The 72,089-nt window shown below is 32.9% G+C and overlaps 2 protein-coding genes and 1 long non-coding RNA gene across 3 annotated transcripts in view; all 3 read left to right on the top strand.

Moving 5' to 3' along the window:
• LOC128547980 (uncharacterized) overlaps nucleotides 1–425 on the top strand; it is a 13,373-nt gene extending 12,948 nt beyond the window's left edge. Inside the window, exon 3 of the mRNA XM_053522103.1 lies at nucleotides 31–425. Coding sequence (XP_053378078.1) covers nucleotides 31–275 — 245 coding nt within the window. The 3' untranslated portion in view covers nucleotides 276–425. The remainder of the gene's footprint in view (nucleotides 1–30) is intronic.
• A 105-nt stretch (nucleotides 426–530) lies between these two features.
• On the top strand, nucleotides 531–7,795 carry LOC128547981 (uncharacterized). Its single transcript, XR_008366839.1, has 2 exons — nucleotides 531–2,301; nucleotides 2,624–7,795. It is a non-coding gene; the product is annotated as an uncharacterized LOC128547981 (long non-coding RNA).
• A 12,760-nt stretch (nucleotides 7,796–20,555) lies between these two features.
• On the top strand, nucleotides 20,556–53,092 carry LOC123530613 (inter-alpha-trypsin inhibitor heavy chain H3-like). Its single transcript, XM_045311394.2, has 19 exons — nucleotides 20,556–20,747; nucleotides 26,284–26,353; nucleotides 27,265–27,428; nucleotides 27,751–27,861; nucleotides 29,100–29,256; nucleotides 29,704–29,803; nucleotides 31,716–31,867; nucleotides 34,305–34,427; nucleotides 36,092–36,254; nucleotides 38,462–38,626; nucleotides 38,942–39,066; nucleotides 39,933–40,155; nucleotides 44,984–45,174; nucleotides 47,054–47,132; nucleotides 47,433–47,513; nucleotides 47,760–47,891; nucleotides 49,798–49,986; nucleotides 50,491–50,694; nucleotides 51,953–53,092. Exons 2-19 carry the CDS (start codon nucleotides 26,294–26,296, stop codon nucleotides 52,177–52,179), a joined length of 2,646 nt encoding a protein of 881 aa, XP_045167329.2. The 5' UTR covers nucleotides 20,556–20,747; nucleotides 26,284–26,293; the 3' UTR covers nucleotides 52,180–53,092.
• Nucleotides 53,093–72,089: the final 18,997 nt, after the last annotated feature.

The following is a 72,089-nucleotide window of genomic DNA, read 5'->3' as shown; positions in this document are numbered from 1 at the left end:
ATCTCATTAAATTCTGTTTTATCAAAACAGGTACTGGTACAACCAGTGTCAAACCTGCATCCCTAGAGCGCACTCATGGTCCGCACTACCGTGACGACACATTTCTTTCGGCCTGGACAAAAACAAATATTGTGTCCGTCAAATTTGCCTTTTATGACCAATACTGCGAACTGGCTCACGTGATCTTCGGTGGAAAAGGAACTGATGCGATCAACTGGTTTGAACCTGAACAGGTCCTGTCTTCCAGCTACTCCGACCTGACAAGGCACATATAATGTTTTCTCAATAGCTGGAGAAGTAAGTGTTGACAGACGTTTTTACATAAACCGTAATTACGGTGGATGTGACAACGATGCAGGACATTTTGCCGTAACGGATACGAATACTAAGACAGTATGTGCATGGGATATTCATCCGGTTTACCCACAATTCTTGTATTCTAAGATAAACTCCGTGACTGTTTGGAACCGTAGGCTGTTTGGTAGGGCCGACTTCATGGCAATTTTTGTCCAAACTAAACGCCAAAGATACTGAATGAGTAAATAATATCAATTTCATGACTTAATGACATTTTTATAAAAGTATTCAGATTTACAGATTTAAAACGAAGACTATATCCGGTGGAATAGTCACATGATAAGTTTAGGATTTGTTAAGAATTTTAGTTTTGCTCGCCGAGAACAAGTTAAGGTCTTCATAACCGTGTTTTTCGAAGAACAAAGTTATTATACATGTATTGCAAACCACGTGATGAGCGTTGTGATACTATAAAGTTTTAGGGCGCTTTTGTTTGCAAAAATCCGGTTTGGGTTTTAGGTTTTGGTTTGGATAAAAAATAATGATAAACTTAAACTGGTTTCGGTTAAAATGAGTTCTTGAACAAACAGGCGGTTTGTATGAACAAAATGACGAATCTAGAAAAATAGTGATTAAATTTATTTTATGGACTAAGCACATTAATAAAATTACAAAAAAGGCAAATTCGACCTTGGCTCTACTCCGTAGAAATATTCGCCACTGTCCATCAGAATGCAGAAAAAGTGCCTACTTAGCTTTAATACGATCAACTCTCGAATATAGTGCTATCGTTTGGGACCCTTACTTAGAAGTCGATATTAATAAGTTAGAACGTATCCAGCGTCAGGCAGCGAGATTTATTACCGGCGACTACAGGTCTAGAGAAAAAGGATCGGTCACAAACATGTTGGAATCTCTCAAACTAACTCCACTTCAGGATCGTAGAAGAACCAGTCGACTTGTATTTCTCTACAAAGTGGCCGGGGGTCTGGTGCCAGCTATACACCCTTCGGATTACCTACAAACTGTAACTTGTAAAAGACAAATCAGAGCAAAATTATATAGTGATTTCCAAGTGTCAAACATTGTTGAAAACCAAGTAATAAACAATACCAGAGGTTTTAGTGTAAGCATTGTAAATCTGAGCAATTGAAAAACTCATTTTTTGTGAAAACTATAATTGAATGGAACCACCTGGACGATAGGGTGGTCCGCGCAGAGACAACAGAGGGCTTCAAGTCTGCCGTTCTTCACGATTAAGCGCCTCCCTCCAGAGTGCAAAGCTGTAACAGGCCCTACACTGTAAAACATACAGATACAAATTTATTCTAAATGGAGATAAATGACAGATTTTGTATCTAAGAGCCAAACATTTTAAATAACATGTACTACTATTACTACTCCTCACGTGCCGCCACAATTTAACATAGCAAGGCTAATTATGGCATAGACAGTTGAGTCACTTCCTTTTGCACTCGAGAACATTAGACCAATTGAGTGAATACAAATGATAGTTTTTGTTAAGTTTAATGTCAGACTGACGGAATTATAGGTCATATATCAACTTTCAATGCATTATTTAAGGCATGGGCGGGCAGCTAGGTAAAGCCACTGTCCGTTAAGTCAGCTGGATTACTTAAAAATCCACACATGAAAGAATTCTACACCCTGAGCAAGGTTCCGAGCACACTGCAGTGAAGGACAAATAATTTAATATCAACTACCCTAACCATCCGGCCACAAAGACTAAGACTGAGATGTAATCATATAACTGTATCCACTATCCAGCAGACTTTTTTATTTCAATTTGATGAAAATTAGAGATTAAGTGTTTTGTAACAGGGATAACTCCTAAATTGAAATCATTGCTGTTTCCTTGTTTTAGACACACTCAGCAAAGTTTGACAGTTGTGATGTAGTTAATGTGCAAAAATAGATGACGTTATACTACTCAAGGTTCAAGCAAAGCACATATACTCTGACTCTGGTGCTGGACTGATTTAAGTAAGCAGTTGTGTTTTAGGTCAGTGAGTGTATCTTACCTCACAAAAACATGTTTAAATAAATATTAATTAAGATTCTTCAAAAATGGTTGACATATTTAACCTCTGACATTTTTTTCTGATGACGCATTGTATATTCAAAATCCGGATGGCATCCAATGACACCCCTGACTTGATCAGATAATACTTAATACTTTGAACTTTTATGTCACTGTATTAGGTGGGGGGAGAAACCATGGATATACATTATTAAACATAATTGATACTTATGTATATAGCTATATGTATTTCGGTGAATTGAAATTTCTCTACACTAAACGCAGCCACAGGAAAACACTACAGCAATTTCAAGGCAGAGACTGACGCACTCATGAAGGCCGTCTCAATGATTGAAAACTCGGCAGAAGAAAGTTCCTCAGTCGTCTTTCTTACAGATGCACTGTCTGTCATGGAAGCTCTTATCAACAATAAAGCTCCGCAGCTAGCCAGGAGAATGCAGCACCTGAGTATAACCTGCAAAGTAGCACTTCAGTGGATTCCATCCCATTGTGGACTTGCAGGCAATGAAGAGGCAGACAAACTGGCTAAGTTAGGAGCTCAGTCAGAACAACCAACAGAACATGTGAGTCACAAGGGGAAAGTCACCATCACTAATGAGTAGAGGTCCACTAGACAATACTACACACCAAATATCTTAACTCTAGCCATTGTAGTTTCAGACAATTTTTTTTAAAGATTTTCCTATACAAGTCTATGTAAAAAACAAGTAGTCCCTGGGGCGGGGCCAATTTTGACCCTGGGGCCATAATTTGAACAAATTCTCTAGAAATTCGGTGAGGTGAGTTAAACAAGTTTGGTGAACATGCAAAAATAAATAAAAGCGCTATCGTGAACACAAGGCTAAAATCTGCAAGTTTAGTCATTTCAGGGGGGCATAACTCCAAGACCCATCGTGCAATATGGCTGATTTTCGAAAGTAACCGAGATCTAATAGAGATACAAGTTATGTGCAAGTTTGGTTCAAATCAAATGAGAAATGAAAGCGCTATCATGAACACAAGCTCAATTGTGCAGAGTTTAGCCATTTCAGGGGGCATAACTCCTAGACCTATCTTGCAATATGGCTGGTTTTCGAAAGTAACCGAGATCTAATAGAGATACAAGTTATTTGCAACTACCCTATTTGGTTCAAATCAAATAAGAAATGAACGCGCTATCGTGAACACAAGCTCAATTGTGGACGGACGGACGACGGACAAAAGACCATACTAAAAGTTTCACCTTACTTTCAGTCAGGTGAGCTAAAAATGAAAATTTAATTGGAAATTAAAATTTTATTGATATGAATAGTTGTATGCATGAAAATAAAAAAATACTCATTTTGCTCTTAAAATTTAGTCAGACTAGGGAACTGCTTTGCATAATTATGTATTTATATACTAATGATGTTTATGTGCATATAAAGTTATGTCAATGTGCATAGGGCTTCTTGCTAGGACTTGAACCTAGAATTCTTACAAAAGTAAGTGTGTTTCTTTACACTACAAGAAGTGATCCCTTGCTTAGCAACAGAGACATTTATTTAAATACAAAATATTGCATTTGTATGTTATCCTTCAGAAACAGACACATTTACTATAAATTAAAACTTTATACTATAACAGTAATTGGATTTTGGACTGTTGGAGGTCGAATAATCTTGGAACGAAATGAATGGAATATTTCGACCATGGTAAGAGAAACTGATTATAACGATGTATACATGCCAATCAAAGAGAATGTTTTCAGAAGTAATTATTGACAAATGAATTCGGCTGAGCATAAAGATTACCACGGGTTTTCTCCAGAAATGAACAAATTCTTATTTTTTTTCCTTACTCGTTTCCATTTTGGTCCACACGGTCCGCCATTTTTTCTCGAACTGCAATAAATTTCGGATACAACAAACCGAACAAACCGCCTCCGGAGGCAGTTTGGTCGGTTTGACAAACCGGTTAGCGTTTTATTAAAACAAATGACACAAACCTTTTCCAGATCAAAACCAGTTTTACAAAACAAATAGAAAGTTTGGCAAACCGGTTTGAAACCGAACTGAGTTTGTTACAAACAAAAGCGCCCTTAGTCTATTTGCGGTAGGACAAATACATAGACTGGTCCCTTGCGAACTTTGAAAACTTTGAAGGGAACACCGCTATAGAGCAGGGAACCAGATTATATACAAACTTCGGCTGGCCCATTTTTTTCGGGTGGTACTTTTATCCTACCGTGATTCCAATTTAGCTTTGTTACGCGAACAAGATCTGACACAAACAGAAAAATTAAGATTAAGATATTTCTACTTTTCGCCATAAAAGTTTAGTCGACATGTCGACGTTTTCTTGATTTTTGTCGCATCATAAACTTCAACTTTGCAACTGTTTGAGAAAATATCTTAGCGCTTGAGGTTGAAATAAGCTGTGATAATTTCTACGTTTCATGCTAAGTTTTAGTTCGAGAAGTCGAAATTTGCGCGACAAGTTTCGCTTAAAACTTCAAGTTTTCGACTTTTTTGCGATAAAATTTACGGCACGACAAGTTGAAATTTCATGCTTAAATTCAAGTTATCGCGGGTCTATATGATCGGAATCCGTATAAATCGCTGATAACACATGCATAATAATATTATACTAATCCACATACTTTACTGTATTCATTTGCTTATTACATTATATGCAATTTCATATATAGCTCGAACTCATCGGCTGTCCTAGCAACATTCCTATAAAATGCATATTTTCGATGGCGCGAACTACCGATATCTCCAACCCATTTTGCTTGTACCATGAGTTCAAACGAACGATTCGACTGTTAATTTGTTTAATATCTTCATACCTTCGACCATAAATCTTAAAAGGCATGTGCCATATGATTTTGTTGGTATTTCGGAAGATAAAGTACGACTCTACATATTACTAAGCAAATGCAATGTCCGCAACAGCAATACTCGTACATTTCCTTATTAAAATCGTCATGTATCTTAACTGAAATTACGTATCATTCTTACAGTTTATATTCAAATATAGTTTTCTAACAAATCATGAAATGTACATATAGCCATTCTCATGCATCATAGGTTCGTCAAAATACCGAGACGAATCCCTGAACCACGGTAGACATATGGTATGCGAGAATGCATTTAACAGAAAGTGAGTGAAAAGGGTTTTAACAAGGTTTAATAATATTGTTTGTGTTGCTGAACATAGTTTTGTGTGTAAAACTGTGATGTAAATGTAGGGATAACGCATGCTTTTTCGTGTTATACATCTGCAGAATCCCGAGAGAATGGTTGGTGCCAGAGCACGGTAAGGTGATGTTACCAGTGTATCCCGAGGTATTCTACAGATGTTGTAACATGACATGAAATGACATGCGTTAACGCTATTCTATCACAAATGGTGTAAAATACTAAAACAAATTAAACAAATTGAATATATTGTTCAAAGTCTTTGCCGACATTAGACAATTCTTAACAATAGCTTTGGAGCATCAGTCTTGCAATATGTTTCAAGCGCTGGTTAAGATAATTCCACCCCCTCCCCTCCCTCTCGTTCGCTAGATCTGGATGCTAACAGGTCCCAGTGCAATTAAAGTATCCGATCCACAAATAGGTAAAATTTCGATGCCTGGTGACCCCATGTTTTTTGGTATCATATGAAATAGTTGTGTCTAACTGAACAAGAAATAGTAAACAAGATGAAACAATATGTACGGATCACTACAGTCATGTTTTGACTTCGAAATGATAAATCTTACACTGTAATAAGTTAATTTCTGTTAAAGTAGCATTCAAAACTATAAAGTAAAAAGATACAAATTCTGTAACATATTTTGTCACCTAATTTATATTTTCTTTTTTAGTAGAAAATACACTTTCAAATGATACCAAAATCATATGAGCTTACCAGGCATCAATATTTGATGTAACAAAACCGACAAACAAAAAGGTGGAAGTATATCATAAAAGGGGTTTGATCTGGGATACTGCATTTGGCGCGAGACGGGCAAGCGCCGTGTGTGATCTATAAAATTCCAGATCTCGCTGTACATATTATTTTTGCTTAAAGAAAAACGTACATATCTATGTATTGATTATATCTGAATGTGTGTTTACGTCTGAATTTGAATTTGCTCTGTAAATATTTACATAATGCTTTACTACTATGCAGAGGCCATAATCGTGTTTTAGTGCAGTAGCTTTCGTTAGTTTAAGGGGAAGGCAGCGTTATTCTAATGTTTATGCTGTCGGCTAGACCTTCTTAAATCACTTAAAAGCTCATAATACCTTTTTATGGAACCTTAAGGCAGTAAAGGAGTGTTCAAAATCCGCATAAATTAGAAAAATGCATGTATACACAAATATTTGATATAACCGGAACTTATTTATGTACATGACAACTTAAAACAAAGACGCGAATTTACTAGTTGGTCTTTATTTTACCAGGAACCAAGGAAACTCTTACTTTTTATTGCTTAAACTAATGAAAAGATTTCCAACCGTCATATCTTTTCTAAAAAAAGTAGTGATCCAATTTTCAGTGCTATGATCGACTGGACAATAGCTTTCATACGAAGATAACGGTTGAAACTCAATATTTCCAACTCGCTTATCTCAAAATTAAGGCTATCTCGAATACATTTTTAAAATCCCATCCCTAAAACACTTACATATTAAATGAGCCGCGCCATGAGAAAACCAACATAGTGGCTTTGCGACCAGCATAGATCCAGACCAGCCTGCGCATCCGTGCAGTGTGGTCAGGATCCATGCTGTTCGCTTTCAAAGCCTATTGCAATTAGAGAAAACTTAAGCGAACAGCATGGATCCTCACCACAATGCGCGGATGCGCAGGCTGGTCTGGATCCAGGCTGGTCGCAAAGCCATTATGTTGGTTTTCTCATGGCGCGGCTGATATTATATATTATTTTAAGTCCCCAAGTAAAGCGTTCGATCCCTTGGAATTTGAGATACCAAGCTTCACCTGTAATAAAAATCGGCAAGATAGATAAGCCTTCCCCATTAACTATGTATTCATTGAATATACTTACGCTGTTTCATGAGTGTGTAAGAATATGTCTTTCAAATTTGAAAGAAAATCAAAACATGGAAAGTGTTTAAGAAAAGGTCGTTCAAAATTCAGAAACAAATCCAAAACATGGAAAGTAAGAAATTATAATTTTCAGTCATATAAAATGGTGATAAGTAGACACATTACATGTACCACTACAGTCGTTTATTTCAGCATTCCTTATTGGAGAAAAATTATTATGTACGTCTGTCGGCATTTGTAGTTGTATTTTACATGTTTTATGTTAACTATTATCATGTTGAAATTTCATGTTTTTAGCATGTGTGCAAAATTAAAGGTTATCCAAGTGATTTTCTGTACTGATAAGATACTGCATCAATAAAATCGTCATCATCGGCTTTTGCTTGAAATAAAATATTGAAAAATGTATATATTTTTTATTTATTTATTTATTTTGTTGGGTTTTAACGTCGCATTGACACAATTATAAGTCATATGGCAACTTTCCAGCTTACATGGTAGAGGAAGACCCCAGGCGCAATACTTCATCACGAACGGGCACCTGGGTAGAACCATTGACCTTCCGTAAGCCAGCTAGATGGCTTCCTCACATGAAGAACCGCCCATAGTGAGCCTCGAACCCAAATCGATGAGGCCTGAACCCACATCGATGAGGGGCAAGTGCTTGCAAGTCAGCGACCTTAACCACTCGGCCATGGAGGCCCCCAATACATTTTTAGTGATCTTGTTTTATATATTGCGGTAGCTTGATCTGTGAAAATATTGCATACGCACCACATCTCGTCAGCTTGTAAAATGCGGATTCAGTTTAACGTTACTATACATGTATTAACCCTTGCCCTGCTAAAGTTCTATAATGATCTTTCAATTCGGACAGTACTATCAACTGCTAAAATGGGTGCTTGCCAAAAAGATACTGACTGAATGGCGAGCAGTGCAGATCTTGATCAGACTGCACTGGTCAGAAAGGCAAGATCAGTCCTGTCAAGCATGATATGGGTTAAATACTTACCCTTATCAGTATCTAGGTTCTGCAAGAATTTTTCTCACCATCTTACAAAGTGTTTTTGTGTAACATGTCCATGCATTCACATACTCATTAAAACCGATTCTGCCATTCAAAACGAGTCTGCTACTCAAACCGAGTCTGCCATTCAAACCGAGTCTGCCATTCAAACCGAGTTTGCTTCCAAAGGATCCACGTCTACTTAGATAGAAATGTCAACTGACATCATTGCATGTTTATTCGTGCACTTGTATACCAGTAAATCGTTTGAATGATTAAACATCCTGATGAACTTACCGTTAAGATACTTCCGCCATCTTGAATTTAGAGTGACCTTCATTTGAGGTGTGAACATATAGGGAACAAAAGCTTTTAAATGCAGCTGTTCCATAGCACAAAACAGCTCAGTTTGTAAGACCTGAAGTAAAAGTAGCTGTATAAAAAGTAACACTAAAATTTGGAAATAAACAAAGCAGTTTTCAAATCTGACCACTTCATGTATTACAACGAAAATACATTTGTACATATTGCTATTTTCAGCATACATAAAAGTAGTGCAATGTGCGGACAATGATTTTTCTATGTATGGTGTACCAAACTAAAATTGTAAGACAAGACTCTTTTTCTTTTTTGGTTGGGTTTAACGTCGCACCGACACAATTATAGGTCATATGGCGACTTTCCAGCTTTGATGGTGGAGGAAGACCCCAGGTGCCCCTCCGTGCATTATTTCATCACGAGCGGGCACCTCGGTAGAACTACCGACCTTCCGTAAGCAAACAGGATGGCTTCCTCACATGAAGAATTCAACGCCCCGAGTGAGGGTCGAACCCACATCGATGAGGGCAAGTGATTTGAAGTCAGTGACCTTAACCACTCGGCCACGGAGGCCACTAAAGACAAGTCTCAGACTTTATGTGAACAAGATTTGGCAACGATCCAAAATTCGTTTCAAGGTTTGTGCAAGTTTAAGAAAGGTTTAATTTATTATAGCGTATTTTTGTACTTACGCGCTGCTTATCTCACGGAAAATTTGGTGGAAATGGCATTTTCGGCACTTTCTGCGGTAACTATTGAAATTACTTAACGTAACTTTCTCACACACACGTAATTGTATATTTATAAAGTATAAAAACAATCGAAATATTTGCTTTATCACGATATATGCAAATATTTTTAGACAATCTTGAAACATTGGGCCACAATATTTCCGCATACTGGTCCGGGACAAGTTCGATGTGTATAGTGATTCCTTAGTAGATGTTTCATGCATCGAAAACTAACCAATTTTGATCTATCGACTTTTTATATAATACGAGAATAAATCGCAGAAAAAATGCACAGCCAAATATGTTAGGAGGTAATACAATTTGTATACAATTGTAGATAACTACGAAACAAACAAAATGCAATCAGTTGAACTTTTCACGCGAAAACCTGATGATCAAAATCAGCAATATCTCAAAAGTAACTTTTCTGTATCTTGGTTCTTCGTTAAGCATAGAAATGGACACTGACCTTACATTACTGCGGTGTTGACAGCTGATGCAGCGGTCCAGTACTAAGACTGTCTACGAAACTAAGGATAATGAGTTCTTCATCTGAAAATTACGAACATTGGGATCAGTGTTCAATATACAACTGAAAATAATAGACTTGCTACTTGTCGAGTAAACACTTGTTTTCCATCGTCGTTAATATAAAGTAGACTAGTAAATATTCGTACACATGCATAATATCATAAACACTTCTTTAATGTATGTTCTCTGAAATTAACAAATAACTGGCTCAACTGAGACACCATACTTTAAAGTAAATTCCGTCTATTCACCACGAGGTTCAAAATGCACGGGAGTTTCGTGATAGTACATGCCTTTAATTTCACATGGTTGAAGTGTAAACAAATAGTTAAATTTGCTTCGTTTTATTTCTCAAGGAAAAGATCGGACGGTTTTTGATATTGGAATAATTATAGAACATATTGTTTTCTACAGGACGTAAAACTGAAACAAGTAAGCACTTTTACTTTTTCAGTAATGTACCACGGGTGCACTTTGACATTGTTTACAAAGAGAAACCAGTTTTGTGTCATCTTGAAATGCGTTGTTCGACTGAAACGTATAGTTCCCGGAAAAGTTCTAAAATGGTTAATTTTGGGGATTTTTGTTTTATTTATAAATTCAACACAATGCAATATTTCCAGTTTTCGAAAATGATTGAAATTTAACTTTATTTTAGAAAAAGTTCCGATCTTTCATTAATATTTTGCCAGTGGATGCTTACAAATTTTAAGTGAAACGGCTTTCTTGTCCAGGAGGCAGTAAACAGTTTTTTGAGCTTCTCGGCCTAGAGTCGCCTACCCAACTTTAAAAACCTCACACAAAAGTCTGTAACCACACACCTGAAATAAAGATATTGCAACATTAACATGACAGTATGTCTGTCGTTACAAACCATCTGCAATACATCTCTAATATCTAGTTTCCTGTTTACAAGACCTGACTTTTGTGCTCTCCTGGTCGCGGAAACTGATGAAGAAAAAAGCTAAATTTGCCAATTTTCAAATCGCTGTAGAAAATTTCCTGCAAATGATAGCCCCAACTGCTACACTGTTCCATTCTCCAGTAACACTGTAAAATCTGAAAATAAGCTCAAATATATGTGCCATCCGTACCGTTTTTCCACTATTCCAGTTTTCCTGAGGCACCTGCTTATAGGCTGAACACCACTAAATCCAGCTGTTCTTTATTTCATATAAAATCCACTCACTTCATAACGGTGTTTCGACATTTTCTAGCATATCAGATTTTCAGAGACTTACATTCCCATAAAGAGCTAGATCGCTACTTTAGAAAAACAAAAAGAAAAGGGGGTGTTAACTTTTATATAAGAAAACTACAGTTCGTTAAATACAACCCGCTGAATTTACTACTTTTTGCTTCTTTCAATTTCTCTTTTCGTGACATTAAATTCTTACGCCGCCATTTTTATCTAGCATGCGATAGGAACATGCCGATTTCATTACAATGCAAAGTGATACATACTGAAGCGCGGTAGGGTAAAAGTAAGCACGTTGCTACCGAGAAAATGCACAAGGAAAGGAAAAAAGATTAGTACTATTTATATTTGGACTACTTGTGACTAGACCTGCGGAGGCTTACATTCTATTTGGTAGTGGTCAGCCTACTATTTATATTTGGCCTACTTGTGACTAGACCTGCGGAGGCTTACATTCTATTTGGTAGTGGTCAGCCTAAAATGACAACCCCACTTTAAGCTAGCTCAGAGGAAGCATGTATACGCAACTGCAAGTCATTACGTTATACTATCAAGATCAAGGCTACTCGACTGATTTTCTTTAAATAAATGGAACTCAATTTTCGCCGCTGAAAATTCAATTCTAGCAATTATTATTATTTTAAACTTCAAATATCTACTTCAATCCGTAAATTGCCTCTTATTTGTAAATTTGGCCAATTCGACACTAACAGCTCAAAACTGTTTATTTCCTCCCCAAGAGGTGTGTGTAAAGCGAAAAACTATCATTACACAATGCGTTTATTCTTTAAATGTAAAGGATCGATAACAGATTAAGGAGATCGGACAGTGCTAAACTATACTAAATGGATATCTCTAACTATGATAAGGAGGCTATATCTGTATATATTTCAGTGAGGAAATCTGAGGTAAAAGAACAATCTTATATTTAATTCCTTGAAATAAAACATGGCGGCGAAATTTTTAGAAAAACTGTGCACGTGTTTTGCGCATTCGAATGTTTAACGACAATTTCTTGAAAAGTAAACGCTCGTGTGCACTATTTTGGCATTTCTTTGATTTGAAAATAAATATTTTTCAGCAATTTAGGTTGCATTACGATACCAAAATTTTACACCAAAAATGTTTAGCGCATTTCTACGCTCCCTAGAGACGAATGGCAATTCAAATTTTATTTTGTTGTTTTGTTTTTTCAGAGGCGAAGGTGAGAAATAGAAACTTCCGGCAGATGCCTAAGGAATAACGTGTCACCCTGTGTGGTAAAACACAAAATGACATGTATAATTATGTATTTTATGTTTTTAATATAGACGGATGACATATAAAGACGTTAATCGTGTTGCCTGCAGTTAATTAACCTCATAACTCCAGACCAGTTTTATAGATGAAAACTGTTATTCATTGTGCAAGCGGAACGTATATCAATGAAAACAGTAACTGTTATAGCACTGACTAAGGGTAAAAATATCATCTGAGATACCCTCAGTTGCTAAATTAAGTCTCCACTGTCGTGATTTTGGCATGAGATTTTATAATCTATGAGATATGTGTAATTTTTTTATAAACAGTTCATGTAAAGAAAATAATATCAGCAAATAATACACTGAGTACATAAATCATGTATGTGTTTTTGTTATATACCTATATAAATCCTGTCAAAATACAGCTTCTATTTCACAAGGAAATTCGAACAAGCAGAAAAAAAGTCTGTACCGTAGCTTTCCGGACTACTTCACCTGATCCAGTTCTATAAAAACGCACACAAAAACCACTCAATTCTATATTTTGAAGTCATTATTCACTACTTCAGCTATATAATAGCGCTATTGGTTATGACGACGGGAAAATGTCTTTATTGCCGCGGCGGTCCGTGGTTCGATTCCAGACGCGGTCATCTTTTTTTCTTGATTTGGAATTTTAAAAATATTTTAGAAACAAAAATTCATATTTTAATGTTCATAACATAACCAAACTTCAATTTGAAAGAAAAATTATTTTTTAGCCAAATCTGGAGGTCAGTGCCTTTAACATCTGTAGATATAAGAACTTGAAGCAAAACTTTTTTTTTCCATTTATGTTATTATTCTGTTAAATAGATATCATTTGTTTGAAACTCTAACAGGAAATAAAGTTTTATTTATCGAAAATCTTGTATTTTGTTCTTTTATTTTATATGAACAACTATTATTCGTCACGTAATCACGACTTTGTTGTTGTTGTTTTCGATTATATTTGTCTGCAAAGTAGACATTACCGATCGTATTATGGCTATAAATTACAATTTAGAGACTAGATTTTCTAGAATTCTGAATCTAGATTCTTTTATCACCTAAAAATTATAGACATCACTGATCATGTACATGACATTAAAAATTCTAATACAGTCAAGAAACAGGCAATTTCAAATAATAATAATAATAATAATAATAATAAAGGGAGACAGGCATTTTTTTAACAAAAAAATGTTAAATTTGATTAATGTCGGTTTGCCGGTGAACTTTTTTGACTTGAATAGAAGCAAATCAAGGAAACTAATTATAAAGAAAGCAATTTGTAGCCAGATAAGGACTCGGATCTGAGATTTTCCCTAAAACAAAGCCACACACACGCACGCACGCACGCACGCACGCACGCATACACACACGCAAAAACATACAAGAAGAAAAAAACATCCTTTCATTCTTCTGTCAAACAAAATTGCCTGGCTGTCAAAATCAACTGAAGCCGAAAACAATATCTAAGATTAAGCTACTGTTTATAACCCTATTGTATATTCACTATATGTTTTTGTATATATAAAAACGCATCTATTTCGTAATACAACATTGGTGCAATGATATAAAATGTGCCCAACCCCTGGCTTGATTTGCTATAATCCCGGAGCTGATTAGAACTGAATAGGGAAGTTTAAAAGTTGACGTATAACATTAGTTAGTTTGAAATATACACGTTTGTACATTTTCTAGTATGGTAAATTTAGGAGGATTACTTATGTCACCGAGTGAACTATTTTCACGTGCGGCTTAAAATTTTAAAATTCACGAAGTGAAATGTATTTTGATCTTACATGAAACAAACGCATTTCTTTTCTTTTATGATTCAATAAGTATTGGGAATTTATATCGACTTTCGTGGGATATACAAATAGGTAAAGGGACGTGTATGTTTAAAATTAACTAAAAAATTGCAACTACTGAAGTGGATTGTTTATTTTTGGTTGCGGGTTTACCCGCTACCAAAGTTACAAGCGTTTTCTGACAATTTTGATCTTTATTTTTTTCCGATGGATGTCAGTTTACAAAAAATGTTCTTCATGAACAATGCGGATGTTACATGATCAAGCAGTTCTATTTCGGGGTACCCATTCACACTGACCATTTAGTTATTATAAATATAAGGTTTCCAGCCCGGGTTTACACCTGATTTCCAGTGGCAATTTAGTTTAAATTCATGAAAGGTCAGACGAATTCATCTTAGATTCTTAGTTATGAGGCGCATTCGTATTTGTTTCTCATACACGTTATTGATAGACTGCTTTTAAACAGAAAAAAATCTCCCAAACCCGCCCCCCAGAGTCTAAAGGCTTTGTTTTTAACTGAAAAAAACGCAACTTTCTTGTCTTTGTTATTTCTTTATCTTCTTCTGTGTGGGTGATGTTCATTGAGTCTTTGCCCTTTTTATTTTCGAAAAATATACTTTTGTACAGTATTCATTCTTTAAAAAAGTCGTACCCAGGTTTTCCCTCTTTTAAATTTTTTACAGCATTAAATTTTCATTAAACTGTATAAAAGTTAGCGAAAAAAACCCTTTTAATGAAATTCATAGTAGAATGTCCGGTTCCCCCCCAAAAAAAAAATTTGGGTTTTTCGCTAAAAATTTTCAAATGGTCATTGTCTTTCTTTTCTTGCGAAAGTCCGTTAACATTCCATGAAAGTATGTGTAGTTCACCCCCTTCGTATTCCTATTCCTTTACTGGCTTTCCATCCACGTACAGAGTGTCATATGCAATCCATGAAGTTTTCCCATTTTTCCTATGCTCTTTCATCTTAGGTACTAACGTTTTTCTTTTTTCGATCACCTCTTTTGTGAACTGTTCATACATTCTGCAGCCTGTACCTTCCAAAGATTTCCACTGTTTTCTCACGGGTTCTCTTTCCTTAAACAACGCAATCTTTGCAACAACATTCCTGGTCTTACCCCTCTCTTTCTGCCCCATTCTATGTACCCTTTCAGACAATGGAATCCACCGTCTCCTTAGCTAAATTTCAACTTATTTTGCAAATGTTCTCGTAATTTAATTTCAGTGTCTTTGGCACCCTCGTATTCTGCTTCTGAGATGTTTGTGAATATCAAATTGTTCCTCATTGATTGCGATTGTAAGTAAACAATATCCTCCCGCATATCATCTCTGGACTTCTGTAGGTCGATTACTTTACTACTGAAGCGATCAACATTGAAATCGACGCTCTCTGTTCTTTCCCACAATTGAAAACAGTATTATCGTCTAATTTAGACTCTGTGTCATAAAGTACTGAATTAGTCTGATTCAAAACTTCACTTAATAATCTATTGTCTACTGTATGATCTTCTGTTAAAACTTCACTTACTAATAAACTGTTGTCTTCTGCTTGATCATCCGTTATATTCGTTGACGGGCCTCCTGATTTGAAATTTTTGCTATTGTTCAAATTGTCAATATCACATCCACTGCTTCCTCTATATTTACGCTTTTTATATTTTGTCATGTTAACAAACCAGCAATAATTGTCCAAACTGTGCACAAAATTGTAAAATCATCTATCCCATTTGGCTTAGTAATCCATATTTTTAATCAGATTTAATCCCATTTCAAAAATGCGTCCATTACTGACCTTATCACGTGACCTTTTTTTGATGTCAGTCTGTAGTATTTTGAAATAATCAAACTCAGGGTCTTCATTTAAACGTTCCTGACACAATGTATATTCTGCTCTGTTTATAGCATCCTTAACGTGTGATTTCCATGTCAGTTTAGTCAGTATGTCTTGTTCGGAGAAGTAGTCATTACTGATGTGTTGTAGTTTATACTTTTTTAGCAGTTGCATACATCTAGGATGAACCCGCTTATTACCGACATCTCGTCTGCAACATGCTTAATGTATTTTCGGACGAATAAACTGTCGCACCGAAGGGTTAATATTCTGTGTAGAAACAGAAGTTTTCTTTTCTCGACTTCTTTTCTCGATTTTACTTTACCGAAGACTTTAACTAACGGCAACGGTGACGCCAGGGCGAGTGCAATAGCTATTCTTTCTCTTCAGAAGGTCGAGCTAAAAAGGAAAATGAGTTGCTGATACCTAATTTAAAATGCATTGAAGATAAGAAGCTTACAGCTGAATTACGATACTTTTCTTTTAAAAAAATCTAAGACAACCAAATGTCACGTTAGTAAGATCATAAGAGACTGGATTAGCAGCAACCTCTTGTAATATAACAAAGTATCATACCTGTTAAAATACCAAGTTGCATGGACATTATTTACATAGATAAATCATTCTTCTATTTAAAATGTTATATCAGGTTTTGGCACTTAATCTAATGTACCTGGAATCACTGAAGAATAGTTTCAATTTATCCTTATCTGAAAATGTTAAAACATCTGGTTCGACCTCTGTTGCTTTTTGTGTTAACTGCAAACATATACCATCATACAAACTACATTTTAATAACACATGTCTTTCTGTTTCTATGTCATTACCAAACGGCCATTTACCCTGTTCATCTGCAAGGTTCTCGTACCTTCACGTCTCTATCCGTAATGGGGCTATGCCGCAACGATACTTACCTTAACCTGACCTGTGATGAGGTGGGGCGGGGGATGATCTTACAATAGTGTTCTAAAGCAAATTCTGTTTTAAATGTATAGTATATTCTTAACTTATTTAGACCTCTACCGTTAGAACTATCTGGCCTATCTATTGCCGTTCTGCCATTCTGTTACACAATTGTCCATCAATTTACTGATTATTACCCCAAGAAAACAACTTATCAGTATGTTGTACAGACGAAGGACGAAAGTGCATGATACTGCTTTTGCAAGAGTTAATACTCATATGATTTGTATTACACCAGTCAGACAATATATTTAGTAATGTCTGTAAGTCATCAGCATTCTCTGCTAGCAAAACAATATCATCTGCATATAGAAGAATTCAGACTTTCTCATCACTAAAAGTAATTCCTATATCAAAACTTTTAAGGTATAAAAAAAGGTCATTGATGTATAGGTTAAAAGGAAAGAGTGACAAGATACAGCCCTTAGGCCCACATTTACTTCAAACCATTCAGTACAAAAAGTATTTACTCTAACACACGAAGTAACAGATGAGTAAAGGGATTTAACAGCTTTCAAAATTTTACCACATATACCAGAATCATACAGCTTATTCGATAATTTGTCTATGTTAATAAAATCATATGCTTTACTAAAATCAATAAAAGCTGCATGCACCTTGTTTAAGACGGTCTTGCGAGTCTCTTAGGATATGACGGTATTAACTACATTTCTTTTCTTCTTCATATTAAATTGTGAAAGTCTAGTGTTTTATTGTACTTTTCTATTCTTTCACTTGTTGCCAGGCCTTGTATATCCTACCATAAATCTGCCGTTTTTGTCACTTTTCGGGGGTGTTTTAACAACAACAACAACAAACTTTATTAGCAATAACGATATAACATGTCTTTGGCTAATGAACAGATATAACTTTAATAAATAACTACATCCACATGAGTAAAAATTACAATTTGTGTATAATAAAAGAAATTCATATCAATGGTCTTAACTAAACGTTTCTGTCCTTAATTTATATGGCTCGTTGATAAATTTATAAATATTTATTACAGTTTTTCTATTTTCTTGATCTCATAAATCTATTGAATTTCTGTATAGTAGGCCATGGAAGGTGTGGTATGTATTTTGATCGAATATTGAAATAATTGCAGCAAGTCATCAAAAAGTAATATTCTGATTCTACAACATTACGATTACAATTTCTACAAATTCTATAAGTTCTATCGGTACCAACATATCTTCTTGTTTCTATAGTCAGGTTGTGTGCTGAAAGACGAAAACATGTAAGCAACTTTCTGAGATAGTCAATTTCTACAATATCAAGGTAAGGCTCATATCTTAATTCTGTTTCGAATTCTGCATAATAATCCAGTTTTGACATATTATTGATAACAAAGTGCCAGTTTTGCTTAAACTGGTCTCTGAGACGATTCTGTAAAATGGGAAAATAATTTATATTTTAATTAATGTTGTTCTACAAATTGCTAAAACCTAAGTCATTCAATAGTGATTTCACATGTTTAGCCCAATTAAAACATCTTGGGGAGTCAATATTATTACATTGCATAGTAAAAACATAGTGCATAAGTGAATCTTTATTATTCATCAGTTTCAGCCAGTACTTCAAAACTCTTTCCTTACACAGTATAGACAAAGAATGTCTTCCTAATTCACCAAGAACAGCTATATTAGGAGTTTTGGGTTTGACACAAAGTATTTTTTTGCAGAATTTCAAATGAACCCTATCTATAGATTTGGTATATCTCTGAGCAGTAGAATAAATCTAGAGAGAAAACATGCTGTTATAACACCTTTTTATACTTATGCGCGTTCCGTGGCAAAGCGTAAACTTATTACGGCCCCAAAACGGATAATTTAAATGGAAATTACGTCAACGAGAAAAAACAAAACAACACAGATATCCCGCGCATTTCATGGAAATTTAATGACGTTGAGGTAGAATGTATTCATTTATTAGTTTTTCGCGTTTTATGCTAGAATAGCGTTCGCGCGTGTTCATTTCGTGTTATAACATCTTCAGAATCCCTCGGGCACCAACCAAATCTCTCAGACATTATAACACGAAAAAACATGCATTATCCCTAGAGAACAACCCAAATGCTATTGAAAATACTGAAAAACACAATATGTGACAATAATGCAAGAGCACCGACTAACGATGAAGGTCACACACGCCTAAATAGTATTCCCTATATATTCTATATAAAACTGACATTTTGTAGAGAGCTTCCAAACATAGCTAGACCCATTTTAGAGAACAAATCCTCATCTCTTTTTAAAGAGTTATGATAAAACTGACATAAAATGAAGAGAAAAGTAGGTCATGTATCTTCTAAGAGAGATTTCTCTAGTCACATTTGTTAACTGTAAAATCACATTAAAATCACACAGCTGTGACCTGGCAGTACTACTCATACTAAGACTGAGTTTCACTCCACCAAATACAACCTGCTCTCCCATTTTTTCCACCACAATGTCAAAAAACACATCCACAATGAAATTTAAAAAGAAACCAGCTTTAATTTAGACTTCTGTGGCCATGCCAAGTGAAAAACAATAGTGTGCAAAGACCTGTCCGCCATTACGCGTTGGTTCCTTTACTATAGGCTGAACACCATTAAATCCGGCTGTTCTTTATTTTATATAAAATCCACTTACTTCATAACGCTTTTTTTGACATTTTCTGCATATAAGATTTTCAGAGACTTAAATTCCCATGAGGAACTAGATCGCTGCTTTAGAAAAAAGAAAAGTGGGTGTTAACTTTTATATAAGAAAACTACAGTTCGTTAAATACAACCCGCTGAATATTCTACTTTTTGCTTCTTTTAGTTTCTCTTTTCGAGACATTAAATTCTTACGCCGCCATTTTTACCTAGCATGCGATAGGAACATGCCGATTTCGATAGAATGCAAAGAGATACAAACGCGGTAGGTTAAAAGTAAGTATGTTGCTGTTGAGAAAGGGCACTAGGAAAGGGAAAAAAATTAGCACTATTTATATTTGGACTAGTTGTGATTCTTACATTCTGTTTGGTAGTGATCAGCCTATAGTTAAATCTTGACTGACATCACTATTGTAAACAATGTATTCTTCCGCAAACTTTCCCAGCATACTCAGCTCTCACTAAGCAACTTCCTAAAATTACAATTACCAACTTCTTTATATCTGACCTCTTCTAAACTACTCTATGAGGATATGATTACTGATCACATTGAAAATAAAAGCAATACCTAGCATGAGAATGTCCTTTTTTGCCCCCAAAAGAATTCGACCTATATAGTGTCAGGGACTACATTGGACCACGGAGGAATATCCGGCTAACTACTACCGTCATACCTATAATACATTGTTCGTCTATTGGAAAATGAATAGCAGTGTCTGACCTTTATCCAGATAGAAAGAAGACGCAACTTGAAGGTGCCAGACATTTTGAATAATAACAACAAACTCATCCCATTGGCAGACTGACTATGTAGTCAGAGATAATGTAGCACAGCCTCCAAGCAGTCAGCGAAACTATCAGGTTACCTTCCAGCCAGGATGTTGTTGTATTACCCATCTCATACAGAGTAACGTTGCTGTGTTTGAGAAATACATTCTAGACATGTTTATTTTTATTTAGATTCTAGTTTCTTTTGTATTTTTCCTTTTGGAAATAAAAAAAGAAAAAAAAACAACATAAAATAAAGTTTTCCGGAATTTATATTCATTGAGGATCCAGGTAAAATCATGCATTATTTATCAAGTATTTTGTATATGTTTTGTTGTTCTGCCAAAATTCTGATAACACCAGAGTGTGGTGATTGATGATACAAACGATGAAATATAAGTGCAAGATTTTGTACTATTATAATATGTGAGCGGTGTTTTGGATAATGTACTAATACGAACAAGACACTCCGTTGCTTTCTTACTCAATTTTGTAAATTTGTCTGATTCGTTCGTCATCCATTGATCGACATAGTTCTACCAGAGAGCCATGGTAGACCTCTGGTATGCGAAAATGTCGTGATCAAACATAGCCGTGTTTGGTAAATGTAGAACCGAAGCTCTGAATATAAGTGTATTCAATTTTTTGGTTTCGTTATTGTATGATATTTATTATCCGATTTTAGATGAAATAGAAATACAGTGCAATGTATTCTATTATATAAAAGTTTTTTCCGAAGAATCAGAATCTTCGACTGTCGTAAGTTAGTTATGCGCCATATTTCAGTTCATAAATCCATAGATTTTTTTTTTCTACAATAATACAATGTTGTAGTTTGTCAGTATTTATAAAAATCACGCATTAAGAAAGATGAATCTTTTTATTACCTTTGTTTCTATTATTATATTGTCATTAAAGTAACATACATTTTAAATCTGTATAGTACGGAGGAACATTAGTGCCAGGCACGATTCATTTAGTAACTAGAAATTATTTCGACTTAATAATTAAAAGCGCACCTAGCACAAATGCTCTTTTGGAGGATAGAAAAGTTCTAAAACGATTTGATTTTATTTTGGTATGCTACATAGTATGCTTTGTTTCTTTGGAAATTTGAAGAAAATCGTGTTAAAGTTAAGCACCCCTCACTCCTTAGTGTATCCCTAAACAAAATAAAAACTGAAGCTGCGTGTTAGTTTGGGCTCGCTTGAAAAGAAAACAACACTGAACAGGCAAAATGTTTGGTGTATGGTTTAAAGTCTGTAGATAATAATCAATGAAATTCCGTAAGAATAAAAATAATCGCAAACGGATTTTTTTCTTGAATAAAAGCATTGTTTCTCGTCTAAATACGTATTATAAGATCATTCGGAAGGAACACCCGTTTTATAATTCCTTCGCATCTGAACTCCAATGATTTAATTCAAGAGAAAATCACTGTTTAGTTCCTATTGATGGCAGAAAAAGTAAATACATATTATGGTCCAAATATTGAAGTAAATATTAAGTAGTCTGGCCCTAATTCAAGCAAGGACTTTCTATAACTATAAAAATGCTAGCTTAATATCACTTATTATTCCATTAACTATATATAAGATACTGATTTCTGATCCATTCCAGTTTCAAAGAAACGAGTAACATAATCTGGCATCATTTCAACCAAACAAATCTTATTTCAATTTAAAGTGGTTTGCTCGCTTCGCCCGTAGTCATTGTTTAGTACTTTTTAATATGGTATAACTTAAAGAGTCAATTTAAACACGGTGACATTTATTTTTAAGTAGTAGGTCATAGTTCCAAGTTAACACAATTAGTTCACAAGGTAATACATTATTGGTCATTTTCAGAATATTTACCGGTAGATGATTTACACACCCTGATCAGGCTGATATAATTCTGCATATATGCATTTTCGTTTGAATATATGAATGCTGTTTACAGAAGCTGTGAAACAATTGAAGACTGGAAATTGAAATTGAAATAAGGATTTTATTGAAGGATGTTTTACTTTTTTTAAAGTCCGTAATATTCTGACAAATAAATTTTCGGCCATTTCTTAGTGAATAAAGTATCCAGCGTGATCCTTAACTGCCCCACCCCGACTTTAGTAGTCCCTTGAGTCTATTTCACTTCAACGCAAATTTATCAGGCTAAATAGTATGTATGTGTTTTATTTTAGGTAGTGAACGTATATAATTATGAGAAATTAAGGACACGTGACGGCTGAGATAGTTTAGCATTATTACAATACACAGTCGATATTGAAATTGTGTTTCCAATACATGTGCTCATTAGATAAATCCTCAATATCTATGTTAAAATAAGGGATGTGTTTTGTATGATTGCAACACTGTGAGTTGCTCTAATTACTGACTGAAACAATAGGAATTCGTACGAGAGATGGATAGATAAAACGACAGTGAGATAACAATATATTCTTTTATTGTTTTAATGTATGAGTTGTAAGCTACAATATAGAATACCCATTTCATGAAAATCAAACTGGAAGTCAGAAATAACAGAAAAAAATTGATTAGGTCATGAGTCATTATATACCTGTCAAAATTTGTCATTAGTTTTCACGAGCTGTCAGAATTATTTTTATCTCTCTGTTCTGCATTGTTTTTGAAAGTATCTTGATCGGATATTGTAGTGCGTAACTTACTTTACATTCCACATTAATATTTGTGCTTGAAATTGCTTTGTTGAGCTCATCGACGTCACATACGAATGTCTATTGTTTTAGTTTATTGTCTGTTATAAAGGTACCAAATCTCAATATTAAGATATAAGAATTGTTCCTTTCTGGTAGACAAAGAAACTATTTGATTGAATCATAATTTAACGGTTTCTGGAAAGAACTGAATATTCTTTGTTTTTTTTTGTTATTCACCGGAAATTCAAAAAGTGACATCACCTTAACTACAACATTTTGGGATATGACTGTTTCATGGATGTTGCAAATAAAGTAAGTCTAAGCTGAAATTGTTTTGCAAACTTTAATTTGGCACATAATTGTACATCATATAGACAAATTAAAACGTTTGGTCCCTCATACCTTGATATATACCTTTCCTATTCTGTTGAAATAAATTGATAATCTTATCTTGAGGAATTCTTATCTCAAGGAGATATTTAAACTGTTGAATTAAAGATGACACGGATGAGCAGTATAGAATTATGCAAGTTTTATTCAGAAAAGCTACGATATGTTTCAGAGTATCTAGCAAGTAATATATATATATAAAGCACTGTTCACAGTAACATGTATTTTCCCTATTATTTCAAGTTGTTGTGCAACTGTTTACGTCTAATTAATTACATCTGTTAAAAAGTAAACAAAATCAAAGCGGATGTTATCAAGAAAAGCATTACCCCAACCTAAAAACAAACAAGAAATATCTTTAAAAATGATGGTCGGCGAATTGTAATAAGGAAAGAAGTTTATGAATTTTTCATCTAACATTCATCTTTCATCTAACATATTTCAAATTGCAAAACTAAACACCGCACATAAACAATTTAAATGGTTCTCTTTTAATTTTTCGCAAGGTTTCGTAGGGTTGAAATTTTGTTTCGTTTATCCTTAGACGAATAATTACAGCAGTAGTTTGATGAAGATTCATGAAGCGGTTCATGAGAAGAGGTCATTAAACGTGTTTATATTTTTAGCTAAATTGGTCCCTATCCCCATTTGTAACAAAATAGCAGGAGAACTTACGATATTGTTACACATCGAGTTTGATAAAAACCCATTACATTTTAGTGGTTAATGCGAAGAAAGGCATATCTACTTTTAGCTATAGTAGTCCTAATAGGGCCCAAGTTCCTATATAAATAAATTTGGAAGAGGACCTTATAATGATGCTTCAGACCAAGTATGACAAAGATCCACCAAGCTGTTCATGAGACGCTGTATAAAGGCATTTCTAGTTTTAGCTCTAGCAGCCCCTAAAAGGGGTTAAATGTCCCAGTTGAACAAAGCTGGCTGCGGGCCTAATAAAGATACTACAAATCAAGTTTGATTAGAATACATGAGAAAAAATCAATTAAAGGATTTTTTTATTTATTTTTATTTATTTCTAAAATAGGCCAACTGATCCCGCTTTAACAAATGCATATTCGCTATTCATGAATCTTTGGACAATGACCTCACACCTATAAAAAAGTCAACGTCAAGCAAAACATACAATTGTAATTTGACCATAGTCATATCACATAGATAAACTGTATGCAGTGTACCTTCATTTCCGTGTAGTGAGATTCAGTCATTATATAGCATATATATAATAAAACAGATTTCAACTGAGTTCAATATTTGCATACCATACTAAAGAAAAATATTCATGTATAATTAATCAGTTAAATAATTTATAACAAATATATCTAAGCAAACAAGTACTCATTTTAATATGCAGTCTGAATAAGTAACAAAAGCAAGAAACCTTTTCATATACAGACGACAATTGTATCAAGGAAAATCTTTTAAAAAGCACTTTTCTACATAAAAGACACTTATCACACCCTTAGTCATGTGATACGCAGACCGTATTCAGCTCTTTCTTTAATTTGATATATGTTGGTATTTGAACAGGTTTTTATCATATTTATTAAACTTACTTATCATTTTGAGATATATCAATATTCTTGCTAAATATACTGAGCCAAAGTTAGCTTTAAAACTGTGAACAGCGTCGTTTAGGATAAATGCTTTGTCTACATTTCACTCAGCGTTGCACAATCAACAGAGTGAAAGAAATTGACACTCTCGTCCAATCAGGCAGAGTGTTGCATAAATCTTCCATTTTGATAAATTATCTATAATGCGTTATCAAGTAATTTGATTTGCAAACTGAAGTCACGTGGCATAGGTAACGAAAACGAATTTAGACGGCGTCGCCGAAAAACAGGATTTTTGAAAATGTAAACAACAGCTGAAATAACAGTATTCAGACAACAGACATAGATATTAATTCTTGATGTTGCTTTGGCAACGCTGCTTGCTACATTTCTGAATAGGTCGTCTAAGTTTAATTTCTTTTGATAACTCTTGAATCCTTCCAAAGCCTTAATCCGTGAAAAGCCAACACAGATGTCTCATGCGGATGCACGGATGTAGTGTTCAAATGCTCAAATATGCGATCTACGGGTGGGTTGAGCGGAGGTCATTTGTTACCCATTCCTCTATATAACAGAATTCTAAAGAGTTAGTAATTATGAGAATTTATTGCAATTTTAAATAAAAAAAATGAAGTGTCGTCTTTATGCTGCGCTAAACCCGAACACAGGGAGAGAGTTTCTAAAAAAGCTTATAGCTTCCTACTCAATCCTGTTTTTATATTTGTAAAACTGTACGCCCTTTCAGACACAACGAAGCATAGAGTATAGACCGCTATTACTTTTCTTCAGAATATACCGTTCTTGTGTAATAGCACTAAGGACCGGAAAGGACCGGAAGGCATACTAAGGACCGGAATGCATACCAAGGACCGGAAGGCATAAATTATGTCCTTGTGGTAAACTTAGTGCAACGAATGGAAACTTCATATCACAGTGAAAATAACAGAATTGATTGCATGTGTGTAATTGTTACCGCTCATCCACATAACTTGAGTAACAATCATCAATTACCCGAGTGTTTATATTCTATGGGAGAAAAACAAAGAACTGTTTATGAATCTCACGTGTGATTACAGATGCTGGGGAAATTATATATACGGGCGTAACAGTATTGCGTTGTGCAATGTAACCGATTATACATTCAGATATAGGAATATATTTAAAGATAGCAATATGATAAAAACAGTGTTTATAACTCTTTTTACAGGTATAACACTATGAAGAACATACGGTTTTTACTGTTGTTGTGTCTGGTCGTGACAGTCGTCGTGGCCAAAGTAAGTGATTCATTCTCTTCATACATTACATTGTGTAGGATAAAAACCTCGGTTCCCATTTTTCATAAAACTTCTATGAAAGTCGTATTTTTTGAAAAAGATATGTATCAACTTCTTGATTTAATGCATGCTGCAGTTCGCGTGTTATATGAATCCTCTTCCCTATATTTATATTAAAAGAAAACGTGGATGATTGATAGACTCTTTATATCATTGAAAATATCAGCTCAATAAACTATCAAGATGGGTTTAAAATGGAACAGAAAAAAAATCTTAAATTCTGGTTCTTAAGATGTCTTCTACTAAGATGCTTCAAGAATATGGAACTAGGACTATGGACCCAATCGTTATTACGATTAATTCATGACACCTGATACTCGAACTGTAATAGCTCGGTGACCAATCAGAAGAGGTGACATAACTAACTAGTGCACGCCTGTCATATAAATATGGCCTAAACCTTGTCCGTCGTGATAGCTCTGTATCGTAGTGGATGCATTGTGGAGCTGGAAGCCAGGGGCCTAAATGTCGATTAACGGTCAGGGAAGATCGGACGCAGTCCGTCAGCATAGTATCATTATCTGGCTACGAAACTAGGGATGAGCTCGATTCCACCCGGACAGTGGTGTTAAATATTATCATATTGTATCTGTTGTTTCTCAAAAGTTCATAATTCACTGGAAAATTCTCAATAAATTACACATATTTCAATAGTTAGTTTATCAGTTCTGTATGCTCCCCGCTCCCCCTCTACCCATCTAAAACATTATCTCCATCCGCCGGACACATACAATTTAAACAGCCGGTAAAATGGAGAAATAAGAATAAAACTGACATTTGTAGTAACTACTAGTATATAAATGTAAAACACTAGGTTTGTATTTTCGAAAACATGAATATGCTTAATGCAGGACCAGTCCCCAAGAATCTACTCACTCCATATCAGAACTGACATACAGTTCCGGTTTGCCACCACCCTGGTAACAAGCCGAGTTGCCAACCCAGCCAACTACTCCCAGGAGACAGTCTTCGATGTGATCCTACCAGATGAAGCCTTCATTTCAAACTTTACACTGTATGTACACTGAATAATTTGTCATTCTTTATTTGAAATTCGTGTTTTAATTGCATCATTAAACATTCTGCAGCTATGTTTATTACAAGTAATGATAGCGGAAAACAGACACTCGACGTAAATCTAAGATCCTTGCAAGTTGCTGGACCTATTTTCTTTTAATACAAGGGTTATATAAATGACAATCACAGTAGAAATAATAGTTTCGTTGTAAAATTTTGTTGTTGTTATTATGGTAGCAAATAAAGGGAAATGTGATTTTCTAATTCGATGAAAAGAATTGCTTACCTTACAATGAATATTATTGTTTTAATTATTTTAGTGAGATAGATGGCAAAATTTATCCAGGGATTGTGAAGGACAAAGATGAAGCAAAGAAGGACTATGAAAAAGCAAAGAAGAAAGGACAGACAACTGGGCTTGTCAGCCAAAAGTAAACAATATGGAGCTTGTGTATTTTACTTTTTTACAAAGCTTTTCTTTCACTAATGCAACGTTATAAACGATTAAAAAAATCTGGTATGGAACGCCAGGGATATTTTGTGATGAAACTTTTGACAAAATGTAAATGGTTAAGGACGCTTAATTCAAATAATTTGCCTTTCACCAATGGGGGTTCGATCCTCGCTTGGAGCATATAATTCGCAAGGTCGGTGGTTCTACCCTTTGGGGGATCGTGATGAAATAATATCTAGAGGGGCATTAGCGGTTTTCTGAAAAGCTGAATGTCACGTGAAACCCAAAGAAAAAGAATTATCTTAACACTTCTATATATATAGTTTGGGTGTAATTTAATTGCTTTTATATCTTGATATATCCTCTCCGCTGGCATATTTCTAAATTAAGCTCTAATAAGCAAGTCCTTACTTTTGACATGGGGTGAAAATTCAATGGATCTTAACTAAAAGTAAATGCTTAGTGCTAACCCTAACATTAACATGCGCTGTTTTTTTTTTCAATACTTATTCATGAAGAGAGTACAAATTGTGCATTATCTTTTAAGAGGTTATCTATTTATAGCTGCATTGAAAACACTAAGTCAGATAGCGGCTTTATAACACAAAGAAACCAAGATTGGTCACAACGCGCCCCTTAGTGATTTCTCAATCCTTCAGGTTATAACACACTAAATAGTTGTTGTTCTTTATTCTATATAAAACTGACCTATTTCCAATGACCGCAGCACACATCAGGACCCATTTTAAATTTCTGTAACTTACATTTTCTTGAAGAATATTATCAGTGCTAACTAAAAATCAAAAGAAAAGTGGGGGTCATGTTTGATGCAAGAAAAATAATTTCAGTCAAACACACAAACTGCAAAATCAGCTAAAAAATGAGACCCCAAATTATACTGGTGGTGTATGATCTAAGTTTCCATGAAAAAGTTTGTCATGTTGTTATTTCATTACGAAAATGCTACCTACATGTCAAGCATAGATCTGTCATGTGATTTTAGCAAAAAAAAATGCAAAGAAAATAAGGAAAATAGCTCTACAGAGCAAAAAAACTAAGGACTATTTGTGTCCGCCATTATGCGACTACCATTTTTTTTCGCGCCATTTTTCTATTTAGTGTCTGTATGCCTTCAATGTTTGATAGCCTCCATCTTATTCGTACTTAGAACTATAAATACAGCAGTTGTCTGAAATGTTGTCTTATAAATTTCAGGCCGAGGGACACAAGAAAGTTCAAGGTTAAAGTAACAGTAGCTGCCTTTAGTAAATCTACATTCAATTTAACCTATCAGGAACTACTTAAGAGGGTAAAAGGAGCGTATGAACACAAAATATTTGTAAGCCCAGGGTACCCTGTTGATGATATGCAGGTATGTTTCAAAGACAGCACGGGTCAAAAATAAGATATCATGAAAGTGGAGTATTTAAACCTTAAAGATTAAGACTGTGACTCAATTCAGACTTTGAGCGCCGGTATAAATTATAGATACCGGAGTCCAGCAATTTGAACGAAAAGTATCTTAAATGTATATATCTTGTAACCATTGTAACACTAACCCTAACGTTTAGTCAGTATATTATACTTATTATACACTAAATGCGTGCGGACATGCAAAAATTTGCATATTTTTGCCGTGCGCTCCAATTGACAATCACTTCCGGGCATGCGCACAAGACCGCTCCAACTCTGCAATGGGCTACATCGAAAGATTAATAGCCTTTGAGCACTTAACGTATTAGCATCTGTTTTCACATAATTGCATCGATGCTCCAAGTTCAAATGGCTAATATAGCAATGGTGCGTTTTATCATTTTAGATCAGCGTAGCAATCCTGGAATCACGTGATCTGACAAAAGTATTGGTTCCCCCAATAAGAGCACTAAATGAGTTACTCTCACAAGACAAAGAACAAAAAGGTATAATAGAATTATTATTCAACGACTTCCTTCATCATACAATTTGTAACACTTTGTGCAATGCTATCATTTACTGTTTGGAAACCCCTAACGACACATGGTCACACTTGTATTTGTACTGGCCTTCGATTTGATTTAGAGACCATGTGAAATATGTGCACGGTATAACACAATTTAAGCCTGTCTATACTGGTTGGGAACCAGTATCCGGACACGACCAGTATCCGGACACATGTAATAACCGCTTTATCCCCGCTTTATTCACGTAGTTGTTTCATCTGGATCATTCGGATGTTTGTTCTTCATGTCTACAACAAACAACTGTTTTACAAGGCTGTATATGTTAGGTTTTATGATGATACCTCATATGTGTTTACAAAACAACTTTCGGTCTTAACGGGGTATGAAGATAGCATTGCGCATACGCAGTAGTTTACACTTATCGAGCTATCGGTTGGGGAAGAAATAATTGAAGTGCATATTGATTGTCTGCTGATAGCATGCGCTACTTTTTATTTCACTGTAACAGCTACATAAAATGCACGGCTGTTGATTTTTGCGCTAATTTTATTCTATTTCTGTTTGAATTATCAAGAATTCGTGTCAGACGAAATTCGAGTTTTATATAGTTAGCCTCCCTTTGCTTTAGTAGCTGCTATTGAAAGTCGGGTTATCTTTCATGTGCATTTTTGGAGATATCAATGATAAAGAAATGTGTAAAAATAGTTTAATTACTTATTTCAATAGCAAAATAACAGCAAAACCGTCATAATATTTGTCCGGCTACTGGTTTACCTCACAGGGCAAATAACTTCTTTTTGTGACCCCATTTGAGGCCCCTTGACACCTATATTTTACGTCACAACGCGCTGCTGATTACAACATCGGATGCAGAAAGAGCTGAAGTTTGTGCAGTGTAGGATTCCTTTATGTCAATTTTTTTTTCGAGGAAATAATGGAGCCGAAATATAAAAATTTGTCCGGCTACTGTTCAAATTAAAAAAAAATTGCGGACAATGCTAATAATGCAAGGGAAGAGATGTATTATTCAATTGTATGTAAACTGCATTTGACGACACCGATTCCACATACTTGCAGTATCAATCGCCCACATTTTATCGCAAATAACTTCAACACTAAATATCTAACTTGCCATTTAAATTTGTACGGGAGTATTTAGATACAGGGTTGATAACATTTCCTTCCCAGAGAGGTTTTTTTTCCATTTCTTAGTTCTGACATGTTGTCCATTTTGGATTTCTATGGAAAGTGTGCCGTCAGTGATGACGTCATCAACGTTACGGTGTCTTTGCATGGCAACTTTTTCTAATTATATAAACACGTTATTTCCTTCGTGTTTTAGTAAGGACCAAAATGACATCTCTGTTACGATCGAGTACATATCCCGACATGTGTAAATAGGCACCGTTAAACCATCGTCGAGTCTGCGATACATCGAATTTGCTGGAATATTTGTTATAAGTATAATCTATTGCTGCAGAACACGTGCACTGTTCGACTATCACTGATGATGATATGCTCATTTAGTTGTATGCAAGGTTATTCATAGTCGCTACCGGTAACGCATATAGACTCCTTCTCCAGAAGACTGTTATTAATGCTAGTGGGGACTTGACTGTGAAGAAAACTTGTTCATATGCAGTCATCTTCTTAAGAAAACTAAACTTGTTCCATGTAGGGAGACACGATCATGAACTCAAGGGAGTTTAAAACCCACGACTACGGATCAAGCATCCTGTACAGTACCTTACTCTCAAAAGCATTATCCCTTTACTGCACTAACTACTCACATATTAACTAACTTAAAAAAAAATAAGAAAAGAATAGACAAAAACAACGTTAGTTGGTTAACTTTGTGGAAAAGTGTACTAAAGTGCATTTTTCTCTCCAGAAAATGCATTGGCAGTGATTACAAGACCTTCATCAAAGAGTGCATACATTACATATTCACCGACAGCAGACGATCAGAGTACCGGGGGAGTGTCTGGACAATTTATTGTGCAGTATGATATCGGCAGGTCATTGGACGGTGGAGATATACTGGTAACTGTTGTATCTTATTTCACAGCCTTGAACTTATTTATATACAGAGGAATATAAAAACAATTTTTGAAATAGTTGCACCGTAAAGTGAATGCCTTTTCAATGAGCCAAGTGTTTCTCAGTTTCTTCAAACACTTCTATAAAGTTCGGGAAGAAATTGGGAATTTACCGAACTCGTGAAATTCATTACATAATGGAATCCAACATTTATTGAAACTTCAAACATTCGAAACATGAAAATGCTGCTTATTTGCATTAATTCTTTAAAGCTAGTCTAAAATCAATCTGCCGAATGTATGCGTTGGTCACTGTACAACATATGAAAGTGGTAACGACCCTGTAAATTAACTTTCAAACGGTTACGAACCAGAGTAAGTAGAAACAAGAAATATCTTTAAAAATGATGGCCGGCGAATTGTAATAAGGAAAGAAGTTTATGAATTTTTCATCTAACATCCATCTTTCATCTAACATTTTTCAAATTGCAAAACTAAACACCGCATTTTAACAATTTAAATGGTTCTCTTTTAATTTTTCGCAAAGGTTTCGTAGGGTTGCAATTTTGTTTCGTTTATCCTTAGACGAATAATTACAGCAGTAGATTGATGAAGATTCATGAAGCGGTTCATGAGAAGAGGTCATTAAACGTGTTTATATTTTTAGCTAAATTGGTCCCTATCCCCATTTGTAACAAAATAGCAAGAGACCTTACGATATTGTTACACATCGAGTTTGATAAAAATCCATTACATTTTAGTGGTTAATGCGAAGAAAGGCATATCTACTTTTAGCTATAGTGGTCCCTAATAGGGCCCAAGTTCCTATATAAATAAATTTGGAAGAGAACCTTATAATGATGCTCCAGACCAAGTATGACAAAGATCCACCAAGCTGTTCATGAGACGCTGTATAAAGGCATTTCTAGTTTTAGCTCTAGCAGCCCCTAAAAGGGGTTAAATGTCCCATGTCCCATCTGAACAAAGTTGGCTGCGGGCCTAATAAAGATGCTACAAATCAAGTTTGATTAGAATATATGAGAAAAAATCAATTAAAGGATTTTTTTTTATTTATTATTTTTATTTATTTCTAAAATAGGCCAACTGATCCCGCTTTAACAAATGCATATTCGCTATTCATGAATCTTTGGACAATGACGTCGACGTCACACCAATAAAAATGTGAAGGTCAAGCAAAACATACAACTGTAATTATTTCAATATTTCTGTTTCATAAGCAAAGTTTGACCGTAGTCATATCACATAGATAAACTGTATGCAGCGTACCTTCATTTCAGTGTAATGAGATTCAGTCATTATATAGCATATATAATAAAACAGATTTCAACTGAGTTCAATATTTGCATACCATACTAAAGAAAAATATTCATATATAATAAATCAGTTAAATAATTTATAACAAATATATCAAAGCAAACAAGTACTCATTTTAATATGCAATCTGAGTAAGTCAAAAAAGCAAGAAACCTTTTCATATACAGACGACAATTGTAACAAAGAAAATCTTTTAAAAAGCACTTCTCTACATAAAAGACTCTTATCACACCCTTATTCGTGTGATACGCTGACCGTATTCAGCTCTTTCTTTAATTTGATATATGTTGGTATTTGAACAGGTTTTTATCATATTTATTAAACTTACTTATCATTTTGAGATATATCAATATTCTTGCTAAATATACTGATCGAGCCAAAGTTAGCTTTAGAACTGTGAACAGCGTCGTTTAGGATAAACGCTTTGTCTACATTTCACTCAGCGTAGCACAATCAACAGAGTGAAAGAAATTGACACTCTCGTCCAATCAGGCAGAGTGTTGCATAAATCTTCCATTTTGATAAATTATCTATAATGCGTTATCAAGTAGTTTGATTTGCAAACTGAAGTCACGTGGCATAGGTAACGAAAACGAATTTAGACGGCGTCGCCGAAAAAGACAGCAACAGTTACTGACCCTAAATTACCACACAATTTATTGAAAGAAATTTACTAGATGTAGTCATAAATCGGAATACATAAGAACAAAGTACATCACGTTAAAGCATTGAATAAACACAGATAAATCTTAATTATATGCAAGTCTTATAGCTACCTTCAGGGCATCAAAGATTTAGGCTATTTCAAAGATTACTATATGTGGAAAAGTAAAGTCGTGGGCTTGGATGGCATCATGGTGTTTCCGTGTCTCCTGTCAGTCAGTCAGTCTAATTTTGGGGATATACCATAAACAATGTCAGTTGCATGTATTAATAGTTTAGTTCTCAGTTGAATTATTTACAAACACCAGTAGGATAGTTATGATTCTGTTTAATCTTTTACTGTCGTAATTTCAAAAGTTGTACTATTACAACCAATGCTTCTGTTCCTTTCTGATATTCATTGCAACTTACATTTTTCTCATATATTTCTATAATTCATCAAGGTTGTAAATGGATACTTTGTGCATTTCCTTGCCCCAGATGTACAAACAGTCATCCCTAAAGACGTCCTGTTCATTCTTGACGTCAGTGGTTCTATGGGCGGACGGAAAATAGAGCAACTTAAGGTAAACCAATATTCTGTGACAGTAGACGTGTGTAAACCACATTACATGTTACTCCGAAAGACTATAGGTAATTTTGTATGAAGTATCCGGCCAGGTTCAACCCTGAACCCAATTAAGGCATTGTAACTAAAAATACAAACTTCAAGTAGGAGCTATCTATATTAGATATATTGTAGTTAACTGCATCAAAATACAAGGCCTGAAAAAGTTATTAAAATATCATTTCCTGAAAAAGAGTTATTTGAGCTGAAAAAAATGATCCCGGGTAAAATATTTGGAAAAAATGGAGACAACTCTGCTATGACTTTATGATAGGCTTAGGTGGCTATTGACCTAGAACCTCATGCAAACCATGCACAGAATTTCACAAGGTTAAATATGTTGGAAAGGCTACTGCTGGAAAGAGAACAATCTCAACTACCCATACATATCCGTCAAAGTATGGGAAAAATATCTAGAAATGTGAGAAAATCAAAGAAATTATTTTCAGGACTGTTAAATGCATAACTGTGTTATCATGCATGGCATTTAACATAGATAGGTTACTTTTCCTTTGCACTGATACAATATGTACAGGATTAGGATTAACAAACGGTGTTCATTCAACAATTTCACTATATAAACAGATTGTTTCCCCTTGTGTAAAGAAGGCTTAGGGTAAGTCTCTAAATTAAGAAAACTGATTTGAGACGACAGTTGGAAAATCAGCATCGTAAAAGCGGTAAAAGGCATTTTAGATGATTACGTCATAACCAGGGAACCGTGCAATTGAAGAAGTGTCTTACTGGTTAATGTTTAGAAAGTGATGTTATGCGCACAGGGTTTCAAATGGGTTAATTTGATTCAAGTTGAATTCCTTTTGAAGGGGTAGACTTATCATAATTTTGACCTTTTTCCTAAAAAAACACACTAACTACCATATTTCTATACATGAGATCAATCAAGAAGATAAAGAAAATTTGTAACGCAAATGTCTTTTAAATTTAATTTGCCAATTTCGAAAACTCTAATTTAAAGTTTTTAGATTTTGTTTTCAGGTGTATCTTTTTGAAACTAGACAAAGACATTATATCCCTTTGTAATGCTAGTCATCCACCTCTTTACTGAATCATTGTTCGTTTCTTTAGAAATAGTTCTAGTCCCATAAATGACTGTTCGTTTCTTTGGAAATAACAGTAACAACCCTATAAATCCTTGTTCGTTTACCTGGAGATCAAAATACCAGTCCCATATAACATTGTTTGTTTCCTTGGAATCCAAGTACCAGTCCCATATAACATTGTTCGTTTGGTAGTCCTATAAATCCTTGTTCATTTACCGGGAAATCCCAGTACTAGTCCCATAAATCACCATTCGTTTCCTTGGGAATCCCAGATAAATCATTATTAATTTCCTTGGATATCTCAGTACTAAACCCAGAAATCATTCGTTCCCTATGAGATCCAAGTGCTAGTCCCATAAATCATTTTGATGACCCGGAAATCCCAGTGCTAGTCCCATAAATCATTATTCGTTTCAATGGAAATTCCAGTGCTAGTTCCATAAATCATTTTTCATAACCTGGAAATCCCAGTGCTAATCCAATAAATTTTATTATAAGAAAACTAGCTTAGTTTACAGGCAAAGTGTCTGTTGTTATTAACATAGAATATATGATTTTACAGGATGCGATGTATGTAGTTTTAGATGAACTGCAAGAAGGAGACAGGTTTAATATAATAACATTTAGCGGCGACATACGTTCTTACATGCCCGAGATGATTGATGTGACAAGGGAGGAAATTTTAAAAGCCAAAGAATTCACACAGACTATCAGAGCTAGTGGTTGTACGTAACAAATTATAGAAATGCTAGAAAACTCAGAATCTAACATCAATACAGGGATTATGCTGTGAATAAACTTTATCTGCTTTGTAAACATACCCCACATTGTTTCTAAGATTCACTTTTTCTTATATTTTTGCAGCACCTTTTATTTATATATATATGACAACAATTGTATTGTAAAAAAGATTCTCCCTTTAAGCCGCCAGTGCATACTGAATCTTTTCTTATAGTATTAACTCAGATAATGTATTACTTACGATACTCAAATTAATGTATTTGGGCGTGTTTTTATTTTATTGTGTGTTTTACACGTTTTACACTTATTTTGCTTTGGTTGAATTTTTTGACATTCCTATCTTTTTTGCAATTTCTTAAGAAAATTCCTTCGTGAAAAATACACATACCTTCATGTGCTCGAGACAAAACAAATAAAGTCTGATATAAGTTGTATTAGTAGGTGGTTTGGAAACAGGTATTGAATCTGGCGCCATGTTGATAATACATGTGTTTGAAAATTTCTATTAATTTTAAAAGATGAGTTACTTTATTAATAAATTCATTGTTTTATCGAAAACTGGTAATTCAATGGTACTATGTAACGATTGTAACATATGTGCTAGCTTACGTTTAAATATAATATTTGTGCTATTGTCCGTAAGTATTGACCTGGCACTCATGAATATTCCGTATATTTACGTTCATTAATTTTCGGTATCCGAACATAAATAGCAATAAAACTATGACATATATAATTCTTTATTGAGATAATGTCACAGGTGCAGGTAGCTGTGCGGGCAAAACGTTTAGCTGCCAATCTCAGGGTTGTGGGTTCGAGTCCTACCTCTGACCGTATCTACTACTTTTTCCAAATTTTATAAACCAACTTACCACGTCCTTATCTGATCAAACGTATCGTGATTTTATGGTTCATTTATTGAAAGTTATCATATTTAACCGTTGAAGAAAAAGTGGAATAAAAATTGTTTTAAAACTATCTTAGATAATAAGACACGTTACTTGTCACCAGCGATTCCAGAAAGTAAATACTACAAGAGAAAACAAATATGATACATAAAATAATGTAAAAATTAAACAGGTATCGATAACATTACATTAAAAAATGATCTAAGGTGTTTTCGAACCCGTGGTAACGTGCGTGGAAGTCAGACACCATACCACTACGCCACCGTGTCATCGGCTAACAACGGTAAATGTTACTTTAGTAATATAAATATTTTCAGGATAAACGGAAACGTCCGAAAATATTGGCGAAGATTAATGAGTGCCAGGTCATTACTTACGGACAATACATGAAAGTGCCGAGTTATTGTGTTCAACTTCTATCAAATGTTCATAATATTCTGGCAAACTGTTGCAACTGCTGCATATTATGGCCTGCTTTTGAAACTGTCGACTATTATAACTTGTGTAATATTTTTGTTAACTGTTGTAACTTCCGATAGATTTTGTATAAATCGAATAATTTCTTTAACTTCATCAATTATTCAGCTATTTTTTTTTGTATTGTAAATGCCGTAAATATCTTTTAACAGCAGACTGTGGTATCGAACGCATAATTCCGGTTAACTGGTATAGACGAAGCGTTTAAAGCTCATGTCCCCTCTTGAAATATGCTTACATGATTCTATTGCAACGTCATTTTATTTGTAACGCCATCGGTCACTAAAGTGTATTTGACGTTACGTTATAATATTTGGACCATCAACTGTAATATAGATAACATTTCGGCTAAATGGTGTTATATCGCAGTCTTATAAGTAATTCTTGTAACTATCATAACATTTTAACATATGCAATATTTCGCCTTACTGGTGTAACTGTCGCAATATTATAAGTAGGATAATTACTTCCATATGAGCCGCGCCATGAAAAAACCAACATAGTGCGTTTGCGATCAGCATGGATCCAGATCAGCCTGCGCATCTGGTCAGGATCCACAGTCTGGTCAGGATCCATGCTGTTTGCTTTCAAAGCCTATTGCAATTAGAGAAACTGTTAGCGAACAGCATGAATTCTGACCAGATTGCGCGGATGCGCAGGCTGGTGTGGATCCATGCTGGTCGCAAGCGCACTATGTTGGTTTTCTCGTGGCGAGGCTCATACCTTTAACTTTTCGGCTAAGTGTTAAAATTACCGCAATATTTTTGCTAAAAGGCTGTGTCTTGTCAAGTGTGTGTGTGTTTCAGGGACTGACATAAATGGAGCTGTATTGAGAGGCATTGATCTCCTGAAAATATCGAAGCAGGAAGGAGAACGCTCTCCAGTTGTCGTGTTTCTGACAGACGGACATCCGTCCTCAGGAGTACAAAATCCATTACAAATACTTAGAAACATAGACAGCGCTAATGAAGGTGTTCCTTTGAATTTTTAGCGTTTTGATAAATTTCTAGGAACCGTTTTGAAAGACTGATTATGTTTTGCATAGTTGATTTTATCTCTAAATTGGTGATTGACCATATACATTCAAGTTTGGATTCATATCAAATAATTTAAATAATATTAAAATGATTGAAATTTTACAGTAGACTAGATTTTACAGTAAAGTAGTTTCTCTGTATTATCATACAGATCTGACTGTAGCAGACAGCAGATGCATTGAAACGACCATTTTATTTTCAAGATTCCTACTAAACTTGTTTGAAAAATAAAATGTGTTATTTTTCAAGGTGAGATACCTATATTCAGCTTAGCATTTGGCAGTGATGCGGACTGGAACCTAGTTAAGAAAATGGCCATTCAAAATGACGGCGTAGGAAGAAAGATATACGAGGATTCGGATTCAGACTTACAAGTGAGTAAAACGGCTCTTTTTTAACTGACCCAGCAGATGCTTGACTGGTTGATTTTGGAATCAGTTGCAAGGGAAAAAAGTGAACTCGGTATCAAGAACATGAACCTTCATAGAAAAAGGTCAAGGGTTAGATTCTCCAAGCGAGACGAATGTTGATTTATGACAAAATTGAAAGAACAAAAATAACTATGCCGGGATAACTTTCCACAATGAAAAAAAGGACTATGATTTTCGCACTTCAAAATACGTCACTGAAAACTATTTAAAAGTTAAGACTGAACCTTATTTGAGCCGTGCCATGAGAAAACCAACATAGTGGGTGTGCGACCAGCATGGATCCAGACCAGCCTGCGCATCCGCGCAGTCTGGTCAGGCTCCATGCTGTTCGCTTTTAAAGCCTATTGGAATTGGAGAAACTGTTAGCGAACAGCATGGATCCTGACCAGACTGCGCGGATGCGCAGGCTGGTCTGGATCCATGCTGGTCGCACACCCACTATGTTGGTTTTCTCATGGCACGGCTCATTTCATGCTTTAAGTGGATTTCTGAAAAACACATGATGTATTGTCACCTGATAAATCGCTGTTTTAAACCGTAAACAATCAAAATATAATTCAATCAATGTAATGTTAATGTTTATTACATTAAAATGTAAAGTTACTGATCGAAACTTCTAACGCTTGAAAGGTCATAAATTTTAAGGTCGATGTTTAATTGCATTAAAATTTTATGTTTTTTCAAAGTAAAACAGATAATGTTACAAATCGAATTTTATCGACAAAAAAGCTATCGATGATAATAAAAAAAATCTTCGGTATGATTATGTATAACATATTTATTAAAATTTTATTAATAATAATAAACAGATAAGTGGGTTCTACGACGAGCTGGCAGTTACTTTACTCAATAATGTCTCTGTGAAATATCTTGGCGACGCAGTAGATGATGAGACCTTGACTAAGTCGGAGTTCAAGAACTATTTCAAAGGTTCGGAACTCGTGGTAGCTGGCAGACTGGCGGACGCCGAGACTCCTACTGTTGACCTTGAAATTTTCAGCAACAGCAAAGATGGAGCTTTAATATTAACCGGTAAGTTATGAATTAAATCATAGTAAAATAATATGTTTCAGTGACCTATACATTTTTGTAAAAAATGAAATTATTTAATTTTCAAAAACAATATTTTTGACAGTAGCTTTAAGTAAATTTCAAATTTTTAATACATCCACTTGTAGCGCAAATACACGTTTCTAATTGTTATTACATTGTAATGTTCTTTACTAAAATTTGCATTTTGAACACTATATCTTTTCCGTTTTATGCTAGGATGTATGTATGTATGTATATGGGTGTGCACAAGCTTTGGCTACATTACAAAAATGAATATAAATACGAAATGTCGTTAACTCGAGTTTCTTTCTCCCAAATTGCATAGATACGATAGCCATTGTCTCTTTGCTCGTATGACGACACATTTCTCTACATTGTTCATTTTAATTTTGTTGGATTTAAGTTTGTTAAGGGGACGCATACTTTGAAATTAGAAAAAAGTGGGTGGGGTATGATAAATTTACCTGCAAAAAAGTACAAGATTTTGGTACATGAAATGGATACTGTTTCAACTGTTATAAGTACACAAAGGATTGCTCACTAAAATAAAAGTGAGAAAAACTGAAACAAGAAACTTATTGTTGAATTACATAAGACTTATTGTGTACATTCAAAGTCAACAATTAATACTTTTTTGTGCGAAAATAATAGTGCTTCACCTTGTCCAAACATTTATCAATCTCCTACAGATTCTAATTTAAAGAAAGAATGTGAAATAAGTTCACTGTCTTGCTTTTCATTTCGCATATGTAAGCTAAAACACATTATTTAGTTTGTTTACAAAGTAGTGCATAAGAAAAGATACGGTGGTCAAGGAATGCCACATTCCAAAACTTAAAGAGTATATTCCCCTTAATACATTAAACATTTATCGTTACAGAAGTCTAGTGGCTTACAATAAGGGCCTAGAAATGTTGCCATTATTAATTTTTAACTTGGTATTCATGAACTACAATGCACTTAAATATCAAAACACATTGAACAAACTTTTGAAAATGTATTGTCTTAAAAATCCCTAAAATAAGGTATGGAATTTGGTTGAGAGATCCAATCAATGTGTATATGTGCAAAAGTAACATTCTAATCTTGTTCACAAAACTTACTAATACACAGCAGGAATGTCAATGATCAAAACTGGACGAATATACAGTTATCCTCACTTTAATGTCATTTATAATTTGTCCTTGAATTCTCCACCATACTTTTCATAACTGTGTTTGCACGAGTTGCACGAGAATGCTGTCATTCACGTAAATAAACGGGGTCAAATAAGTTGTAAATGCAATATCATCTAAACGCAATAAATGGATTATGCAGTTCAAGATAAACTTTATCTTATAACGTAACGAACATGTATGCTGTTGTAACAACAACTATACTTACACTGATTTAAGTAGCAATCGGTTTATAAGTGACTTTATTGATTCATTTTGTTATTTGTTATTGTTGTCAAAAAGTATAACGGAAGTGCCTCACAACTGAAGCGGAAACAAGTTTGATGCGCAAAGTAGTCCACTGTAAGTAATATTTTTTGATAAATGTCCACAGAAATTAATAATTTTCTAATATTAAAGACGAATATCTGAATAGGATTCATTATTTGATAAGAAATTATAATCATCGACATGTTTTTCTAAAAATCGTACACATGCTGACACCTAAGTTGTCTCCCGTTGTTTATTAGAGTTACCTTTCGTCCGGCGCAGTAATACATTTGCAGTGAATCGCCGAGAAGTCGTGGGAAAATTAAAAACCATGTAAATAAACTAAAATTAACCACCTTTTCAAGATGAATTTCAAGTAATCGACATTATGCATTTAACCCGCCTGACCTGTGTAGCATCTTAGATATCTGTTCTAAGGTATTCATTGTGTAGAATGTCATGCTGTGCCCTTGCAATGCTAATCCCACTCGTGATTTTTTGTTTACATTTTTTATCAATGAGAAATATGGCGTCCATCCAGAGCTGAAATGACGTGGCGTTAAATTTTTACATGTTTAAGCAAACCTGGTGTGTTAGAAAGAAAATTTCACCCCTTCAACATTATTTGGAATAAAATCTGGAAAGTAGATCCCTCGGAAGCACCGAGAACAAGGCAAACAGTGAAAATTGCAGACTCGGTTTGATTGAGTCTGTTCATGAGCAGTAATGGAACACTGTTATTGTAAAAAACCTGTTTTTTCCTTATACAAGAGCTTAATATTTTGTGTTGAATGTACTTTCACAAAGACCTCTGTTTTCCTATTACATTCATAGTACCGCATCCTTATCCACAAAGTACTGAATATTACAGGTGTCCATCAGTATTATATCAGTTTAGGAATATGTTTTTTATTTTCCCACCATCGATTTCTTGAATATGCACCCCTTCCGCATTTCTGTATGAACTGTGAATGTAGCAATATGCGTCCCCTTAATAGCCAATGTTTCAATGTATATCCGTACGTTTTTCTCAGCATCACACCGGCCATAGCTTTAGCAGAAGCGATGGTTCCAACACCGCGGCAGTGGATTCGTCGCAGAAACGGTGGACAGATATGGCCGGGTGAATGTATTTCCGCTGTCATCTGTATGTTTCCTAATGAGTTTATCTTATTTGTTCACATTTGGCTGGAAACAGCAAGTGAGACAGTAGCCCATATATGTACTCTTACAGCCACAAACACGTTTTCACTACAATTTTTTGCCATTAATGTAAACACATCTGTACAAATTTTTGAGGGACTGCTTATTTTGTAGAATTTTGATTGAAATGGTTGAATGTTTGTACAAAACGACCTATGAATACGTTTGCATCACAGCATAAGTATGACACTATCAGACAACAACTATTTCCTCGTAATCGGTGAACTTTCAATGCAGGTACAAAAGTCGCCGGAAAATTGATTCCAACGTAGTGGGCGGTGGATAAAACTGCAACGTATTACGGTGTGCTGAATTCCTTTAATGTCCGTTCTTGGTTTTAAACTTAAATAAACTGCAATGTACTTTTCCAAGGACTTGACTTGGTTATGAATATTACATTACTCTGACACCAGATAACCATACAAACTCGAAGTCTAGAAATAGTATATGACCGCTTATATAAATTATCGATCCATAGTCTGTGCTATATGACAGTCTATTTCAGTTCATGCTTATTGGGTTGAAATGTTAAAAGATTAAACATTTTACTGTGCAGAGTAACAGATAATTTTTCAGTGTGTCTTAAGTATTACCCCATCATTTTAGTTTGAATTGGGTATTGTCTAAATTGAACTGGGTATTCTAAAACACGTCACCCCATGAGTTTTGCTTTAAATTTGTATCCATGCATTTTATTGGGAGCTTATTACCGTTTTTATGCTTTCACCACAGATTAAAAGGTAGGACACACACACACACAAAAATAAACAAAATAGAGGACATTCAATAACTATGTATATTTAGTTAAACTATTAACACGAGGTTTACATAGTTTTTGAGCAGCCACGGATACTTGCTTGTCGTTTCGCTTAAATGCCATTTTTATTTACACGATTGCTGGAATAGTCAATTTTCTTAACCTTCTTATCTACGGCAAATAGGCGTAATACATCGAACAACTTTGTATCATATCATTGAAAAAACTTTCAACGTCCTGTTCTGAAACCGAGGCCGACTTACTACTCCGGGAGTAGTCAGTGGTTTAAATCTTCGTGAATTTTCTTTCCGCCATAGGGTATAGAAAAGTTGTGCATATATGTCTTGAATGTCAGATAGGATTTTCCCGTGTTTTACCGTTCCTGGAAAATTAATCTTACAGCCCGGGATGTAAGATTACTTATGTGCTGTGATTTATGTATTAATGCTTAATTTCATAAGCTTCTATAAGAAATAGAACTAAAAAGCATTTTATTTTATTTCGTCCATTATTTGCAAGAAATAAAATGTAGAGGCTTTCGACTGAGCATTGTTTACACCTAAGCAGTTACCCTCGGGTAATTTCCATCCGCATCTTCAGCCAATGAAAGACTTTATAAGATCAATAAATTTTGATATTTGCGGACTGCATCGCGAATAGCAAAATACTACAACTCAAACTAAAATTCTTCAGAAAACGGCAGTCCGTCTTCGAACTATACAGAAGTGTTTACATTTCTGGCAAAGAATTGCACTGAACTTGTGTTTGTGACTGGAGGAGTACACATGTGGCTCCTGTCTCACTTATTGTTTCCAGCTAAACGTGAAAAATAAGGTACAACACATTAGAAAACTTCCCCGGCGATTACATTCACCCGTCCATATTTATCCACCGTTTCTGCGACGAATCCTCCACCGTCGCGGTGATGGAATCACCGCACCTGTGAAATCTATGGCCAGTGTGAGCATTGTTAATTACTATAATCATATATACATTAGCTTTACCTTTAAAATCCGCGTTCCTTTTTTTTCTCTGTGTTTCACATATGCATATGTAATGTTCAATTTTTTAAGATATCCAGTGTCTATCTTTCGCTAAGAAGATTCTTTAAATGTTTACTTCAAATGTAGAAAATTCTCGTAAAATGCATTTAACTTTACTAGATATGTAAATCAAACGTGCATATATCTAGCTATATTCATACCATGCATTAAAAGTCGTTTATATTAAAACAAATATAGTACAAATTCATACTGTGCTTAGCTATACTAGTATAATGTGGGTACTATTTTTAAAATCTAATGCATAGTACGATATAAGTGTGTTAACTTTACAGAATCTATGTGTAGAAATTGTTCATATTTCAAATATGGAATTTGTAGCGTGTATACCTGTACAGTTAAAAATATTAATTTTTTACCAGTTGACAAGGACGCAAATTTCATAGATGTGCCAGATACTGGAAATTTGATGGAACTTACGGATTTCCAAGAAATAACGGAGAAAACCTGGGCGTATCTCACAATTAAACAACTGCTCCACAAAGCTGAGGGAGAACTAAACCAGACTGCTGTTGACGCCATGAAAAGTAGAGCAAAACAGTTATCTTTGCAGGTAAACACGCTCCTGTATTTGATCTCCCACACTATTCTGTATTTTTCCCTTTCTAGTTTACCTTCACAAACATTTCCTCTTCACTTTCACCTTGATTCATTTAGTTTACCGATTCTAGCACATTTTGCCAAATATTTCTTCACCTACTTTACATTTCTGTTTTCATATATTTATGTAGGGATAACGCATGTTTTTTTGTGTTATAACATCTGCAGAATCCCGAGGGATTGGTTGGTGCCCGAGTCCGTTAGGGCGAGGGTACCAACGTATCCCGAGGGATTCTGCAAATGTTATAACACGAAATAAACATGCGCTAACGCTATTCTGGCATAAAACGCGTAGAAACTATTAAATGAATACAATGTCACTCAACGTCATTAAATTTCCACGAAATGCGCGGGAATGTCTGATTTTTTTTTTAAGTTGACGTCATTTCGTTTTGAATTATCCGTTTTGGGGCCGAATGACGTTTACGCTTTGCCACGGAACGCGCATATATAAAAAGGTGTTATAACAGTACGTGAGCGCGAGAATCTCTCTGTTAACACACGTTTTCTCTCCTGTTAAAACACCCCCAGAAAGTGACAATAACAGCAGTTTTATGCTGGAATTATTAGTGTTAATCCGATACATGTTGGTAATGTTTAAAATGACTACTTGAAGGGACTGGAACGAAAAATAATTAAAACACCCCTCCAATGGATATAATGTTTTGGTTGAAATATGTATATTCCGAAAGACATTTGTGAATAATAAATTAATAGTTTTCTTAAATTTGTTTACAGATATACTAGATCCAATGTCATTACATGGAAACATGAATAAGTGCTACATGTAAACATAAAATTAACATGTTTATGTGCATTAACAGTACTTTGTATCAGGTTTAGAACAATACACTTTTAATACATATATAATATATTTATAAAAAATATTCATTATTCTCTACACATCTTCTTTTGATTGTTTTTTATTTAGTTTACTTAGTACCATTGCTTTCGTTTTATTCTCTTCTTATCTAATTAGTTATGTATAATTCATATGACAATTCTGTCACGACAGTGTTTCCTTCTTATTTGCTTTTTTTCTCTCTTAAAGTGTAATAGCCTTGCAATGTTCACATTTTCATATCATGTGTTATCATTTTTTTCGTTAGTCCATTTCTGTTATTGCATGTGTGACATAATAACAATATTATTTCTTTAAATGTAATCAAACGCTTTCTCGTACTTTTCTCACGTTAGAATTTTTAAGGTTTTCCTGCGCGGATTACAAATAACATTCATTCTTTCACCACTTGTACATAAATATATCTTATTTTAATATCTTTTCATTATACTGTATACTATTAATGCCAAAGAGAAGTAATTTGTTGATAAAATGTTATTTTGATTCATGTGTTTCACTTCACTGTCTATGTTACGTACTTTGTATGACCTTCTACATATTATGTTAAAGGACCATTCGTTAGTTTGGCTATAGCCAAATATGTAATCCCCTTTAAATCAAGTTATTATTATTATTATTATTATAAATAAATACAGCATCAATGTGTACAGCCATTGAAAAAATCTGGAAGTTTAAAAAACGACTGTTACTGTATCACATTTACGTATACCATTATTATGAATGTAAAAATATAGCTGTACATAAACTATTAATTTACAAAATGAGGAAAGATCACTGCAGTCGATGAGGATCTTATATATTTGAAGTAAGTATCTAAAGATAAACTATATAGGAAAAGATGGGCACAGGACATCTTTAAAGTCAATATGATGTACTTGTGAATACTTCATTTATGATATCTTTCTTTTGAAAATGAATTATAGTCGCATCACTAAAACTCACAAAGATGCATGCAATGTTTCTTTTCCAGTATGGCTTTGTAACGCCGTTGACTTCAATGGTAGTGACAAAACCGGAAGTTGCTCCAGACAAGCCAATAACTCCAAAAGGTTAATTAATTTTTATTTTATGAATGTACATTTTTGTAGTTTGACGTGATGCTTTAAGGACTCCGAAGTACTTTGTTTTTTGACAGAAGTACTTAATGATGGGCAGACTGATTTTGATTATATATATATATATATATATATATATATAATCAAAGTCAGTCACAAAGTATAAATCGAGACTTATTGAGATGCTGAAAAATGGCTTTTTAATTCAATAACGCTTAAAAGTTCTTTTTTTTAATTATTATTATTTAATGTAGTTAATTGTGACTGATATCATGTTGTAAATATGTTTTGCAGAAGATGCCACCGCTTCGGATGGTAGCAAAACTCCGCCTGCCTCTCCACTTACTGGTTCCTCTAGCAAACTCCGAGCTGGGAGTAAGTTATTAACGTGTTAAGTTTATTTACTCAGATACTTGTATATCATACTTGTATAAATGCATTAATATAAGCGATTGCTATAATGTGTACTTTTGTGACTTTTCAAATATGCTTACTTAAAAAAGTCTAGAAGTAATTTTTGAAATATTGACAAAATAGGAAATGGGACGTTTTCTGTTTTGTTCGGTATATTGCCTTTATTTAGATGATGATAAAATTAGTTTTTTTGTAATTGTTTTACAGATAAGCCGAAATACAGTGCTGACAACGACCCTCATTTTATAGTAAACATGAAAGGTCTGGATGACGCCATTTGTTTTGACGTCATGGGAGAGGAAGGTGACGTTTATAGACTGGTAACCGACATTTATACTGGTAAGTTATTTTTTATCCCCCGCCAAAGGCGAAGGGGATATTAGAAATGCTCTTCGTCCGTGCGTCCGTCCGTGCGTCCACAACGATCTTTGTCCGGAGCATAACTCCAAAAGTACTGGAGGGATTTTCTTCAAACTTCATACACTGATAGAACACATTGGGAGAAAGTGCAGTGTTCAAGAACAATAACTCTACCTTGCCTATTTTTTGAGTTAATCCCCTTTATCATATTTTCTTAAAAAATTTTGTCCGGAGCATAACTCCAAAAGTACTGGAGGGATTTTCTTCAAACCTTATACACTGATAGAACACATTGGGAGGAAGTGCATTGTGCAAGAACAATAACTCTACCCCGCCTATTTTTTTAGTTATTCCCCTTTATCATATTTTCTTTAAATTTTTTGTCCGGAGCATAACTCCAGAAGTACTGGAGGGATTTTCTTCAAACTTCATACACTGATAGAACACATTGGGAGGAAGTGCAGTGTGCAAGAACAATAACTCTACCATGCCTACTTTTTGAGTTATTCCCCTTTATCATATTTTCTTAAAAAATTTTGTCCGCAGCATATCTTTTTCATGCATGGAGGGATTTTGATATATCTTGGCACAAATGTTCACCACCACGAGGTGGAGTGTCATGCGCAAGAACCAGGTCCCTAGTTCTAAGGTCAAGGTCACACTTAGAGGTCAAAGGATACAAGAATGAAAACCTCGTCCGGAGCACTTCTTCTTCATGCATAGAGGGATTTTGATATAACTTGGCACTAATGTTCACCACCACAAAACAGAGTGTCATGCGCAAGATCCAGGTCCCTAGGTCTAAGGTCAAGGTCACACTTAGAGGCCAAAGGTCAGATACAAGAATGACTTTGTCTGAAGCATTTCTTCTTCATGCATGGAGGGATTTTGATGTAACTTGGCACAATTATACACCATCATGAGACGAAGTGTCATGCGCAGTTCCCTTCTTTAGAATTACTTCCCTTTGTTGTTACTTTAAATAGCTTTTATTGTAACTTTTTCATTACTAGTCGTAGGGAAAAATCAAGACCACTTTTCAGTAGTACAACATGCATGCTACATCCAATTTTGAGGTGTATTTTGACCAATCTCTACCTAGTAAAGATTTTTGTGTGGACTTACAATTTTTTTTTTTTTTTTTTTTTTTTTTAAGATTTACTTCCATTAGTTGTTACTATAAATAACTTATGTTGTAACATTTTTATAATTGACCACAGGGAAAAAACAAGACCACTTTTCTGTGGTACAACCTGAATGTTACTTTCCAATTTTAGGTGTATTTTAAGACATCTCTACCTGGTAAGGAGTTTTTTTGTGGACTTAGAAAAACAAAAGACTTACAATGATTACTAAACAACCACAAAATTAAAATTCCATTTGCAAATACAGCTGCTAGAGTAAAGAAATTTGCTGTGACGGGCATATATTGTGACATTCTGGCACTCTTGTTCCCTGTTAGCTTTCCATTCCTTCTTTTTACAGTAGCCATATAGAAAAACATCATGCAGCTATACTGTTCATGAAAATTAATAAAATTTAGCAGTAAACCACCTCACCACTGAATAATTCTTTCTTCCACATCTTTAAAACCCCTGATGTGGACCACAACTAAACGGTTTTTCAAAGCTTGTCCCAAAATGAATACTTTCAGACACTAACTTGCCAGGAACTTTAGCCTTCAATTATAATATGCCCGGCGGGGGGATTGGCCATGTCTAACATGGCTCTTGTTCTCAGCTAAAAGACCAGTCCGGATTTATTTCATTATTTTCATCATTCTGAAAATAATTGTTATAAAAACACTTAAAGTGTCATCTCGTTTATTTCGTTCTGTATACATGCTTGATTCTATCTAAACTTGAAAATAACATTATTATATCAGGTTTGACAGTAGATGGAAAAGTTGTTGCTAACAAAATGGTTGCAAAGAAAGCCAAAATGACACACTACTCGAAGACAGGCGAAATAAAAACATTCTTTGGCGAGATCAGTATAAAAAGAAGGCGATTTGAGATCATCGTGACCCCCACGAAAATCACGCTGATGTCTGAAACAACTGACTGGTTGAATGGTAAAACATTAAATACACTTCAATTTATGATTAAAATAAGTAGAAAAAAGTCAATTTCAGGGGTGATTATATTTTAATGATTCAAGCTTTGCTTGTTACAATGAATTAAATTGATCAGAAGAGATAATACAACGAGAGTTTATACTTAGATGAAACCCTTTGCTGATGTTACTCAAAAAAGTATGTAGATCGTTTAAAATAACATTTTTTCCTGTAAAGTGACTACATTTTACATATAATTTGAGCTTTGAGTTGTTTTATTGGTAGCAGAAACAAATGGCATAATCAAAGTAACGAATGAAGCAAAAGTTGACGTCGTCACTTTAATGGAACAGACAGCAAGTAAAATAAGCACCTTTTCCCTGCTTTTGGACAAAAAAAAAAAAGAAGCAGAAGTGCAACCATTTATTTCTTTGCTAGATCATTTTACAAAGCTTTTATGTCGCGACAGTTTGTATCGTCTCAAAGATTCAGTTGAAATAACATGCTTTTACTTTATTTCAGATACCACATTAAATTTTGGTGACACACAAGTAGTTGTAGATAAAGCTGGTACAATGGTTGTGGTGGAGTTTGATGACGAAGTTACCTTTCTTATTATGAGGCATCTGAAGTCCGGGTCATTACTTCGCGCGGGAAAGGTCAATTTCCTCGGCTTGTATATTGTGGAGCATAAAGGCCTTTCCGATCATACACATGGACTGTTAGGTATGGATAAAAATAAAATGTTACATTACGTGATATGTGTGAGGTTATCTATCATCTAAATAAGTAGTATTCGTGTTTCCACACAGTACAACTTGCAATAAGAGACTACCATGGGGGTGGGGGGTGTCGGAGCCGGTTTCGATCCTTGACCAAGTCAAACTAAATACTGTACAAGAGGTAAAATAAGCCCAGGTAAGTATTTTTACTTGAAATCAAGTTGGCCAAGAGATTTGCAGCTTCGTTATCTGTTGACTACGTACATTGATAGAGCAGATTTGACTGTAATTTTGTATGTATGCAAAAATTGTTACCATCCTTTCAATGGACTTAGATGGACCTAGTCTCTAATCTTTGATAAAAGTAAAATGTTCAGACTCAGTATAGTTCTAACAAGAGCTTTCACTATTAGTACCAAATGCCCCCTAAGCATGCCCAGGAATGCTACAGTTGTCTGCGCAAAATATGCCAGAATAGTTTAGGTATGAATCATTTTGTGACTTTGACCTTGACCTGAGAGACCCGGGTCATAAGCGCGACACACCTCAATATGGTCAACATTAAATTTTGTGTCAAATCATTTTTAAATCCCTTGATACATGGCAGAGTTATGGACCAGACAAGAAACAGACTATGTTTAAAAATAACCTTTGACATCTAAGTGTGACATTAACCATGGAGCTAGGGGTCTGTGTCTTGCGCATGACACGTCATCTCATTATAGGAAACATTAATGCCAAGTAATTTTAAAATTCCTTCATCGATGGCAGAGTTATGAACCGGACAAGAAACAGACCATGTTACCTTTAACATGTAAGTGTGACATTGATCTTAGATCTAGGGGTCTGGATCTTACGTAATACACATCGTCTCATTATGGGGAATATATATGCCAAGTAATTTCAAAATCACTTGATGAATGGCATAGTTATGAACCGGACACGAAAAGACCCTATTAACCTTTGACTTCTAAGTATGACCTTGATCTTGGAGATTGGGGTCTGGATCTTGCGCATGACACGTCGTCTCATTATGGTGAATATTTATGCCAAGTTATTTTAAAATCCCTGTATGGATGGCAGAGTTACAACCCGGATAAGAATTTACACGGACGCATGCACACATTCACGGACGGACAGTACGATTTTAATATTCGGGGACATAAAAATATCTTACTCTTGTAAAGTACTATTATTTTCATTCATCTAAGTGTGTCTCAACCTAAGGCAAGTACAAAAAACAATCAATTTTCTAATTCCAGGTCAGTTTTTACACAGGACCGTGCATTTAAAGAAAACAAAGAATCGAAAAGGAAAGTTTATGGGTCAGTTACGAGTTAGTGGCAATACACAAAGACCACGGAAACTGATGGCAACCTTAGGCCATCGGTTAAACCTTGCTACAAATAAAACTGTCTCATGTTGGATGGTCCAGCATAATGGCGGCGCTCTTCTTGATGGAAAAATCACAGATTACTTGATTAAATGAAAATAAGTTGACAAATCGGACCAACAAATTTCAATATCAAAATATTGGACAAAACATTGAATGAAAAATATAGCAGATTAAGCGCCTAGATATGATTAATGTTTTTATTTTATGCTTACTAATGAAATACTGTATTCTATCAGTTAAATATTTTCATATCTCATCACTCACACTGTGAAAATATGAAATCTATATTTTCACACTGTGAGAGATATAGCTCCGCCCCCTCGTGTATTGTGTATAAATCTTAAATCATTTGCTTAAAACAGGATGAAAATTGTAGTCGCACTTTGTACTTTATAGTATATTTCTCGATTCAAATTATTTTACTTATAATGAAAATTTCATAACGTTATGCAACTAAAAATAAAATAAAATGGAACTTTATGTTGTGTGCGTCTTTCTAACGTCACAACAAGGCTGACGTCATGCCTGTTTACGCGCGTCTGTTTCCCGCGCTGAGATTAAAATTTGTTGCAAATGCATATCTCAACGTAATTAATAAGCATAAAATAAAAAGAAAATTTATTTGTTTTTCGAGAATATGGAATATATCTCACCTCGAAGTGAGAAATTTTTCACTTTTTCACTCGCGCTACGCGCTCGTGAAAATATTTGAAATGTTCTCACTTCTCAGTGAGATATATTCCATATTCACTCAAATCAAACAAATATCCTCTATATATTGCGATCTTTCATACAAAAACAACACACGGATAAACAAGAAAAGATTACGTAAAGTGGTAGTAACGTTTTTCGTAGAATGCTATTTCATCTGCGGAATTCGTGCATAAATGTAAAAACACTTATTGTTCGAAGACATCGAACATAATGATATATTGCGTGACTGTTGATGATTTTGTATTTCTGTATCTTGCCATGATGTTTTGCTCTATTTAAAAAGAAAATCTCACATCGTCGTTTTACGTATCGTAGGAAATAACTTCAGTTAAGAAATATAGTAGGGCTCTTTCTTGGTCGCAGCAAAAACATTGACGTCACCGCACGTTAACGTGACGTCACCCTAGCGTAAGAGTGTTTTAACAGAGAAAAGCATATTAAGGAGGTAGGTTACCTTCATATTTGTAAGTGCGCATGTCCAACCGGAAGCTAACGTGACGATTTACGACGAAGTTTACGACAAACTAAATGTGTTTGTATATTCATTCTTCTGAAAACAAATCATGAACCTGTCTTCGATCTGATGCTTTATGGCTTAATAATGCAGAAATAATGAATACATTGCCGCAGAAACGCTTCAAAACAATGTTGCTTTAAAATGACGTCATTGACGTCATGACGTTACGTGTCAGTTACCGCGCTAAATTAATAGCTTTTGTCTTGAAAGTACGTAATTATGTGCATTTACTTTATTTCAACTATTTTCAAATAACCATTATTTGCTGAAATATTTTTATGAGTCTATTGCTCTGAATAATAATCAATATTTTGCTTCTTTTATGTAGTTATATTGAAATGTTATGAGGAATGTAAGAAAATGGACGATGGTAACCAAGTTATTTGGAATATAGTTGGGTGAAAGGTTACTTGTTACGGCCATTTTCAAATAAAAAATCTAGCAGTTTGATTTGTAATACCTATTTTTCAGGTTCCGTTGATAATTTGTTACTTATATACTTAAATTAAGGTCTAAAATTGTTCAAAATTCTGTAGAAAATTGTGGTTTCTTGAATTAAATTGATGTTACCATGGAAACGAAGCCCGTGACCTATATATCTAAATGTGAAATTCAATAGCGTTGACACTGGTCTATTTAAGAAACACAGCTTCGGCTTTTTATTTTCATTTCAACAATATCCACGAAAATAATAGCAGCATGCTGAACGATTTTTCCATGAAAAATGCCAGACGAGGGGTACTGCTGTAAGTATTCTAAGCTGTGAAATTTGTTTGAATAAATGCAAATAACACGAAAATATAACTTACGTTAGAAATAATATGTTTTAAAGCTACATTAACTAGAAAGATAATCTTATTCAATATTTTTTTTATAAGAAATTACTACAAAAAGCAAGATATAAGCTATTTTAAACATCTATGTTGCCATGGTTACTTTAAACTTTGAGAAAAATAGGGTACCATGTAAAGTGCTTGGTATTTTGCTGATAATATTACCCAAATATTCCATGTTGGTCATTAACAGAATGGCACTGAAGCCGTCGAAACCCCGTATTTTTATACAAAGTTGTTTAAAAATGAGAGAAAATGCGTTACCATGGAAACACGAGCCCCGCGACATATACATTTTAAGCTTATATTAGAAAGCTAACGTGCATACTACTAAAATTATCAATTATGCAGACATTTACGGATATCAATAGTAGTGTATATAATACCGCAGCGGAGCCCTATTTCACCTAATTTAACATTTAACCTTTGACCTAAACTGGTCAATGCCGGACAATTTAAAATCCACAGGTTTTAAACCCAACAATTAACCCAACCCTAAACTTATAATACTAACTCGCGAAGCTGAAACCTTCGAGGTCTTTGACCCAGTCAGACCTACAGTCTTCGGTTGCACTCGGTACACTTGTACCCTCAAAATCTAACGACACCAGTCATTTTCTTTAATAAGTTTATCAATCAATATCGTTTGTAAGCTCAATGTAAAGCGACACCGGTGTCGTTCTATTGATATTTACTTTCATTCATAAAGTTAACCGCGATATGTTTACATTTGTAGTACAATTCGTTTAAAACTTCTTGTGATCGATTTACGTTTTACAGCTGGTTTTAAATTTATAAGTGTCATAGGTAAATCAAGGCATTTTTTTAAAAATGATAATGCGGGAAACCACAAATTCAACCAATCAAAAGCCTGCCATTTTTCTCCCAAAGTTGGCAGCAAACTGTCATTTGCTTTTACTTTGGCCGAATCTATTGGCCAAATCTTTGGCAGAACTTTGGCAAAACTTTGGCAGTTTAATTTTATTAATAAATGTAAAGGGGTCTACGACCCCCGGAGGCAAAGCCTCTGGTCTTTGATCTTTTTTTTCAATTAGTAAGTATTTTAAACAGGGTACACATAGTAATTAAAACTTTAATTAAACTTTTAATTAAGCTTTTAATTAAGCTTTTAATTAAAACTTAAATTAAACCTTTAATCAAAAAGTCTGTTTCTATCATAGGATACAGGTTCATCCGATATGTAGAATCTGATGTAACTATTTTTTAAAAGCATAAATGTTAATTCTGTAGATGCTGAATCGTCATAAGGGTGAATATCAAACATTGTTCCTTGTTTTAGATAAATTTTAATTTTTTTCTTACATAGATATTAACTTATCAGTGTCAAGTCCTCAGCTGCCTCAGCTGTTATATTTACATATCAATATATCAAAAAATAAAACATCATCCTGAGGTCTATTATTTCGCCACTAAATATAAAATTTGATATTGGGCTTTTAGTCGGTTTATACGGTTCACCCGGGAGCTCGCACCCTTTAATAAAATCTTAATATCTATTATATAAGTTCCGGTTTTTTCGACAAATAAACACACCACTCAAAAGCATATCTAGTACATCTATTTTATATTTTTGGTCTATGAGTATAAAAATCTTTATAATCTACGGTAAATTCCGGGTCTTATTTCAAATATATTTAAATAGTTCAGATGGGGCCATATTTTTATATGTTGAATGTATCCAAGAAACCACGACGGTCAAAAAAACTTTTTCATTTGTATGTAATCAAAAGTATGATATTAATAGTATTCAAAGAGAAACACCTTCATGTTTTACTTCCTCTACCCTTTTTTCTATTTTCCTGTCTTTCTTTTTAAGTTTAAGAATTATTTCAGCTAAATCATCAAGTCGTTTTGTTGTGGCAACTTCAGAAGCAGATAAATTGTCAACAACCCCTTTTTGTCTAGCTAATTGTGTTTCTTGTTTTAAGAAAATATTTTTTACTTTTGTAATTTCTTCAGCATTAGGGGTAATTTCTTCAACATTGGGGTTATTGCTTTAGTATTAGCAGTAATTACTTGGGTATTAGCAGTGACTGATTCTCCTTGTTTATCTGATATTTTAACTACAGAGTCCAAATCATTTATTATTTTTTTAATTTGATCATTAATTATTTTAAATTTGCTTCTTCTTGTTTAGCTGATATTTCAACTACAGGTCCAGATCATTTTTTAAATTTTTTTAATTTTATTATTAAATTCCATTAATATCTTCTTGTAATTTTTTTGTAATATTACTTAATTCTGCTATTTTAAATTGTGACGGTTGTCAACAATACAAATCCAATTTCGAATTTGTTTTTTTAAAGTCATCTATTTTAGAATTAATTTCTTTTTTAAGGTTATCTAATGCTGTATCATGATCATCACCTCTTTGTGAAGCTGCCTTTTCTATTCAGATTTATATTCTGCAAATTTATTTGAAAATTTTATCGAGTAAATCTTGTTTTCCCCTTTTGCCATTTCAGTATTTAGTTTATTTATTCTGTTTTGATTTCTAACGATACATATTTGTAACTTTTTCTCAGCTTCAATAATCTTTTTTTAGCTCTTCATGTTTAATCATACTATCTTTTAATTCTTGAACTTGAGTGTATAAAATGTTTAAATTGACTTGAAATACTTCTTTTAATGTTGCCATCTGTCAAATCAGATTTCCTCAAGTTTTTTTAAATAGAATCAGTCATAGCTTTCATTTCTCTTCATTTTTACCTTGTAAATTGATTAAATTTTAATAATGTTCTTTTTAAATCTTTTGTAATTCTTCAATATTCTTTACTTCTACTTCTAGTGTTTGTTTTTATACTTTTGACATCTTCAAGTTTATAGTCATCTATTACACTTTGATTTATTATACACAAACCGTCTTGAAACTGCATCGTTGGGTTTATCTGGATTTCCTAGGTTGATTATTTCATTGCCTCCCATATCTAATGCTCTATTCATTGTGTTATCAAGTTCCTTATTTCTATGAAGTTTACAATTCCTTTTCCTTTTTTAAGCTTTTTGAATTGTTTTTTGTAGCATAATCACTTAAATCAATATCAAATTTAACTTTACTTATACTGTCAGGTTCACTTATTTGTTTTACATCATTAAAAACTCCCATTATATAATTATTATATATTACCAGTAAAGTTTTTTCTTAAAAACCTTCCTTGGTTTGCCCAATATATAAGAAATCATATTTTCGATTTGTTACATTAGCAAAAGTATCACGTTTCTATATTTTGTTCTTTAACAAATCCTATTATTTTCCCATTTTATCTGATATTCAAATAAATATAATGTGAACAGTTAATTCGAATATCTTTGGTGTTTAATAGTAAGACTGACTTAAATAAATAACACAACATTTTTTTGTGACGTCCTTGAATAAAGTATTTGTTATTCATTTTGAACTTTTTTATCTTCAATACAAAATCATCAAATATACTACTTTTTGTTTTTCTGATTCAAGATTCTCACAAGGTTCAATTTGGTTGGGATCAGCTGAATATTCAAGTATTCATTTGGATCTACTTTAATTTTTTTTGCAATTTGGTTTAAGTTGTTAATTAAATCTTGATATTTAGATTGTTCTAAGTTTTTAGCATATAAGTATAATTTATCATAATATATAAGAGTTTTCGAAGTATATGCATTAATGTATTTGTTTTTCCAGATCCCGAAGATCCACATATTAACATTCTAAAACAGAATCTGGCATAAAAGGATAAAATTGTTTAAAGTTACGATTTATCACTTTTTGTATTATAATTTGGAATTTCCATTTATATATAATAATACATTATCTTACATTATCTTACATTATTTTACATTATTATATATAAATGCAATCGAAACTTAATGAAATGATAATAAGAAAAAAATTAGTTGGGCAAAAGATGAGAGATCTTAGAGAAAAAATAAGGAGAGAAAAAATAAGAAAAGCTACAAATCGGGAAATGTATACTGAAATTTATAAACCAATTACTGAAAAAATAGAAAGTCAAAAAGAACAATTATCAAGTCAGTTAAAAGCATTACCTGGAAAAAAACAACAATTAGCGTTATTAGGTGATGAAATGAAAGACATACAAAATACCACGGTGTACCACAGCTATTCCAAGAACCAAAGAACCAAAACGATTATTACCACCAAAACCGGCTCCCTATACACCCAAAACCAATAGACTGGGGAGATGAACCAGCTGGAAAGGGTTCCTCAAGATGAACTTAAAAGATTAGAAGATTATGGAAGAGAAAAGATGGAATAACTGAAGAATCAGAAGAATTTCCTGAAAAATTTTTGGGACAAGGCCGAAGCAAAGGAAATACCTACAGTAGATTTAGATGCTGTTTCTGGATAATAATGTTTTAGAAGAATATGGATATTACAAACCGTCTGAAATGTTTTTACTTTTTTTAAAATTTTGATAAATCTGATCCAGATAAAATAGATAAAGACGATCTTAAAGCTACAATAAATAAAGTTACTGAAGATATCAAAAAATTAAATGGTTCAATAACTGGCAAATCAAATTAAAAGGGTCCAAATAAAAAACAAAAAGAAGTAAAAGAATTAAAACATGACAAGATCAACTCATAAAGTACAAAAAAAAGGTTAAAACATATTCGTGGTATGGCTTCTACATATAAAAAGGAAAAGGAATAAGATATCATAACCCCCTATAAAGTTTCACCAAATGGACAATATGGTAATTTAATTATTAACTTAAATAAACTTTATGGGGCAAAATAAATTAATTGCTAAGGATAGAATAAATGGAAAAGAAGTCATTAACACTAAAGTAGATGATGATTAAATTGATTTTATTAATAAAAGATATAACAATAATAAAAAACATTCAATTCATTCAAGAAAAATATTCAAAGAATTAACAGAAAAGTCAGGATTACCTATCAATAAAAGATCTATGAAATTTAAAAAAAGTAATTAGGGGACAAGGTTAGACGTTTGTCCCATGTAAACCAGAAGAATTGGTAATGAGTTGGAGTTATTTGTGGTTCAATTAATGCTGGAAATAATAATGAAGAACTAAAAAATAAGGTATTAGAATAATTGATGAACTATTAAAAATGAAAACATTGTTACCCGAACAACATGAAAAGTTATAAAAAAAATTAAATTTTTTTTGAATTTAGTTTTTAAAATTTAAAATAAAATGGAACAAAAAAATAGTATTAAGTTCTGAAACAGTTAAAGATGATAAAATACTCCGAGTGATTTTACAATCAGATTTAGTCGTTCTTTAATTTTAGATAAAAATAAAACTTATGTTGTTTGGTTTGGAAGTAAATTTAAAACTATGACCTACTCTTGGCATAATATTAGTGATGAATATGACAATAAAAAATTCGTTAACATAATGGTAAGGATTGGAAAGATATTATATTTTTCAAATGGTTCTTACAGTTACACAGACATTAATAATTATATTTGGGGAAAAATTAATAAGTAATGGTGATTATGAATTTGATAAAACAGAAATTGCTCCAATAAATTTGGGAATTTGATTTAAGTAGTTTTAAGATTTTGATTTTAATTACAGATAATTTTAAAGTTGGATTTGGGAAAAATCAAATTTCATACATTGCTTGGATTTGAGAAAAAAAAAATTTGACAAAACTGAATGGGGAACTACAACACCAAATATAACGAACTCTTGTGATACAATTTACATTCATTGTGATCTTATTGATAATTCACTTGTTGAGGTAATTTTCAGTGATATTATCTAAAGCTTTAAGTACTGCAATTTAACAAGAGCTTATCCATTTACAAAAGAACCACAAAGAGTTGGATATTCTGAAATTAATAAATATAAATTTTAAATTCAATTAGAATAATATTACAGATGTATTTTGGTAGAATAATTAATTTTAATGAGGTTGAAACAAGTTTTACACTAATTTTAAAAGAAATTTGAAATTATAAATTTTAGTTTTATATAATGTACAAAAAAGTTTTTTGACAAAAATAAAGGAAATTTATTTATGTTGATGCTCACACAGGAGAAGAAATCATACACGGAACAGGTATCTTTGACACTTTAACGAAATTGCTTTCCCAAATTCAGCCGCATCTTCAATTAGCACAGCTGGAAAAAAAGCTTTGAAAAAAGCAGGAAAAGCTGCGTTAGAAAGTGGAACAAAAAAGGTTGGAACAGAAGTTGGAAATTTAGCTGCTAATAAAATTATTGAAAAACTTAAAAAGAAACCTGCTCCGGCAGTTGGTAATTTAATTGCCAAGGAATTACAAGAAAAGAATAATAAAAATAATAATAAAAATAATAATGATAATGAGGAGGATATTCATATGAGAATAAATAGAATATTGTCAGGATCGGGGACTTTAGCTCGTGCTGGAACTTCAGCTCAACAAAAACGTATTAACAGATTAATTTATAAAAAATAAAATAAAAACTAAAATAAAAACTAGAATAAAAAAATAAAATAATATATAATATATACATGTTTAGAACAAAAGAATATTGTGAAAGATATGAATTAACTCCTATTCAATTAGACACAGCCTTAATATCTGTCCTGGGAAATAATGTTAAGCAACAAAAAAACGGATATCACTTCACAATTAATGATAGAAGTTCATATTTTGATTGGTTTAATGGTTATTTTGAAGTAAGTTTTAAAGTAAATAAACTTGCTAATGGTAATAATTATGGTGCTGGTGGAGATGATAATCAAATTGCTTTAATTAATAATGCAGCTTCATTAATTGATCAGTTAGTGGTTAAACAAAATGGAAAAATTGTTTTTGATTGTAATAATTTATACAAAGTAATAAATGTAAAGAGTTTGGTTGAACTATCTGAAGATTATGCAAAATCAACTGGAACAAATGAATATATTTATTTAGATACTACTGCTGTTGCTGAAAGTAGGGATGACCAAGCTGGATATAATAGTGGTTTCGCTATTAGAAAGAAATTAATCCAAGGTGGTGCTGAGGTAAACACTAAAATTCCATTAAATAATTATTCATTTTTTCAGGGTTTAGAAACTAATATTTTACCTCCAAGTCAAATTCAAATAACACTGCAGCTGACAGATGATGATGAATTAATTTTTAGAGCTAATGCTGCTGATCCTGGTAGGGTAATTGTAACAAAATTAATTCTATGGGTTCCACGTTTAATTTTCAATGAATTTGGGTTTGATCTAATTACTACTGAAAGATTTAAAAAAGCAAGATGGTCATACCTTAGGGAAATGATGACGCAATCAACTGATACACAACAAAATAATATAACCTTTAGAATAACAGCTGGTGTAACAAAACCACAACATGTATTTGTTTATTTACAACGACCTGACAAAAGTAATTCACAACAACATAACCCGCATTTATTAGATACATTTAAAGTTAATGCAGCAAATGAAAATTGCACTTTGAGCTCCTGTCGTCTTGAAGTTGGTAATGGTGTTTTTTATCCAGAAACAGAATATACAAGTATATCAAGAATATATGATGATGTAATTAATTATTATTATAAACAAAATAATAAGACTACTGGAAGTCTGCTAAATAGATCAAAATTTTATGAATATTTTGGATTTATTCATTTTAACTTGGAATATAAAAAGGAAGTAACTACAGATGACCCTAAGCATATTACATTAACAGCTAAATTAAATATTCCACCAGCAGCTAATATTCGTGTTTACGCAATTGTATTATATGAGGAAACAGTTGAAATAAATACTATTGGAAATGAACTTGTTATTGTTTAAATAAAATAAATATAAATTAAAATAAATATAAAGTATATAATGTCATCAAATTATATTGAATATAAAGTTAACCTTACAGATGGACAAAAGAAAAATTTAGCCCGAGCCTACAACAACAAAATTCCACATACTTTTGGATTAAAACATGAACAATTACGTGGAAACTTCCCTTTACTTTTAACAAAAACACAAATTAATCAAATTAAAAAAGCTGTTGCAAATAATAAGGGATTAGAAATTACAATTTCAAAGAAACAAATGTCCAGTCAAGGTCAAAATGGTGGATTTTAGGAGCTTTGGCTGGTTTGTTAGGAAAAACAATTCTTCCAATGGCAGCAAAAATAGCTCCAAAAATATTAGCCCCTCTAAGCATTGGTGCTTTGTCGGGACTGGCCAGTACTGGTGTTAGAAAATATCTTGGAAATGGTATGATTTCATTAGCTAATGATAAGAGAAATATAATATCACCATATCTTACACCTAATCAAAGAAAGCAATTAGTAGGATCTGGAGTGATTAAATTAACACAAAAACAAAAACAAGACGGTGGGTTTTTAGGTATGTTGGCTGCTAGTCTAGGAATACCTTTGATTACATCTTTGTTAAGTGGAAAAGGACTACAGATTGATTCTCAACGGAGACCTTACAGACGAATTCCTATAGTAAAAAAAAAAATAAAATTTATAAACAAACCAATATCTAACTTTGAAATTGAACAATGGGTAAAACAATTAAAAATTAAAAACTTTAGGGGTGTATTTAGTAGAAATAATTTACCAAAATTAAAAGAAAAGGACGAGTGTGGAATTATAAATTTGGACGACTCTGTTGGTCCTGGAACACATTGGGTTTGTTATATTGGTAAAATATACTTCGATAAAACCAGAGGTTTTCTAAAAAGTGCTTTGTACTTTGATCCATTTGGACTTCCTCCACCAAAAGAAGTAATTAAATATATACCAAATGTAAAATACAACAATGTTCAATATCAAGAGAAAACAAGTATGCTTTGTGGATATTATTGTTTATTTTTCATTAAAATGTTACAAGATAAAGTACCGTTGTATGATTTATTGTATAAAATACTAAAAATTAATAATCAAAGAGTAAATGAACAAACTATTATAAATTATTTTAATAAAAAAGGACATTTATTTAACTGAAATTTAACTGGAATAATTAATATAATGGGAATATTCAATAATATAAATGAAAAAGTAAATAAAATAAAAAGGCAATTAATAAGAAAACCTCCATTGTTTTTAACAAGTTATACCCAAGATACTGATGGTGGATTATTTCAATGGAAAACTGTAAATGCTAGTCCTGGTTTAGTTCAAAATGGTAATAATGTAAGAATTAATTTTAATTGCATCTTAATTATTCTTGTTGATGCAATTAAATTAGATAAAGGAGAAGCTAAATTACAATTAAAAAATAAAGAAAATGTAATTCTTCAAAGTTACAATGCAAAAAATAACAGAAAAAATGAATCTATTTCTATTAATTATGCAAATGAATTTAAAATAAATGATGTTATTTCTATTAATTCTTTAAACGTTATGAATATTCAGTTAACAATTTATGGTTCTATAATTTAAGTTTTAATTTAAGAGTTAATTTAAGAATAAGCTAATGTATCAATACCATTATCAAGAATATATCTTTTATCATCATAACATGATAAAGATGTTTTATTTATAACATAACTGGAAAGATTGTGTTTATTAGAACGAATAACTTTAAAGGTGTGATTACTTTGGGTTGAATTAAACAAAGTATCTTTGTAATTTTTATGAACTATTGTTTTCTTAACAACAAGTTTTTTAATTCCTTTACATTTTTTAATGTTAACTTCGTTTTCTAATAAATATGAATACATTTTACTTCTTAATCCGACAAATTCAACAATTACTACACCGGCAGCTTCATCTTTAAATTTTCCAATTACTTTTTTATTATTATCGAAATAAAATTTTGAGTTGTTATCGTAATCACTATTATCAAATAAATCTTTGTCCTTATAAAAGTCTTTATACGCATCTTTGGTTTTTATTTCATAACATAATGAATCAGTGTCAGTAAACAATAATTTACAATTACCCTCGTACTTTTCCTTAATGTAATTATAATGAAAATCATACATTAAATATTTTGATAAATCTAGAATGCACATTCCAACATAACAAGGTCTGTTTAATAACAAACTTTCTTTTATTCTATAAATTCCAAAAAGGTAGAGTTAAACATCGTTGAACTAACAAATGAAGGTTTGGCTTGTATTTTAATAAAATATTTTCATCATGTGTTAATTTAATATTAACCCTCTTGCGTAAATTCTCCATCGTCCAAACCGAATACAGAATTGTTCATTAACTTAAAAAAGTCCTTTTCAAATGAATTTTTTGCTTTAGATCTTTTTTGAGTATTAAAATAAATATACTTTTTTAACCAAGGACTTTCGTCAAAAGTTAATATTTTATGTTATTTTTGTTACTTTTAACCCTAATTGTGTATATAGTTCAAGATTTTTATAATGAACTACATAATTTTGTTTTTTCATTAAAGTTGGAACCAACTTCTTTACATTACTTTTTCCTATTTCAAATTCTGTTTTAATATTTTTACTATAATCAGAAACCATTGATCTGGTATTTTAATTTTTTCAGGAGCTAAAGGATAATCGTTGTGGGTTTTATGTAATTCTTTTGGATATTCAAGATCACATTCAACTATAAAGTTAGTTTTAACCTTTGCAATTAATTTCTTAAATTGTTTTTCAGATATAAATTTAAAGTTCCAGAGGGCAAAGGTTGACACATGGCCCAACCGTAAAGGTTTTTGGGCATCGAGGTACATAATGTTTTTGCTGTCAAGTTTAGGATCATAATCTTTCATATATTTATTGTTTGCTTTACTATATCTGTTTGAAATATAACTTATTCCTCCTCTCAGTCCTTTTCAATAAAAAGATACATATCAATATCAGTATTAAATCTAACTTAATTCCAGTCATTTTTAACATTGCATCCCAGCTAAACCAGGGCTACTAAAATAATGACAAGGATCTAATTTGTAGTACTCCAAACATAATTTTCTAAAATTTTCGAATACATCAGCTAAAAGTAATACGTCAGTTTTTAAATATAGATCATGATATTCTCCCATTTTTTTTAATTTTAAATTTTTCCAACATTTTTAGCATGTTCGTATTCATTATCAGAAATATTAGTTTCATTTAAATTTGAATAAAACTCTTCTTTAGAAGGTAATTCTGTTTCTTTAAATTTTTTAAATGAATCCATGTAATCATATGGAAAAAACACCTTTTGTTTTTAAAAATTCTATGTAATCAAATTCTTGAGATAAATATTTAAATTCTGGAATATTTTTTACTAAGTTATACAATGATTGAGACATAAATTGGAATGAATCAATAAAGACCAAGTCAGAATCATAAATGCCATATATCTTTCCATATTGTTAGGAATAACATTAATTTCTTTTTTAAATTTCCCTATTTGTTGCATAATAAAATGACCGTCATAACCTCTTAAATTATGAAAAATAACAGGAATTTTATGTGTTAGTTTAAAATTAATATTACATTCTGAGTGAGCACTTCCTCTGAATTTTCCTGTTATATGACAGTGATCTCTTACTTTGATTGAATCTTCTATATATTCTTTTTCACAGATATGACAAAACTTTTGTTTTTTAAATTCACTTTCATCTTTTTTAGACATTCTTAGTTCTTTGTTAAAGTTAACACTAAATATTTCTTTACAATATTCCTCTTCCTCAAGCATTTTTTCAATAAACTTATAAACTGCATTAGGTCCTCTATAAATCTGGGTTGGTTTAGTATATTTATCGTCATAACAACAAACACTTTATAGCCGTAACCACAATCTATATGATTTTGATATGGTTCAGTAAATGAAGATTCAGTTGATGGTAAAGCAGTTAAAACTTTTTTAGTTATTGATTCAAAATCAGCATAAATTACAAAAGGTACTGCTAAACCTTTATGATAATTTTTAAATTGTACTTTACTTCCTTCTTTTGGCATTTTTACACCTTGGATACCATTAATAGCTAAACAATTTGGAATATGTTCATTTAATATTCTTTCTTGTGAAAAATTCTGTAAACATGATTTGCAAAAATGTTTTTTATGTTGATCTTTGGTTTTATTAAACATTAATCTATTAAAGTCTTTTATCCAAACATAATGTTGTTGTTTTTCGTTGGTAATTAATAACATGTCACATCTTTCAGAATAATGATATTTTGATATGTACAATGGATAAATACTATTTCTTCTTCATAACCAAATATATTAAATGATATTTCATTTAAAACTTCTATTTTAGGTATTTGATTTAATGTAACAGGAAATTTAATTCCAGAATAATCAAGATCGTTTATATGTTTTTTATAATTTGAAACTCTTTCAGAATGTTTTGTTACAGGAAATTTGTAAGCTAAATGACACCATCTAAAACATTCGTTATCATCATTCTTTATATTTATTAATCCTTTCATTGAATTTTGTAATGGTTTTGGTAATTCTAAATAACTTGAAGCAGCCAATGGACTATATTTATATCTATTTATATAATGAACATCAACTGACTCTATTCTCCAACCGCTTCCTTCAGAAATCCAATTACCAATTCTATTTATTATTTCATCAAAAGCTTGATGCAAAGTTTTTTTTATTTCGTTTGTGTTAATAATTTCTAAAGCCTTTGATTGAAAATAAGCTGATTTATATATTGTATCAGTTTTATCCATTTTTGCAAAAGTTATTTTTAAAACAACATTTATTTTTATACCTTTTAAAAGTTTTAAGTTCAGATTTAAGTATTTCATAAGAGTCGTTTATAGTTAGATATAATTGATTCTTGATCTTGTCTATATGTAATTTTAATTTCAAATTTCTTATAATATTGTTTTGTAGATCTCTCGATTTCCATCTTATATTATATTTAAAAAAAAAATCACTAAGGAAAAAAAGGATTAAAAAAATAATAAAATAAATAAAGTTTAAGATGAATTAAAATATTTAAATTTATATCTTTTTCCGCTGGTTTTTGATATTCCATTTTTAACTTGGTTTTTTCCTTTGCAGCACATTGTTATTAACCCTGAATTAATATTAAGGTCTTTGGATGCTGCATAAGTGCTTTTATATGTTTTTCCTTCATTAGTGTCACAATCGGTTGCAATAACTTTTTTAGGATTGTTTCGAATATTATTTGGTCTGGGACAATCACATAATCTTTCAGCATTTTCTTCTTCAGTTAATAGACAACCACAGTCCCATTCAAATAAAATTCTTTTACGAAGATAAGGATCTATAACATTTTGTAATTTATCAATGACATGATTTTTATATTCATCGCTAACTATTTGATTTAACCGATATTTAATAACATTTCTTCTTTTAAGAACTTTCTTATATGAATTTTTATCTGGATTCATTATTTCTCCTAAAGTGCTAGATAATTTTGGCATAATCATTCTATCTACCTTTCTATTAACCATCTATATATAATATACTTATAGAAAAAAATCTTTAAAAACGCACCTAATGAAATTATATTGATTTGAGAAATTTGTTTATATTATCTATATCTTTTGAATAAGATTTTAAAGTCATTTTTTCTAAATTGTTATCAACTGTTAAAATTTTAATACCTTCTTGAAACATTCTGTTTAACCATTCTTCGTGTAATTTGTGTAGTTTTTCTAAATAATCTAAACCAACTTTGTTTTCTTCCGTTCTGTTTCTTTTTTGAAGTCTTTTAAAACATATTTCTGGGTCGGTTTTAACATAAACAAATCCATCAATTGGGTTTTTTCCATATGGTTTTATAATATGATCAGTTAAGAAAAGATTGTATACTGCCCACTCGGGGTCATTTATAACACCATTGTCGTGATGTTGTTTTGTAAAAACGTTACTGTTAGTTAAATAACAACGTTCAAGGACAGAAACACCATCAAACTGTTTAGCAGAAGATAACATTTTTATATGACTGTTTAAAGTTGTTAACTGAAAAGGAAATAAATATTTGGAAGGTTCTTGAGCAGCAAGTTCTAAAAGGTTATATGAATTTCCGCTTGGATCCTAACATTTTGCCATTCGTGAATTGGTTCTGGAATTATATTAAAATTAGGATTATATTCTTTAATAATATCTAAAAACGTACTTTTTCCTGATGCAATAAATTTTCCTTCAACTGATTAATTTTTCTCATTTATATAAAATACTTATAGAAAAAATCTTTAATTAAAGTTAAAGTTAATACAACTCTTCTTCTTTTTTACTTTTATATCCGTTAAGTTTAAATTCCTTCATATGCATTTCAAGAGGTGTTGAATAATTTTTTCTTTCTGCATTTCTAATTAGTATTGTAAAAAATATCCTGAATAACTTTATTTGGATCTTCTTTATTTACTTTTCCAATCCGTGCTTTTGTTATAAGTTTTTTATTTTATGATGATGTGATTTTAAAATAAATTTCTTGTCGTCCCAAATTTTAGTCTGTTAGTAAATATGGTAAAATTTCTGATGGAACAGCGCCAGCAACTGCTACAAATATAGGAATAGCTGGAACAAGTACTAATGCAGCTGAGCAACCAAAAATACCTGCTGTAATATATAATCCAGTATTTACTCTCCCACAAAATTTATAACTTTTTCTGTAAGCAGCAGCTAGTTTAGTTAAGTGAATAATTAATTGATCTATTGTTTCTATTCCATTATTATTAGAAATTAGATTTTTATTGCTCATTTATATAATTAAACTTTTTATTTCTAAATTAAATTTGTTCAAGATCGCTAAACGGAACCCAACTATTAAATTTTTCACTATAACCTTTCCATTTTACTAAAGCTTGTTTTTTCTTATAGTCTCGTCTAATAACTTTTTCTATTCTAAAAACTTCTTGTGTAGTAGGTAAAAGTTCTTGTTCATAAAATGAACCTTGAATTATTTCATCATTTAAATCTTTAATAGTGTACGTTCTGGGATTTGTATTATTAATTTTATAAATTATAAATATTTCCTCTGTCCAGTTTGGTGTATATCCTTTTTCAAAATGTCTTTTAAGTTTGCTTAAACGAACTCGATCACCAATTTTAAATTTTGCTTTACTCTTTGGTATCTTTAAATCACCATATAAATTAAAGTAAACAGTACCTTTATTTAAGTTTTTACTAGCTTCGGTTGGTGCCATTTTTATACTAGAATGTTTTGTTTTGTTATATTTATCAACCATATCCTGCAAATTATCTAAATAAGTATAAGTATTATTTGCTGTAAAATATTTCCACATTATTCTTTTTAAACTTCTATTAAATCTTTCTATTACTACAGCCTTTCCTTCATTAAATGTATGGTACATATTAATTTTATTTTTTATTCAAAAATGATTCAAACTTTTTATTATAAAATTCTTTTCCTTCATCTACCCATAAATTTACTGGTAATCGTCCTTCAGAAATTATTTTTTCAAATGCTTCAGTAACAGATTCTCCAGTTTTATTCTTTAATGGAATAACCCAAGCATATTTACTAAATATATCAATAACGGTTAACAAGTACTTTACTCCTTTATTATATTTTGAAAAAGCTTGCATGTCAACTAAATCAGCTGACCAAGTATCATCAATATCATTAACTATCACTCTTCGTTTCCTAAATTTCCTTTTAATTGGTTTGTGTAATTCTTCTGCTAATTCATCGCTCCATGTTATTTCGGGGGTATACTCTACCCCCTTTTCCCGTTTTTTGACTTTTGTTTTTGTCCCAACCCAAGTGTGTATTTCGTTTTAATTATAGGTTTCACAACTAAATGTTTTGCAATCTTTTCTCCAAATGTTTTTGATTTAGTTTTATTTAAATTGGAAAGCATTTGCTTATCACATGTACCCTTTTTTACATCGCTGTCATAGCAAAAATCATGGTCCATACATACTGCATCCAGTTCATTGACAGGGGGTCCATTATCTAGGGGATTTCCTGGCCCACAATAATTATATCCTGGAAGTGTTAAACCTTTCTTAGGTAATAAAGGTAACATTGCTTTGTGAATATCTAAATTACCTCCTGTACTTTTAACAAACTTTGATTTCATCTTTCCACAAGATGAACAGGTAGCTTTTATCATTTTTCTCCCATTTTTTGTTATAACATAATGGGGGTTTATATTATCAGTAAATTTTCTTTCTTTCAAACAATATATTTTATTCTGTAAACTCATCTTTATCATATGTATTTAAAACTTTTAACTGGGTTTAAAACCTGTGGATTTTAAATTGTCCGGCATTGACCAGTTTAGGTCAAAGGTTAAATGTTAAATTAGGTGAAATAGGGCTCCGCTGCGGTATTATATACACTACTATCAATGAAACTAAAATACACTGAAAAGTGTTAAATATCCGTATTTTCCTTCTTCTTTCAATATGAAATACCTTTGGAGGGTCATGTTCTTCAAACCTGGATAAAAACTGAACTTGAAGAGACAGAGACAAACGGAATTAAGATTGTAGCAGTTAAAACTTCATATTACACCAAATACAAAAAAATGCTGCGGTTCAACTAATTTGAATTTACCCTTGTAACAAGGTAACCTACCTCCTTAAAACCTGTGATAAGACGCGGCTTGAAAATGCTTCTAATTACACGACATGAATCCTATGGTTATTTTAATTCTCTACAATAGTATTTGAATATATAATATTGCTCCGTGCAATAGGAAGATTTTTTATTTACTTTATTCTTTCCACGCGTCAAAACGTTCAACGTTACATACCAATTTTAATCTTTTTCGCCCAAAGTTATGGTCCACTTGGTTGACATAACACTATAAATAGATATATGTAAATAACAAAAGTGTCATTAAGGACACGTCACGGCTGAGATAGTTTAGCATTATTGCACTACACAATCCGTATTAAAATTGTGTTTCCAATACGTGTGCTCATTAGATAAATCCTCAATATCTATGTGAAAATAAGGGATGTGTTTTGTATGATTGCAACACTGTGAGTTGCTGTAATTAGTGACAAATGACTGAAACAATAGGAATTCGTACGTGACTTGGATAGACAAAATGACAGTGAGGTAACAATATATTCTTATATTGTTTTTATTCACGAGTTGTAAGCTACAATATAGAATATAGAATACCCATTTTTAAGAAAATCAAGTTAGAAATAACAGAAAAAAAATTAATTAGATCATGAGTCGTCATATACCTGTCAAAATTTGTCATTAGTTTTCACGAGCTGTCAAAATTATTTTTATCTCTCTATTCTGCAAATTCATTGTTTTTATAAGTATCTTGGTCGGATATTGTAGTGTGTAACTTACTTTACATTCCACATTAATATCTGTGCTTGAAATTGCTTTGTTGAGCTCACCGAAATCACGTATGAATTTCTATTGTTTTAGTTTATTGTCTGTTATAAGGGTACCAAACCTCAATATTAAGATATAAAAATTGTTCCTTTCTGGTAGAGAAAGGAAACTATTTGGTTGAATCATAACATAACGGTTTTTGGAAAGAACTGAATATTCGGGTCACATTTAGAATACCCTGCTGAAAAGTCATAGTGGTTCATCCAACTTGCGAGTTATTATTATGTATTTAAGCTAAATGTGCGGATCACTTTCCTATCATATATGGTAAATGTGTGAGTTGAAATTATATTTTCTTCCCTTTGTCCGGAGAACGCGTTTAAATTACCAACTTCTTGTGTCCAGAGAACGCATTTAAAACATAACCTCCTTGTGTCCAGTGAACGCATTTAAAACATAACCCCCTTCTGTCCAGAGAACGAATTTGAATTATAACTTTCTTGTTTCCAGAGAACACATTTAAACTACCAACCCCCTGGTGTCCAGGGAACATATTTAAATTATAACCTCCTTGTGTCCAGAGAACGCAGTTAAACTACCAACCTCCTTGTGTCCATAGAACGCATTTTAACTACTGACCTCCTTATGTCCAGTGAACGTGTTTTAACTACCAACCTCTTAGTGCCCAAAGAACGCATTTAAAGAACAGAACGCAATTAAACTACCAACCTCCTTGTGTCCATAGAACGCATTTTAACTACTGACCTCCTTATGTTTAGAGAACGT

This window comes from Mercenaria mercenaria, chromosome 13 (assembly GCF_021730395.1).
Source record: "Mercenaria mercenaria strain notata chromosome 13, MADL_Memer_1, whole genome shotgun sequence".
NCBI classification, from domain to species: domain Eukaryota; kingdom Metazoa; phylum Mollusca; class Bivalvia; order Venerida; family Veneridae; genus Mercenaria; species Mercenaria mercenaria.
This window is presented reverse-complemented; position numbering and strand designations above follow the sequence as displayed.

What these genes read in the sequence shown, in the direction of transcription:
- LOC123530613 (XM_045311394.2), top strand. Translation starts at nt 26,294, where the DNA reads ATGAAGAACATACGGTTTTTACTGTTGTTGTGTCTGGTCGTGACAGTC. An exon ending in TGACAGTCGTCGTGGCCAAA is followed by an intron (nt 26,354 to 27,264) that starts GTAAGTGATTCA and finishes TGCTTAATGCAG; the next exon opens with GACCAGTCCCCAAGAATCTA. An exon ending in TGGAGCTTTAATATTAACCG is followed by an intron (nt 40,156 to 44,983) that starts GTAAGTTATGAA and finishes ATTTTTTACCAG; the next exon opens with TTGACAAGGACGCAAATTTC.